This window comes from Cervus elaphus, unplaced genomic scaffold (assembly GCF_910594005.1).
Source record: "Cervus elaphus unplaced genomic scaffold, mCerEla1.1, whole genome shotgun sequence".
NCBI classification, from domain to species: Eukaryota; Metazoa; Chordata; class Mammalia; order Artiodactyla; family Cervidae; genus Cervus; species Cervus elaphus.
Window position 1 is genome coordinate 975797 of NW_025316686.1, and position 66892 is coordinate 1042688.

Below are 66892 nucleotides of genomic sequence, written 5' to 3' on the forward strand. Positions count from 1 at the left end.
CGGCCCTTGCCCCTGAGCCTGGGGGCCAGGCAGGGGGTCCACACTCCCAGGCCAAGGCAGAACCACATGCACACGTCTGTTCCTGCCCCCTGCACCGGCAGAGAGCTCGGGGGAGCCAGAGTCTGTCAGGCAGCTGCTGGGCTGGCCGCCTGTGTGGGAAGGGGCAGAGCCGACCTAGGGGCACACTGGGCCTCTTGCTCTCCCTGCTGCCCTGAGGCTGCTGGGCCAAAGAGGTCTTGGGCATCCAGCCCCTTGCTGGTCCCTTCCCTCTGACGAGGCCCTCTGAGCTCCAGCACCTTGCAGTGTGGAGACAGCCCCTGCCAGCAACCCCCTCTCCAAGGAGGCCTTAAGCGAGGCGTAGGCCCAGGGGAAAGGCACCAGCGGGGATGAGCCTGGGGAGGCGCCCGGGCATGTCTGGACCCAGTCCCCGCAGCCTGCCCCTTGCTGGGGCAGTACCCCCGGAGGCCAGGAAGGTCCGGGCAAGGCTGGCCAGGGGCAGGGGCCCTGCTGGGTCCTGCCCCTGGCCGGTGGGGCCTCTGAGCACAACCGGCCCTCTCCCGCTGGAAGACCTCCCCGGCTGCCTCCAAAGGCCGCTTTGCAAGCACTCTCGCCGGCTGTTCCCGCCAGCCGCGCACAATGCTCCCAAGCCCGGGAGAAAAGCGCTTCGGGGTGGTGCTCTCTCCCGGCCCTTGCCCCTGAGCCTGGGGGCCAGGCAGGGCGTCCACACTCCCAGGCCAAGGCAGAACCACATGCACACGTCTGTTCCTGCCCCCTGCACCGGCAGAGAGCTCGGGGGAGCCAGAGTCTGTCAGGCAGCTGCTGGGCTGGCCGCCTGTGTGGGAAGGGGCAGAGCCGACCTAGGGGCACACTGGGCCTCTTGCTCTCCCTGCTGCCCTGAGGCTGCTGGGCCAAAGAGGTCTTGGGCATCCAGCCCCTTGCTGGTCCCTTCCCTCTGATGAGGCCCTCTGAGCTCCAGCCCCTTGCAGTGTGGAGACAGCCCCTGCCAGCAACCTCCTCTCCAAGGAGGCCTCAAGCAAGGCCTAGGCCCAGGGGAAAGGCACCAGCGGGGATGAGCCTGGGGAGGCGCCCGGGCATGTCTGGACCCAGTCCCCGCAGCCTGCCCCTTGCTGGGGCAGTACCCCCGGAGGCCAGGAAGGTCTGGGCAAGGCTGGCCAGGGGCAGGGGCCCTGCTGGGTCCTGCCCCTGGCCTGTGGGGCCTCTGAGCACAACCGGCCCTCTCCCGCTGGAAGACCTCCCCGGCTGCCTCCAAAGGCCGCTTTGCAAGCACTCTCGCCGGCTGTTCCCGCCAGCTGCGCACAACGCTCCCAAGCCCGGGAGAAAAGCGCTTCGGGGTGGTGCTCTCTCCCGGCCCTTGCCCCTGAGCCTGGGGGCCAGGCAGGGTGTCCACACTCCCAGGCCAAGGCAGAACCACATGCACACGTCTGTTCCTGCCCCCTGCACCGGCAGAGAGCTCGGGGGAGCCAGAGTCTGTCAGGCAGCTGCTGGGCTGGCCGCCTGTGTGGGAAGGGGCAGAGCCGACCTAGGGGCACACTGGGCCTCTTGCTCTCCCTGCTGCCCTGAGGCTGCTGGGCCAAAGAGGTCTTGGGCATCCAGCCCCTTGCTGGTCCCTTCCCTCTGACGAGGCCCTCTGAGCTCCAGCCCCTTGCAGTGTGGAGACAGCCCCTGCCAGCAACCTCCTCTCCAAGGAGGCCTCAAGCGAGGCCTAGGCCCAGGGGAAAGGCACCAGCGGGGATGAGCCTGGGGAGGCGCCCAGGCATGTCTGGACCCAGTCCCCGCAGCCTGCCCCTTGCTGGGGCAGTACCCACGGATCCCAGGAAGGTCTGGGCAAGGCTGGCCAGGGGCAGGGGCCCTGCTGGGTCCTGCCCCTGGCCGGTGGGGCCTCTGAGCACAACCGGCCCTCTCCCGCTGGAAGACCTCCCCGGCTGCCTCCAAAGGCCGCTTTGCAAGCACTCTCGCCGGCTGTTCCCGCCAGCCGCGCACAACGCTCCCAAGCCCGGGAGAAAAGCGCTTCGGGGTGGTGCTCTCTCCCGGCCCTTGCCCCTGAGCCTGGGGGCCAGGCAGGGGGTCCACACTCCCAGGCCAAGGCAGAACCACATGCACACGTCTGTTCCTGCCCCCTGCACCGGCAGAGAGCTCGGGGGAGCCAGAGTCTGTCAGGCAGCTGCTGGGCTGGCCGCCTGTGTGGGAAGGGGCAGAGCCGACCTAGGGGCACACTGGGCCTCTTGCTCTCCCTGCTGCCCTGAGGCTGCTGGGCCAAAGAGGTCTTGGGCATCCAGTCCCTTGCTGGTCCCTTCCCTCTGACGAGGCCCTCTGAGCTCCAGCCCCTTGCAGTGTGGAGACAGCCCCTGCCAGCAACCTCCTCTCCAAGGAGGCCTCAAGCGAGGCCTAGGCCCAGGGGAAAGGCACCAGCGGGGATGAGCCTGGGGAGGCGCCCGGGCATGTCTGGACCCAGTCCCCGCAGCCTGCCCCTTGCTGGGGCAGTACCCCCGGAGGCCAGGAAGGTCTGGGCAAGGCTGGCCAGGGGCAGGGGCCCTGCTGGGTCCTGCCCCTGGCCTGTGGGGCCTCTGAGCACAACCGGCCCTCTCCCGCTGGAAGACCTCCCCGGCTGCCTCCAAAGGCCGCTTTGCAAGCATTCTCGCCGGCTGTTCCCGCCAGCCGCGCACAACGCTCCCAAGCCCGGGAGAAAAGCGCTTCGGGGTGGTGCTCTCTCCCGGCCCTTGCCCCTGAGCCTGGGGGCCAGGCAGGGGGTCCACACTCCCAGGCCAAGGCAGAACCACATGCCCACGTCTGTTCCTGCCCCCTGCACCGGCAGAGAGCTCGGGGGAGCCAGAGTCTGTCAGGCAGCTGCTGGGCTGGCTGCCTGTGTGGGAAGGGGCAGAGCCGACCTAGGGGCACACTGGGCCTCTTGCTCTCCCTGCTGCCCTGAGGCTGCTGGGCCAAAGAGGTCTTGGGCATCCAGCCCCTTGCTGGTCCCTTCCCTCTGACGAGGCCCTCTGAGCTCCAGCCCCTTGCAGTGTGGAGACAGCCCCTGCCAGCAACCTCCTCTCCAAGGAGGCCTCAAGCGAGGCCTAGGCCCAGGGGAAAGGCACCAGCGGGGATGAGCCTGGGGAGGCGCCCGGGCATGTCTGGACCCAGTCCCCACAGCCTGCCCCTTGCTGGGGCAGTAACCCCGGAGGCCAGGAAGGTCTGGGCAAGGCTGGCCAGGGGCAGGGGCCCTGCTGGGTCCTGCCCCTGGCCTGTGGGGCCTCTGAGCACAACCGGCCCTCTCCCGCTGGAAGACCTCCCCGGCTGCCTCCAAAGGCCGCTTTGCAAGCACTCTCGCCGGCTGTTCCCGCCAGCCGCGCACAACGCTCCCAAGCCCGGGAGAAAAGCGCTTCGGGGTGGTGCTCTCTCCCGGCCCTTGCCCCTGAGCCTGGGGGCCAGGCAGGGCGTCCACACTCCCAGGCCAAGGCAGAACCACATGCACACGTCTGTTCCTGCCCCCTGCACCGGCAGAGAGCTCGGGGGAGCCAGAGTCTGTCAGGCAGCTGCTGGGCTGGCCGCCTGTGTGGGAAGGGGCAGAGCCGACCTAGGGGCACACTGGGCCTCTTGCTCTCCCTGCTGCCCTGAGGCTGCTGGGCCAAAGAGGTCTTGGGCATCCAGCCCCTTGCTGGTCCCTTCCCTCTGACGAGGCCCTCTGAGCTCCAGCACCTTGCAGTGTGGAGACAGCCCCTGCCAGCAACCTCCTCTCCAAGGAGGCCTCAAGCGAGGCCTAGGCCCAGGGGAAAGGCACCAGCGGGGATGAGCCTGGGGAGGCGCCCGGGCATGTCTGGACCCAGTCCCCGCAGCCTGCCCCTTGCTGGGGCAGTACCCCCGGAGGCCAGGAAGGTCCGGGCAAGGCTGGCCAGGGGCAGGGGCCCTGCTGGGTCCTGCCCCTGGCCGGTGGGGCCTCTGAGCACAACCGGCCCTCTCCCGCTGGAAGACCTCCCCGGCTGCCTCCAAAGGCCGCTTTGCAAGCACTCTCGCCGGCTGTTCCCGCTAGCCGCGCACAACGCTCCCAAGCCCGGGAGAAAAGCGCTTCGGGGTGGTGCTCTCTCCCGGCCCTTGCCCCTGAGCCTGGGGGCCAGGCAGGGCGTCCACACTCCCAGGCCAAGGCAGAACCACATGCACACGTCTGTTCCTGCCCCCTGCACCGGCAGAGAGCTCGGGGGAGCCAGAGTCTGTCAGGCAGCTGCTGGGCTGGCCGCCTGTGTGGGAAGGGGCAGAGCCGACCTAGGGGCACACTGGGCCTCTTGCTCTCCCTGCTGCCCTGAGGCTGCTGGGCCAAAGAGGTCTTGGGCATCCAGCCCCTTGCTGGTCCCTTCCCTCTGACGAGGCCCTCTGAGCTCCAGCCCCTTGCAGTGTGGAGACAGCCCCTGCCAGCAACCTCCTCTCCAAGGAGGCCTCAAGCGAGGCCTAGGCCCAGGGGAAAGGCAGCAGCGGGGATGAGCCTGGGGAGGCGCCCGGGCATGTCTGGACCCAGTCCCCGCAGCCTGCCCCTTGCTGGGGCAGTACCCCCGGAGGCCAGGAAGGTCTGGGCAAGGCTGGCCAGGGGCAGGGGCCCTGCTGGGTCCTGCCCCTGGCCGGTGGGGCCTCTGAGCACAACCGGCCCTCTCCCGCTGGAAGACCTCCCCGGCTGCCTCCAAAGGCCGCTTTGCAAGCACTCTCGCCGGCTGTTCCCGCCAGCCGCGCACAACGCTCCCAAGCCCGGGAGAAAAGCGCTTCGGGGTGGTGCTCTCTCCCGGCCCTTGCCCCTGAGCCTGGGGGCCAGGCAGGGGGTCCACACTCCCAGGCCAAGGCAGAACCACATGCACACGTCTGTTCCTGCCACCTGCACTGGCAGAGAGCTCGGGGGAGCCAGAGTCTGTCAGGCAGCTGCTGGGCTGGCCGCCTGTGTGGGAAGGGGCAGAGCCGACCTAGGGGCACACTGGGCCTCTTGCTCTCCCTGCTGCCCTGAGGCTGCTGGGCCAAAGAGGTCTTGGGCATCCAGCCCCTTGCTGGTCCCTTCCCTCTGACGAGGCCCTCTGAGCTCCAGCCCCTTGCAGTGTGGAGACAGCCCCTGCCAGCAACCTCCTCTCCAAGGAGGCCTCAAGCGAGGCCTAGGCCCAGGGGAAAGGCACCAGCGGGGATGAGCCTGGGGAGGCGCCCGGGCATGTCTGGACCCAGTCCCCGCAGCCTGCCCCTTGCTGGGGCCGTACCCCCGGAGGCCAGGAAGGTCTGGGCAAGGCTGGCCAGGGGCAGGGGCCCTGCTGGGTCCTGCCCCTGGCCTGTGGGGCCTCTGAGCACAACCGGCCCTCTCCCGCTGGAAGACCTCCCCGGCTGCCTCCAAAGGCCGCTTTGCAAGCATTCTCGCCGGCTGTTCCCGCCAGCCGCGCACAACGCTCCCAAGCCCGGGAGAAAAGCGCTTCGGGGTGGTGCTCTCTCCCGGCCCTTGCCCCTGAGCCTGGGGGCCAGGCAGGGGGTCCACACTCCCAGGCCAAGGCAGAACCACATGCCCACGTCTGTTCCTGCCCCCTGCACCGGCAGAGAGCTCGGGGGAGCCAGAGTCTGTCAGGCAGCTGCTGGGCTGGCTGCCTGTGTGGGAAGGGGCAGAGCCGACCTAGGGGCACACTGGGCCTCTTGCTCTCCCTGCTGCCCTGAGGCTGCTGGGCCAAAGAGGTCTTGGGCATCCAGCCCCTTGCTGGTCCCTTCCCTCTGACGAGGCCCTCTGAGCTCCAGCCCCTTGCAGTGTGGAGACAGCCCCTGGCAGCAACCTCCTCTCCAAGGAGGCCTCAAGCGAGGCCTAGGCCCAGGGGAAAGGCACCAGCGGGGATGAGCCTGGGGAGGCGCCCGGGCATGTCTGGACCCAGTCCCCACAGCCTGCCCCTTGCTGGGGCAGTAACCCCGGAGGCCAGGAAGGTCTGGGCAAGGCTGGCCAGGGGCAGGGGCCCTGCTGGGTCCTGCCCCTGGCCTGTGGGGCCTCTGAGCACAACCGGCCCTCTCCCGCTGGAAGACCTCCCCGGCTGCCTCCAAAGGCCGCTTTGCAAGCACTCTCGCCGGCTGTTCCCGCCAGCCGCGCACAATGCTCCCAAGCCCGGGAGAAAAGCGCTTCGGGGTGGTGCTCTCTCCCGGCCCTTGCCCCTGAGCCTGGGGGCCAGGCAGGGGGTCCACACTCCCAGGCCAAGGCAGAACCACATGCACACGTCTGTTCCTGCCCCCTGCACCGGCAGAGAGCTCGGGGGAGCCAGAGTCTGTCAGGCAGCTGCTGGGCTGGCTGCCTGTGTGGGAAGGGGCAGAGCCGACCTAGGGGCACACTGGGCCTCTTGCTCTCCCTGCTGCCCTGAGGCTGCTGGGCCAAAGAGGTCTTGGGCATCCAGCCCCTTGCTGGTCCCTTCCCTCTGACGAGGCCCTCTGGGCTCCAGCCCCTTGCAGTGTGGAGACAGCCCCTGCCAGCCACCTCCTCTCCAAGGAGGCCTCAAGCGAGGCCTAGGCCCAGGGGAAAGGCACCAGCGGGGATGAGCCTGGGGAGGCGCCCGGGCATGTCTGGACCCAGTCCCCGCAGCCTGCCCCTTGCTGGGGCAGTACCCCCGGAGGCCAGGAAGGACTGGGCCAGGCTGGCCAGGGGCAGGGGCCCTGCTGGGTCCTGCCCCTGGCCTGTGGGGCCTCTGAGCACAACCGGCCCTCTCCCGCTGAAAGACCTCCCCGGCTGCCTCCAAAGGCCGCTTTGCAAGCACTCTCGCCGGCTGTTCCCGCCAGCCGCGCACAACGCTCCCAAGCCCGGGAGAAAAGCGCTTCGGGGTGGTGCTCTCTCCCGGCCCTTGCCCCTGAGCCTGGGGGCCAGGCAGGGGGTCCACACTCCCAGGCCAAGGCAGAACCACATGCACACGTCTGTTCCTGCCCCCTGCACCGGCAGAGAGCTCGGGGGAGCCAGAGTCTGTCAGGCAGCTGCTGGGCTGGCCGCCTGTGTGGGAAGGGGCAGAGCCGACCTAGGGGCACACTGGGCCTCTTGCTCTCCCTGCTGCCCTGAGGCTGCTGGGCCAAAGAGGTCTTGGGCATCCAGCCCCTTGCTGGTCCCTTCCCTCTGACGAGGCCCTCTGAGCTCCAGCCCCTTGCAGTGTGGAGACAGCCCCTGCCAGCAACCTCCTCTCCAAGGAGGCCTCAAGCGAGGCCTAGGCCCAGGGGAAAGGCACCAGCGGGGATGAGCCTGGGGAGGCGCCCGGGCATGTCTGGACCCAGTCCCCGCAGCCTGCCCCTTGCTGGGGCAGTACCCCCGGAGGCCAGGAAGGTCTGGGCAAGGCTGGCCAGGGGCAGGGGCCCTGCTGGGTCCTGCCCCTGGCCGGTGGGGCCTCTGAGCACAACCGGCCCTCTCCCGCTGGAAGACCTCCCCGGCTGCCTCCAAAGGCCGCTTTGCAAGCACTCTCGCCGGCTGTTCCCGCCAGCCGCGCACAACGCTCCCAAGCCCGGGAGAAAAGCGCTTCGGGGTGGTGCTCTCTCCCGGCCCTTGCCCCTGAGCCTGGGGGCCAGGCAGGGGACCACACTCCCAGGCCAAGGCAGAACCACATGCACACGTCTGTTCCTGCCCCCTGCACCGGCAGAGAGCTCGGGGGAGCCAGAGTCTGTCAGGCAGCTGCTGGGCTGGCCGCCTGTGTGGGAAGGGGCAGAGCCGACCTAGGGGCACACTGGGCCTCTTGCTCTCCCTGCTGCCCTGAGGCTGCTGGGCCAAAGAGGTCTTGGGCATCCAGCCCCTTGCTGGTCCCTTCCCTCTGACGAGGCCCTCTGAGCTCCAGCCCCTTGCAGTGTGGAGACAGCCCCTGCCAGCAACCTCCTCTCCAAGGAGGCCTCAAGCGAGGCCTAGGCCCAGGGGAAAGGCACCAGCGGGGATGAGCCTGGGGAGGCGCCCGGGCATGTCTGGACCCAGTCCCCGCAGCCTGCCCCTTGCTGGGGCAGTACCCCCGGAGGCCAGGAAGGTCTGGGCAAGGCTGGCCAGGGGCAGGGGCCCTGCTGGGTCCTGCCCCTGGCCGGTGGGGCCTCTGAGCACAACCGGCCCTCTCCCGCTGGAAGACCTCCCCGGCTGCCTCCAAAGGCCGCTTTGCAAGCACTCTCGCCGGCTGTTCCCGCCAGCCGCGCACAACGCTCCCAAGCCCGGGAGAAAAGCGCTTCGGGGTGGTGCTCTCTCCCGGCCCTTGCCCCTGAGCCTGGGGGCCAGGCAGGGGGTCCACACTCCCAGGCCAAGGCAGAACCACATGCACACGTCTGTTCCTGCCCCCTGCACCGGCAGAGAGCTCGGGGGAGCCAGAGTCTGGCAGGCAGCTGCTGGGCTGGCCGCCTGTGTGGGAAGGGGCAGAGCCGACCTAGGGGCACACTGGGCCTCTTGCTCTCCCTGCTGCCCTGAGGCTGCTGGGCCAAAGAGGTCTTGGGCATCCAGCCCCTTGCTGGTCCCTTCCCTCTGACGAGGCCCTCTGAGCTCCAGCCCCTTGCAGTGTGGAGACAGCCCCTGCCAGCAACCTCCTCTCCAAGGAGCCCTCAAGCGAGGCCTAGGCCCAGGGGAAAGGCACCAGCGGGGATGAGCCTGGGGAGGCGCCCGGGCATGTCTGGACCCAGTCCCCGCAGCCTGCCCCTTGCTGGGGCAGTACCCCCGGAGGCCAGGAAGGTCTGGGCAAGGCTGGCCAGGGGCAGGGGCCCTGCTGGGTCCTGCCCCTGGCCGGTGGGGCCTCTGAGCACAACCGGCCCTCTCCCGCTGGAAGACCTCCCCGGCTGCCTCCAAAGGCCGCTTTGCAAGCACTCTCGCCGGCTGTTCCCGCCAGCCGCGCACAACGCTCCCAAGCCCGGGAGAAAAGCGCTTCGGGGTGGTGCTCTCTCCCTGCCCTTGCCCCTGAGCCTGGGAGCCAGGCAGGGGGTCCACACTCCCAGGCCAAGGCAGAACCACATGCACACGTCTGTTCCTGCCCCCTGCACCGGCAGAGAGCTCGGGGGAGCCAGAGTCTGTCAGGCAGCTGCTGGGCTGGCCGCCTGTGTGGGAAGGGGCAGAGCCGACCTAGGGGCACACTGGGCCTCTTGCTCTCCCTGCTGCCCTGAGGCTGCTGGGCCAAAGAGGTCTTGGGCATCCAGCCCCTTGCTGGTCCCTTCCCTCTGACGAGGCCCTCTGAGCTCCAGCCCCTTGCAGTGTGGAGACAGCCCCTGCCAGCAACCTCCTCTCCAAGGAGGCCTCAAGCGAGGCCTAGGCCCAGGGGAAAGGCACCAGCGGGGATGAGCCTGGGGAGGCGCCCGGGCATGTGTGGACCCAGTCCCCGCAGCCTGCCCCTTGCTGGGGCAGTACCCCCGGAGGCCAGGAAGGTCTGGGCAAGGCTGGCCAGGGGCAGGGGCCCTGCTGGGTCCTGCCCCTGGCCTGTGGGGCCTCTGAGCACAACCGGCCCTCTCCCGCTGGAAGACCTCCCCGGCTGCCTCCAAAGGCCGCTTTGCAAGCACTCTCGCCGGCTGTTCCCGCCAGCCGCGCACAACGCTCCCAAGCCCGGGAGAAAAGCGCTTCGGGGTGGTGCTCTCTCCCGGCCCTTGCCCCTGAGCCTGGGGGCCAGGCAGGGGGTCCACACTCCCAGGCCAAGGCAGAACCACATGCACACGTCTGTTCCTGCCCCCTGCACCGGCAGAGAGCTCGGGGGAGCCAGAGTCTGTCAGGCAGCTGCTGGGCTGGCTGCCTGTGTGGGAAGGGGCAGAGCCGACCTAGGGGCACACTGGGCCTCTTGCTCTCCCTGCTGCCCTGAGGCTGCTGGGCCAAAGAGGTCTTGGGCATCCAGCCCCTTGCTGGTCCCTTCCCTCTGACGAGGCCCTCTGAGCTCCAGCCCCTTGCAGTGTGGAGACAGCCCCTGCCAGCCACCTCCTCTCCAAGGAGGCCTCAAGCGAGGCCTAGGCCCAGGGGAAAGGCACCAGCGGGGATGAGCCTGGGGAGGCGCCCGGGCATGTCTGGACCCAGTCCCCGCAGCCTGCCCCTTGCTGGGGCAGTACCCCCGGAGGCCAGGAAGGTCTGGGCAAGGCTGGCCAGGGGCAGGGGCCCTGCTGGGTCCTGCCCCTGGCCTGTGGGGCCTCTGAGCACAACCGGCCCTCTCCCGCTGGAAGACCTCCCCGGCTGCCTCCAAAGGCCGCTTTGCAAGCACTCTCGCCGGCTGTTCCCGCCAGCCGCGCACAACGCTCCCAAGCCCGGGAGAAAAGCGCTTCGGGGTGGTGCTCTCTCCCGGCCCTTGCCCCTGAGCCTGGGGGCCAGGCAGGGGCTCCACACTCCCAGGCCAAGGCAGAACCACATGCACACGTCTGTTCCTGCCCCCTGCACCGGCAGAGAGCTCGGGGAAGCCAGAGTCTGTCAGGCAGCTGCTGGGCTGGCCGCCTGTGTGGGAAGGGGCAGAGCCGACCTAGGGGCACACTGGGCCTCTTGCTCTCCCTGCTGCCCTGAGGCTGCTGGGCCAAAGAGGTCTTGGGCATCCAGCCCCTTGCTGGTCCCTTCCCTCTGACGAGGCCCTCTGAGCTCCAGCCCCTTGCAGTGTGGAGACAGCCCCTGCCAGCAACCTCCTCTCCAAGGAGGCCTCAAGCGAGGCCTAGGCCCAGGGGAAAGGCACCAGCGGGGATGAGCCTGGGGAGGCGCCCGGGCATGTCTGGACCCAGTCCCCGCAGCCTGCCCCTTGCTGGGGCAGTACCCCCGGAGGCCAGGAAGGTCTGGGCAAGGCTGGCCAGGGGCAGGGGCCCTGCTGGGTCCTGCCCCTGGCCTGTGGGGCCTCTGAGCACAACCGGCCCTCTCCCGCTGGAAGACCTCCCCGGCTGCCTCCAAAGGCCGCTTTGCAAGCACTCTCGCCGGCTGTTCCCGCCAGCCGCGCACAACGGTCCCAAGCCCGGGAGAAAAGCGCTTCGGGGTGGTGCTCTCTCCCGGCCCTTGCCCCTGAGCCTGGGGGCCAGGCAGGGGGTCCACACTCCCAGGCCAAGGCAGAACCACATGCACACGTCTGTTCCTGCCCCCTGCACCGGCAGAGAGCTCGGGGGAGCCAGAGTCTGTCAGGCAGCTGCTGGGCTGGCTGCCTGTGTGGGAAGGGGCAGAGCCGACCTAGGGGCACACTGGGCCTCTTGCTCTCCCTGCTGCCCTGAGGCTGCTGGGCCAAAGAGGTCTTGGGCATCCAGCCCCTTGCTGGTCCCTTCCCTCTGACGAGGCCCTCTGAGCTCCAGCCCCTTGCAGTGTGGAGACAGCCCCTGCCAGCAACCTCGTCTCCAAGGAGGCCTCAAGCGAGGCCTAGGCCCAGGGGAAAGGCACCAGCGGGGATGAGCCTGGGGAGGCGCCCGGGCATGTCTGGACCCAGTCCCCGCAGCCTGCCCCTTGCTGGGGCAGTACCCCCGGAGGCCAGGAAGGTCTGGGCAAGGCTGGCCAGGGGCAGGGGCCCTGCTGGGTCCTGCCCCTGGCCTGTGGGGCCTCTGAGCACAACCGGCCCTCTCCCGCTGGAAGACCTCCCCGGCTGCCTCCAAAGGCCGCTTTGCAAGTACTCTCGCCGGCTGTTCCCGCCAGCCGCGCACAACGCTCCCAAGCCCGGGAGAAAAGCGCTTCGGGGTGGTGCTCTCTCCCGGCCCTTGCCCCTGAGCCTGGGGGCCAGGCAGGGGGTCCACACTCCCAGGCCAAGGCAGAACCACATGCACACGTCTGTTCCTGCCCCCTGCACCGGCAGAGAGCTCGGGGGAGCCAGAGTCTGTCAGGCAGCTGCTGGGCTGGCCGCCTGTGTGGGAAGGGGCAGAGCCGACCTAGGGGCACACTGGGCCTCTTGCTCTCCCTGCTGCCCTGAGGCTGCTGGGCCAAAGAGGTCTTGGGCATCCAGCCCCTTGCTGGTCCCTTCCCTCTGACGAGGCCCTCTGAGCTCCAGCCCCTTGCAGTGTGGAGACAGCCCCTGCCAGCCACCTCCTCTCCAAGGAGGCCTCAAGCGAGGCCTAGGCCCAGGGGAAAGGCACCAGTGGGGATAAGCCTGGGGAGGCGCCCGGGCATGTCTGGACCCAGTCCCCGCAGCCTGCCCCTTGCTGGGGCAGTACCCCTGGAGGCCAGGAAGGTCTGGGCAAGGCTGGCCAGGGGCAGGGGCCCTGCTGGGTCCTGCCCCTGGCCTGTGGGGCCTCTGAGCACAACCGGCCCTCTCCCGCTGGAAGACCACCCCGGCTGCCTCCAAAGGCCGCTTTGCAAGCACTCTCGCCGGCTGTTCCCGCCAGCCGCGCACAACGCTCCCAAGCCCGGGAGAAAAGCGCTTCGGGGTGGTGCTCTCTCCCGGCCCTTGCCCCTGAGCCTGCGGGCCAGGCAGGGGGTCCATACTCCCAGGCCAAGGCAGAACCACATGCACACGTCTGTTCCTGCCCCCTGCACCGGCAGAGAGCTCGGGGGAGCCAGAGTCTGTCAGGCAGCTGCTGGGCTGGCCGCCTGTGTGGGAAGGGGCAGAGCCGACCTAGGGGCACACTGGGCCTCTTGCTCTCCCTGCTGCCCTGAGGCTGCTGGGCCAAAGAGGTCTTGGGCATCCAGCCCCTTGCTGGTCCCTTCCCTCTGACGAGGCCCTCTGAGCTCCAGCCCCTTGCAGTGTGGAGACAGCCCCTGCCAGCAACCTCCTCTCCAAGGAGGCCTCAAGCGAGGCCTAGGCCCAGGGGAAAGGCAGCAGCGGGGATGAGCCTGGGGAGGCGCCCGGGCATGTCTGGACCCAGTCCCCGCAGCCTGCCCCTTGCTGGGGCAGTACCCCCGGAGGCCAGGAAGGTCTGGGCAAGGCTGGCCAGGGGCAGGGGCCCTGCTGGGTCCTGCCCCTGGCCTGTGGGGCCTCTGAGCACAACCGGCCCTCTCCCGCTGGAAGACCTCCCCGGCTGCCTCCAAAGGCCGCTTTGCAAGCACTCTCGCCGGCTGTTCCCGCCAGCCGCGCACAACGCTCCCAAGCCCGGGAGAAAAGCGCTTCGGGGTGGTGCTCTCTCCCGGCCCTTGCCCCTGAGCCTGGGGGCCAGGCAGGGGGTCCACACTCCCAGGCCAAGGCAGAACCACATGCACACGTCTGTTCCTGCCCCCTGCACCGGCAGAGAGCTCGGGGGAGCCAGAGTCTGTCAGGCAGCTGCTGGGCTGGCCGCCTGTGTGGGAAGGGGCAGAGCTGACCTAGGGGCACACTGGGCCTCTTGCTCTCCCTGCTGCCCTGAGGCTGCTGGGCCAAAGAGGTCTTGGGCATCCAGCCCCTTGCTGGTCCCTTCCCTCTGACGAGGCCCTCTGAGCTCCAGCCCCTTGCAGTGTGGAGACAGCCCCTGCCAGCCACCTCCTCTCCAAGGAGGCCTCAAGCGAGGCCTAGGCCCAGGGGAAAGGCACCAGCGGGGATGAGCCTGGGGAGGCGCCCGGGCATGTCTGGACCCAGTCCCCGCAGCCTGCCCCTTGCTGGGGCAGTACCCCCGGAGGTCAGGAAGGTCTGGGCAATGCTGGCCAGGGGCAGGGGCCCTGCTGGGTCCTGCCCCTGGCCTGTGGGGCCTCTGAGCACAACCGGCCCTCTCCCGCTGGAAGACCTCCCCGGCTGCCTCCAAAGGCCGCTTTGCAAGCACTCTCGCCGGCTGTTCCCGCCAGCCGCGCACAACGGTCCCAAGCCCGGGAGAAAAGCGCTTCGGGGTGGTGCTCTCTACCGGCCCTTGCCCCTGAGCCTGGGGGCCAGGCAGGGGGTCCACACTCCCAGGCCAAGGCAGAACCACATGCACACGTCTGTTCCTGCCCCCTGCACCGGCAGAGAGCTCGGGGGAGCCAGAGTCTGTCAGGCAGCTGCTGGGCTGGCCGCCTGTGTGGGAAGGGGCAGAGCCGACCTAGGGGCACACTGGGCCTCTTGCTCTCCCTGCTGCCCTGAGGCTGCTGGGCCAAAGAGGTCTTGGGCATCCAGCCCCTTGCTGGTCCCTTCCCGCTGACGAGGCCCTCTGAGCTCCAGCCCCTTGCAGTGTGGAGACAGCCCCTGCCAGCAACCTCGTCTCCAAGGAGGCCTCAAGCGAGGCCTAGGCCCAGGGGAAAGGCACCAGCGGGGATGAGCCTGGGGAGGCGCCCGGGCATGTCTGGACCCAGTCCCCGCAGCCTGCCCCTTGCTGGGGCAGCACCCCCGGAGGCCAGGAAGGTCTGGGCAAGGCTGGCCAGGGGCAGGGGCCCTACTGGGTCCTGCTCCTGGCCGGTGGGGCCTCTGAGCACAACCGGCCCTCTCCCGCTGGAAGACCTCCCCGGCTGCCTCCAAAGGCCGCTTTGCAAGCACTCTCGCCGGCTGTTCCCGCCAGCCGCGCACAACGCTCCCAAGCCCGGGAGAAAAGCGCTTCGGGGTGGTGCTCTCTCCCGGCCCTTGCCCCTGAGCCTGGGGGCCAGGCAGGGGGTCCACATTCCCAGGCCAAGGCAGAACCACATGCACACGTCTGTTCCTGCCCCCTGCACCGGCAGAGAGCTCGGGGGAGCCAGAGTCTGTCAGGCAGCTGCTGGGCTGGCCGCCTGTGTGGGAAGGGGCAGAGCCGACCTAGGGGCACACTGGGCCTCTTGCTCTCCCTGCTGCCCTGAGGCTGCTGGGGCCAAAGAGGTCTTGGGCATCCAGCCCCTTGCTGGTCCCTTCCCTCTGACGAGGCCCTCTGAGCTCCAGCACCTTGCAGTGTGGAAACAGCCCCTGCCAGCAACCTCCTCTCCAAGGAGGCCTCAACCGAGGCCTAGGCCCAGGGGAAAGGCACCAGCGGGGATGAGCCTGGGGAGGCGCCCGGGCATGTCTGGACCCAGTCCCCGCAGCCTGCCCCTTGCTGGGGCAGTACCCCCGGAGGCCAGGAAGGTCTGGGCAAGGCTGGCTAGGGGCAGGGGCCCTGCTGGGTCCTGCCCCTGGCCTGTGGGGCCTCTGAGCACAACCGGCCCTCTCCCGCTGGAAGACCTCCCCGGCTGCCTCCAAAGGCCGCTTTGCAAGCACTCTCGCCGGCTGTTCCCGCCAGCCGCGCACAACGCTCCCAAGCCCGGGAGAAAAGCGCTTCGGGGTGGTGCTCTCTCCCGGCCCTTGCCCCTGAGCCTGGCGGCCAGGCAGGGGGTCCACACTCCCAGGCCAAGGCAGAACCACATGCACACGTCTGTTCCTGCCCCCTGCACCGGCAGAGAGCTCGGGGGAGCCAGAGTCTGTCAGGCAGCTGCTGGGCTGGCCGCCTGTGTGGGAAGGGGCAGAGCCGACCTAGGGGCACACTGGGCCTCTTGCTCTCCCTGCTGCCCTGAGGCTGCTGGGCCAAAGAGGTCTTGGGCATCCAGCCCCTTGCTGGTCCCTTCCCTCTGACGAGGCCCTCTGAGCTCCAGCCCCTTGCAGTGTGGAGACAGCCCCTGCCAGCAACCTCCTCTCCAAGGAGGCCTCAAGCGAGGCCTAGGCCCAGGGGAAAGGCACCAGCGGGGATGAGCCTGGGGAGGCGCCCGGGCATGTCTGGACCCAGTCCCCGCAGCCTGCCCCTTGCTGGGGCAGTACCCCCGGAGGCCAGGAAGGTCTGGGCAAGGCTGGCCAGGGGCAGGGGCCCTGCTGGGTCCTGCCCCTGGCCTGTGGGGCCTCTGAGCACAACCGGCCCTCTCCCGCTGGAAGACCTCCCCGGCTGCCTCCAAAGGCCGCTTTGCAAGCACTCTCGCCGGCTGTTCCCGCCAGCCGCGCACAACGCTCCCAAGCCCGGGAGAAAAGCGCTTCGGGGTGGTGCTCTCTCCCGGCCCTTGCCCCTGAGCCTGGGGGCCAGGCAGGGCGTCCACACTCCCAGGCCAAGGCAGAACCACATGCACACGTCTGTTCCTGCCCCCTGCACCGGCAGAGAGCTCGGGGGAGCCAGAGTCTGTCAGGCAGCTGCTGGGCTGGCCGCCTGTGTGGGAAGGGGCAGAGCCGACCTAGGGGCACACTGGGCCTCTTGCTCTCCCTGCTGCCCTGAGGCTGCTGGGCCAAAGAGGTCTTGGGCATCCAGCCCCTTGCTGGTCCCTTCCCTCTGACGAGGCCCTCTGAGCTCCAGCCCCTTGCAGTGTGGAGACAGCCCCTGCCAGCAACCTCCTCTCCAAGGAGGCCTCAAGCGAGGCCTAGGCCCAGGGGAAAGGCACCAGCGGGGATGAGCCTGGGGAGGCGCCCGGGCATGTCTGGACCCAGTCCCCGCAGCCTGCCCCTTGCTGGGGCAGTACCCCCGGAGGCCAGGAAGGTCCGGGCAAGGGTGGCCAGGGGCAGGGGCCCTGCTGGGTCCTGCCCCTGGCCTGTGGGGCCTCTGAGCACAACCGGCCCTCTCCCGCTGGAAGACCTCCCCGGCTGCCTCCAAAGGCCGCTTTGCAAGCACTCTCGCCGGCTGTTCCCGCCAGCCGCGCACAACGCTCCCAAGCCCGGGAGAAAAGCGCTTCGGGGTGGTGCTCTCTCCCGGCCCTTGCCCCTGAGCCTGGGGGCCAGGCAGGGGGTCCACACTCCCAGGCCAAGGCAGAACCACATGCACACGTCTGTTCCTGCCCCCTGCACCGGCAGAGAGCTCGGGGGAGCCAGAGTCTGTCAGGCAGCTGCTGGGCTGGCCGCCTGTGTGGGAAGGGGCAGAGCCGACCTAGGGGCACACTGGGCCTCTTGCTCTCCCTGCTGCCCTGAGGCTGCTGGGCCAAAGAGGTCTTGGGCATCCAGCCCCTTGCTGGTCCCTTCCCTCTGACGAGGCCCTCTGAGCTCCAGCACCTTGCAGTGTGGAGACAGCCCCTGCCAGCAACCTCCTCTCCAAGGAGGCCTCAAGCGAGGCCTAGGCCCAGGGGAAAGGCACCAGCGGGGATGAGCCTGGGGAGGCGCCCGGGCATGTCTGGACCCAGTCCCCGCAGCCTGCCCCTTGCTGGGGCAGTACCCCCGGAGGCCAGGAAGGTCTGGGCAAGGCTGGCCAGGGGCAGGGGCCCTGCTGGGTCCTGCCCCTGGCCTGTGGGGCCTCTGAGCACAACCGGCCCTCTCCCGCTGGAAGACCTCCCCGGCTGCCTCCAAAGGCCGCTTTGCAAGCACTCTCGCCGGCTGTTCCCGCCAGCCGCGCACAACGCTCCCAAGCCCGGGAGAAAAGCGCTTCGGGGTGGTGCTCTCTCCCGGCCCTTGCCCCTGAGCCTGGGGGCCAGGCAGGGGGTCCACACTCCCAGGCCAAGGCAGAACCACATGCACACGTCTGTTCCTGCCCCCTGCACCGGCAGAGAGCTCGGGGGAGCCAGAGTCTGTCAGGCAGCTGCTGGGCTGGCCGCCTGTGTGGGAAGGGGCAGAGCCGACCTAGGGGCACACTGGGCCTCTTGCTCTCCCTGCTGCCCTGAGGCTGCTGGGCCAAAGAGGTCTTGGGCATCCAGCCCCTTGCTGGTCCCTTCCCTCTGACGAGGCCCTCTGAGCTCCAGCCCCTTGCAGTGTGGAGACAGCCCCTGCCAGCCACCTCCTCTCCAAGGAGGCCTCAAGCGAGGCCTAGGCCCAGGGGAAAGGCACCAGCGGGGATGAGCCTGGGGAGGCGCCCGGGCATGTCTGGACCCAGTCCCCGCAGCCTGCCCCTTGCTGGGGCAGTATCCCCGGAGGCCAGGAAGGTCTGGGCAAGGCTGGCCAGGGGCAGGGGCCCTGCTGGGTCCTGCCCCTGGCCTGTGGGGCCTCTGAGCACAACCGGCCCTCTCCCGCTGGAAGACCTCCCCGGATGCCTCCAAAGGCCGCTTTGCAAGCACTCTCGCCGGCTGTTCCCGCCAGCCGCGCACAACGCTCCCAAGCCCGGGAGAAAAGCGCTTCGGGGTGGTGCTCTCTCCCGGCCCTTGCCCCTGAGCCTGGGGGCCAGGCAGGGCGTCCACACTCCCAGGCCAAGGCAGAACCACATGCACACGTCTGTTCCTGCCCCCTGCACCGGCAGAGAGCTCGGGGGAGCCAGAGTCTGTCAGGCAGCTGCTGGGCTGGCCGCCTGTGTGGGAAGGGGCAGAGCCGACCTAGGGGCACACTGGGCCTCTTGCTCTCCCTGCTGCCCTGAGGCTGCTGGGCCAAAGAGGTCTTGGGCATCCAGCCCCTTGCTGGTCCCTTCCCTCTGACGAGGCCCTCTGAGCTCCAGCCCCTTGCAGTGTGGAGACAGCCCCTGCCAGCAACCTCCTCTCCAAGGAGGCCTCAAACGAGGCCTAGGCCCAGGGGAAAGGCACCAGCGGGGATGAGCCTGGGGAGGCGCCCGGGCATGTCTGGACCCAGTCCCCGCAGCCTGCCCCTTGCTGGGGCAGTACCCCCGGAGGCCAGGAAGGTCTGGGCAAGGCTGGCCAGGGGCAGGGGCCCTGCTGGGTCCTGCCCCTGGCCTGTGGGGCCTCTGAGCACAACCGGCCCTCTCCCGCTGGAAGACCTCCCCGGATGCCTCCACAGGCCGCTTTGCAAGCACTCTCGCCGGCTGTTCCCGCCAGCCGCGCACAACGCTCCCAAGCCCGGGAGAAAAGCGCTTCGGGGTGGTGCTCTCTCCCGGCCCTTGCCCCTGAGCCTGGGGGCCAGGGAGGGGGTCCACACTCCCAGGCCAAGGCAGAACCACATGCACACGTCTGTTCCTGCCCCCTGCACCGGCAGAGAGCTCGGGGGAGCCAGAGTCTGTCAGGCAGCTGCTGGGCTGGCCGCCTGTGTGGGAAGGGGCAGAGCCGACCTAGGGGCACACTGGGCCTCTTGCTCTCCCTGCTGCCCTGAGGCTGCTGGGCCAAAGAGGTCTTGGGCATCCAGCCCCTTGCTGGTCTCTTCCCTCTGACGAGGCCCTCTGAGCTCCAGCCCCTTGCAGTGTGGAGACAGCCCCTGGCAGCAACCTCCTCTCCAAGGAGGCCTCAAGCGAGGCCTAGGCCCAGGGGAAAGGCACCAGCGGGGATGAGCCTGGGGAGGCGCCCGGGCATGTCTGGACCCAGTCCCCGCAGCCTGCCCCTTGCTGGGGCAGCACCCCCGGAGGCCAGGAAGGTCTGGGAAAGGCTGGCCAGGGGCAGGGGCCCTGCTGGGTCCTGCTCCTGGCCGGTGGGGCCTCTAAGCACAACCGGCCCTCTCCCGCTGGAAGACCTCCCCGGCTGCCTCCAAAGGCCGCTTTGCAAGCACTCTCGCCGGCTGTTCCCGCCAGCCGCGCACAACGCTCCCAAGCCCGGGAGAAAAGCGCTTCGGGGTGGTGCTCTCTCCCGGCCCTTGCCCCTGAGCCTGGGGGCCAGGCAGGGGGTCCACACTCCCAGGCCAAGGCAGAACCACATGCACACGTCTGTTCCTGCCCCCTGCACCGGCAGAGAGCTCGGGGGAGCCAGAGTCTGTCAGGCAGCTGCTGGGCTGGCCGCCTGTGTGGGAAGGGGCAGAGCCGACCTAGGGGCACACTGGGCCTCTTGCTCTCCCTGCTGCCCTGAGGCTGCTGGGCCAAAGAGGTCTTGGGCATCCAGCCCCTTGCTGGTCCCTTCCCTCTGACGAGGCCCTCTGAGCTCCAGCCCCTTGCAGTGTGGAGACAGCCCCTGCCAGCAACCTCCTCTCCAAGGAGGCCTCAAGCGAGGCCTAGGCCCAGGGGAAAGGCACCAGCGGGGATGAGCCTGGGGAGGCGCCCGGGCATGTCTGGACCCAGTCCCCGCAGCCTGCCCCTTGCTGGGGCAGTACCCCCGGAGGCCAGGAAGGTCTGGGCAAGGCTGGCCAGGGGCAGGGGCCCTGCTGGGTCCTGCCCCTGGCCTGTGGGGCCTCTGAGCACAACCGGCCCTCTCCCGCTGGAAGACCTCCCCGGCTGCCTCCAAAGGCCGCTTTGCAAGCACTCTCGCCGGCTGTTCCCGCCAGCCGCGCACAACGCTCCCAAGCCCGGGAGAAAAGCGCTTCGGGGTGGTGCTCTCTCCCGGCCCTTGCCCCTGAGCCTGGGGGCCAGGCAGGGGGTCCACACTCCCAGGCCAAGGCAGAACCACATGCACACGTCTGTTCCTGCCCCCTGCACCGGCAGAGAGCTCGGGGGAGCCAGAGTCTGTCAGGCAGCTGCTGGGCTGGCCGCCTGTGTGGGAAGGGGCAGAGCCGACCTAGGGGCACACTGGGCCTCTTGCTCTCCCTGCTGCCCTGAGGCTGCTGGGCCATGGAGGTCTTGGGCATCCAGACCCTTGCTGGTCCCTTCCCTCTGACGAGGCCCTCTGAGCTCCAGCACCTTGCAGTGTGGAGACAGCCCCTGCCAGCAACCTCCTCTCCAAGGAGGCCTCAAGCGAGGCCTAGGCCCAGGGGAAAGGCACCAGCGGGGATGAGCCTGGGGAGGCGCCCGGGCATGTCTGGACCCAGTCCCCGCAGCCTGCCCCTTGCTGGGGCAGTACCCCCGGAGGCCAGGAAGGTCTGGGCAAGGCTGGCCAGGGGCAGGGGCCCTGCTGGGTCCTGCCCCTGGCCTGTGGGGCCTCTAAGCACAACCGGCCCTCTCCCGCTGGAAGACCTCCCCGGCTGCCTCCAAAGGCCGCTTTGCAAGCACTCTCGCCGGCTGTTCCCGCCAGCCACGCACAACGCTCCCAAGCCCGGGAGAAAAGCGCTTCGGGGTGGTGCTCTCTCCCGGCCCTTGCCCCTGAGCCTGGGGGCCAGGCAGGGCGTCCACACTCCCAGGCCAAGGCAGAACCACATGCACACGTCTGTTCCTGCCCCCTGCACCGGCAGAGAGCTCGGGGGAGCCAGAGTCTGTCAGGCAGCTGCTGGGCTGGCCGCCTGTGTGGGAAGGGGCAGAGCCGACCTAGGGGCACACTGGGCCTCTTGCTCTCCCTGCTGCCCTGAGGCTGCTGGGCCAAAGAGGTCTTGGGCATCCAGCCCCTTGCTGGTCTCTTCCCTCTGACGAGGCCCTCTGAGCTCCAGCACCTTGCAGTGTGGAGACAGCCCCTGGCAGCAACCTCCTCTCCAAGGAGGCCTCAAGCGAGGCCTAGGCCCAGGGGAAAGGCACCAGCGGGGATGAGCCTGGGGAGGCGCCCGGGCATGTCTGGACCCAGTCCCCGCAGCCTGCCCCTTGCTGGGGCAGCACCCCCGGAGGCCAGGAAGGTCTGGGAAAGGCTGGCCAGGGGCAGGGGCCCTGCTGGGTCCTGCTCCTGGCCGGTGGGGCCTCTGAGCACAACCGGCCCTCTCCCGCTGGAAGACCTCCCCGGCTGCCTCCAAAGGCCGCTTTGCAAGCACTCTCGCCGGCTGTTCCCGCCAGCCGCGCACAACGCTCCCAAGCCCGGGAGAAAAGCGCTTCGGGGTGGTGCTCTCTCCCGGCCCTTGCCCCTGAGCCTGGGGGCCAGGCAGGGGGTCCACACTCCCAGGCCAAGGCAGAACCACATGCACACGTCTGTTCCTGCCCCCTGCACCGGCAGAGAGCTCGGGGGAGCCAGAGTCTGTCAGGCAGCTGCTGGGCTGGCCGCCTGTGTGGGAAGGGGCAGAGCCGACCTAGGGGCACACTGGGCCTCTTGCTCTCCCTGCTGCCCTGAGGCTGCTGGGCCATGGAGGTCTTGGGCATCCAGCCCCTTGCTGTCCCTTCCCTCTGACGAGGCCCTCTGAGCTCCAGCCCCTTGCAGTGTGGAGACAGCCCCTGCCAGCAACCTCGTCTCCAAGGAGGCCTCAAGCGAGGCCTAGGCCCAGGGGAAAGGCACCAGCGGGGATGAGCCTGGGGAGGCGCCCGGGCATGTCTGGACCCAGTCCCCGCAGCCTGCCCCTTGCTGGGGCAGTACCCCCGGAGGCCAGGAAGGTCTGGGCAAGGCTGGCCAGGGGCAGGGGCCCTGCTGGGTCCTGCCCCTGGCCTGTGGGGCCTCTGAGCACAACCGGCCCTCTCCCGCTGGAAGACCTCCCCGGCTGCCTCCAAAGGCCGCTTTGCAAGCACTCTCGCCGGCTGTTCCCGCCAGCCGCGCACAACGCTCCCAAGCCCGGGAGAAAAGCGCTTCGGGGTGGTGCTCTCTCCCGGCCCTTGCCCCTGAGCCTGGGGGCCAGGCAGGGGGTCCACACTCCCAGGCCAAGGCAGAACCACATGCACACGTCTGTTCCTGCCCCCTGCACCGGCAGAGAGCTCGGGGGAGCCAGAGTCTGTCAGGCAGCTGCTGGGCTGGCCGCCTGTGTGGGAAGGGGCAGAGCCGACCTAGGGGCACACTGGGCCTCTTGCTCTCCCTGCTGCCCTGAGGCTGCTGGGCCAAAGAGGTCTTGGGCATCCAGCCCCTTGCTGGTCCCTTCCCTCTGACGAGGCCCTCTGAGCTCCAGCCCCTTGCAGTGTGGAGACAGCCCCTGCCAGCCACCTCCTCTCCAAGGAGGCCTCAAGCGAGGCCTAGGCCCAGGGGAAAGGCACCAGCGGGGATGAGCCTGGGGAGGCGCCCGGGCATGTCTGGACCCAGTCCCCGCAGCCTGCCCCTTGCTGGGGCAGTATCCCCGGAGGCCAGGAAGGTCTGGGCAAGGCTGGCCAGGGGCAGGGGCCCTGCTGGGTCCTGCCCCTGGCCTGTGGGGCCTCTGAGCACAACCGGCCCTCTCCCGCTGGAAGACCTCCCCGGCTGCCTCCAAAGGCCGCTTTGCAAGCACTCTCGCCGGCTGTTCCCGCCAGCCGCGCACAAAGCTCCCAAGCACGGGAGAAAAGCGCTTCGGGGTGGTGCTCTCTCCCGGCCCTTGCCCCTGAGCCTGGGGGCCAGGCAGGGGGTCCACACTCCCAGGCCAAGGCAGAACCACATGCACACGTCTGTTCCTGCCCCCTGCACCGGCAGAGAGCTCGGGGGAGCCAGAGTCTGTCAGGCAGCTGCTGGGCTGGCCGCCTGTGTGGGAAGGGGCAGAGCCGACCTAGGGGCACACTGGGCCTCTTGCTCTCCCTGCTGCCCTGAGGCTGCTGGGCCAAAGAGGTCTTGGGCATCCAGCCCCTTGCTGGTCCCTTCCCTCTGACGAGGCCCTCTGAGCTCCAGCCCCTTGCAGTGTGGAGACAGCCCCTGCCAGCAACCTCCTCTCCAAGGAGGCCTCAAGCGAGGCCTAGGCCCAGGGGAAAGGCACCAGCGGGGATGAGCCTGGGGAGGCGCCCGGGCATGTCTGGACCCAGTCCCCGCAGCCTGCCCCTTGCTGGGGCAGTACCCCCGGAGGCCAGGAAGGTCTGGGCAAGGCTGGCCAGGGGCAGGGGCCCTGCTGGGTCCTGCCCCTGGCCTGTGGGGCCTCTGAGCACAACCGGCCCTCTCCCGCTGGAAGACCTCCCCGGCTGCCTCCAAAGGCCGCTTTGCAAGCACTCTCGCCGGCTGTTCCCGCCAGCCGCGCACAACGCTCCCAAGCCCGGGAGAAAAGCGCTTCGGGGTGGTGCTCTCTCCCGGCCCTTGCCCCTGAGCCTGGGGGCCAGGCAGGGGGTCCACACTCCCAGGCCAAGGCAGAACCACATGCACACGTCTGTTCCTGCCCCCTGCACCGGCAGAGAGCTCGGGGGAGCCAGAGTCTGTCAGGCAGCTGCTGGGCTGGCCGCCTGTGTGGGAAGGGGCAGAGCCGACCTAGGGGCACACTGGGCCTCTTGCTCTCCCTGCTGCCCTGAGGCTGCTGGGCCAAAGAGGTCTTGGGCATCCAGCCCCTTGCTGGTCCCTTCCCTCTGACGAGGCCCTCTGAGCTCCAGCCCCTTGCAGTGTGGAGACAGCCCCTGCCAGCAACCTCCTCTCCAAGGAGGCCTCAAGCGAGGCCTAGGCCCAGGGGAAAGGCACCAGCGGGGATGAGCCTGGGGAGGCGCCCGGGCATGTCTGGACCCAGTCCCCGCAGCCTGCCCCTTGCTGGGGCAGTACCCCCGGAGGCCAGGAAGGTCTGGGCAAGGCTGGCCAGGGGCAGGGGCCCTGCTGGGTCCTGCCCCTGGCCTGTGGGGCCTCTGAGCACAACCGGCCCTCTCCCGCTGGAAGACCTCCCCGGCTGCCTCCAAAGGCCGCTTTGCAAGCACTCTCGCCGGCTGTTCCCGCCAGCCGCGCACAACACTCCCAAGCCCGGGAGAAAAGCGCTTCGGGGTGGTGCTCTCTCCCGGCCCTTGCCCCTGAGCCTGGGGGCCAGGCAGGGCGTCCACACTCCCAGGCCAAGGCAGAACCACATGCACACGTCTGTTCCTGCCCCCTGCACCGGCAGAGAGCTCGGGGGAGCCAGAGTCTGTCAGGCAGCTGCTGGGCTGGCCGCCTGTGTGGGAAGGGGCAGAGCCGACCTAGGGGCACACTGGGCCTCTTGCTCTCCCTGCTGCCCTGAGGCTGCTGGGCCAAAGAGGTCTAGGGCATCCAGCCCCTTGGTGGTCCCTTCCCTCTGACGAGGCCCTCTGAGCTCCAGCACCTTGCAGTGTGGAGACAGCCCCTGCCAGCAACCTCCTCTCCAAGGAGGCCTCAAGCGAGGCCTAGGCCCAGGGGAAAGGCACCAGCGGGGATGAGCCTGGGGAGGCGCCCGGGCATGTCTGGACCCAGTCCCCGCAGCCTGCCCCTTGCTGGGGCAGTACCCCCGGAGGCCAGGAAGGTCTGGGCAAGGCTGGCCAGGGGCAGGGGCCCTGCTGGGTCCTGCCCCTGGCCGGTGGGGCCTCTGAGCACAACCGGCCCTATCCCGCTGGAAGACCTCCCCGGCTGCCTCCAAAGGCCGCTTTGCAAGCACTCTCGCCGGCTGTTCCCGCCAGCCGCGCACAACGCTCCCAAGCCCGGGAGAAAAGCGCTTCGGGGTGGTGCTCTCTCCCGGCCCATGCCCCTAAGCCTGGGGGCCAGGCAGGGCGTCCACACTCCCAGGCCAAGGCAGAACCACATGCACACGTCTGTTCCTGCCCCCTGCACCGGCAGAGAGCTCGGGGGAGCCAGAGTCTGTCAGGCAGCTGCTGGGCTGGCCGCCTGTGTGGGAAGGGGCAGAGCCGACCTAGGGGCACACTGGGCCTCTTGCTCTCCCTGCTGCCCTGAGGCTGCTGGGCCAAAGAGGTCTTGGGCATCCAGCCCCTTGCTGGTCCCTTCCCTCTGACGAGGCCCTCTGAGCTCCAGCACCTTGCAGTGTGGAGACAGCCCCTGCCAGCAACCTCCTCTCCAAGGAGGCCTCAAGCGAGGCCTAGGCCCAGGGGAAAGGCACCAGCGGGGATGAGCCTGGGGAGGCGCCCGGGCATGTCTGGACCCAGTCCCCGCAGCCTGCCCCTTGCTGGGGCAGTACCCCCGGAGGCCAGGAAGGTCTGGGCAAGGCTGGCCAGGGGCAGGGGCCCTGCTGGGTCCTGCCCCTGGCCGGTGGGGCCTCTGAGCACAACCGGCCCTATCCCGCTGGAAGACCTCCCCGGCTGCCTCCAAAGGCCGCTTTGCAAGCACTCTCGCCGGCTGTTCCCGCCAGCCGCGCACAACGCTCCCAAGCCCGGGAGAAAAGCGCTTCGGGGTGGTGCTCTCTCCCGGCCCATGCCCCTAAGCCTGGGGGCCAGGCAGGGCGTCCACACTCCCAGGCCAAGGCAGAACCACATGCACACGTCTGTTCCTGCCCCCTGCACCGGCAGAGAGCTCGGGGGAGCCAGAGTCTGTCAGGCAGCTGCTGGGCTGGCCGCCTGTGTGGGAAGGGGCAGAGCCGACCTAGGGGCACACTGGGCCTCTTGCTCTCCCTGCTGCCCTGAGGCTGCTGGGCCAAAGAGGTCTTGGGCATCCAGCCCCTTGCTGGTCCCTTCCCTCTGACGAGGCCCTCTGAGCTCCAGCACCTTGCAGTGTGGAGACAGCCCCTGCCAGCAACCTCGTCTCCAAGGAGGCCTCAAGCGAGGCCTAGGCCCAGGGGAAAGGCACCAGCGGGGATGAGCCTGGGGAGGCGCCCGGGCATGTCTGGACCCAGTCCCCGCAGCCTGCCCCTTGCTGGGGCAGTACCCCCGGAGGCCAGGAAGGTCTGGGCAAGGCTGGCCAGGGGCAGGGGCCCTGCTGGGTCCTGCCCCTGGCCTGTGGGGCCTCTGAGCACAACCGGCCCTCTCCCGCTGGAAGACCTCCCCGGCTGCCTCCAAAGGCCGCTTTGCAAGCACTCTCGCCGGCTGTTCCCGCCAGCCGCGCACAACGGTCCCAAGCCCGGGAGAAAAGCGCTTCGGGGTGGTGCTCTCTCCCGGCCCTTGCCCCTGAGCCTGGGGGCCAGGCAGGGGGTCCACACTCCCAGGCCAAGGCAGAACCACATGCACACGTCTGTTCCTGCCCCCTGCACCGGCAGAGAGCTCGGGGGAGCCAGAGTCTGTCAGGCAGCTGCTGGGCTGGCCGCCTGTGTGGGAAGGGGCAGAGCCGACCTAGGGGCACACTGGGCCTCTTGCTCTCCCTGCTGCCCTGAGGCTGCTGGGCCAAAGAGGTCTTGGGCATCCAGCCCCTTGCTGGTCCCTTCCCTCTGACGAGGCCCTCTGAGCTCCAGCCCCTTGCAGTGTGGAGACAGCCCCTGCCAGCAACCTCCTCTCCAAGGAGGCCTCAAGCGAGGCCTAGGCCCAGGGGAAAGGCACCAGCGGGGATGAGCCTGGGGAGGCGCCCGGGCATGTCTGGACCCAGTCCCCGCAGCCTGCCCCTTGCTGGGGCAGTACCCCCGGAGGCCAGGAAGGTCTGGGCAAGGCTGGCCAGGGGCAGAGGCCCTGCTGGGTCCTGCCCCTGGCCTGTGGGGCCTCTGAGCACAACCGGCCCTCTCCCGCTGGAAGACCTCCCCGGCTGCCTCCAAAGGCCGCTTTGCAAGCACTCTCGCCGGCTGTTCCCGCCAGCCGCGCACAACGCTCCCAAGCCCGGGAGAAAAGCGCTTCGGGGTGGTGCTCTCTCCCGGCCCTTGCCCCTGAGCCTGGGGGCCAGGCAGGGGGTCCACACTCCCAGGCCAAGGCAGAACCACATGCACACGTCTGTTCCTGCCCCCTGCACCGGCAGAGAGCTCGGGGGAGCCAGAGTCTGTCAGGCAGCTGCTGGGCTGGCCGCCTGTGTGGGAAGGGGCAGAGCCGACCTAGGGGCACACTGGGCCTCTTGCTCTCCCTGCTGCCCTGAGGCTGCTGGGCCAAAGAGGTCTTGGGCATCCAGCCCCTTGCTGGTCCCTTCCCTCTGACGAGGCCCTCTGAGCTCCAGCCCCTTGCAGTGTGGAGACAGCCCCTGCCAGCAACCTCCTCTCCAAGGAGGCCTCAAGCGAGGCCTAGGCCCAGGGGAAAGGCACCAGCGGGGATGAGCCTGGGGAGGCGCCCGGGCATGTCTGGACCCAGTCCCCGCAGCCTGCCCCTTGCTGGGGCAGTACCCCCGGAGGCCAGGAAGGTCTGGGCAAGGCTGGCCAGGGGCAGAGGCCCTGCTGGGTCCTGCCCCTGGCCTGTGGGGCCTCTGAGCACAACCGGCCCTCTCCCGCTGGAAGACCTCCCCGGCTGCCTCCAAAGGCCGCTTTGCAAGCACTCTCGCCGGCTGTTCCCGCCAGCCGCGCACAACGCTCCCAAGCCCGGGAGAAAAGCGCTTCGGGGTGGTGCTCTCTCCCGGCCCTTGCCCCTGAGCCTGGGGGCCAGGCAGGGGGTCCACACTCCCAGGCCAAGGCAGAACCACATGCACACGTCTGTTCCTGCCCCCTGCACCGGCAGAGAGCTCGGGGGAGCCAGAGTCTGTCAGGCAGCTGCTGGGCTGGCCGCCTGTGTGGGAAGGGGCAGAGCCGACCTAGGGGCACACTGGGCCTCTTGCTCTCCCTGCTGCCCTGAGGCTGCTGGGCCAAAGAGGTCTTGGGCATCCAGCCCCTTGCTGGTCCCTTCCCTCTGACGAGGCCCTCTGAGCTCCAGCCCCTTGCAGTGTGGAGACAGCCCCTGCCAGCAACCTCCTCTCCAAGGAGGCCTCAAGCGAGGCCTAGGCCCAGGGGAAAGGCACCAGCGGGGATGAGCCTGGGGAGGCGCCCGGGCATGTCTGGACCCAGTCCCCGCAGCCTGCCCCTTGCTGGGGCAGTACCCCCGGAGGCCAGGAAGGTCTGGGCAAGGCTGGCCAGGGGCAGGGGCCCTGCTGGGTCCTGCCCCTGGCCTGTGGGGCCTCTGAGCACAACCGGCCCTCTCCCGCTGGAAGACCTCCCCGGCTGCCTCCAAAGGCCGCTTTGCAAGCACTCTCGCCGGCTGTTCCCGCCAGCCGCGCACAACGCTCCCAAGCCCGGGAGAAAAGCACTTCGGGGTGGTGCTCTCTCCCGGCCCTTGCCCCTGAGCCTGGGGGCCAGGCAGGGGGTCCACACTCCCAGGCCAAGGCAGAACCACATGCACACGTCTGTTCCTGCCCCCTGCACCGGCAGAGAGCTCGGGGGAGCCAGAGTCTGTCAGGCAGCTGCTGGGCTGGCCGCCTGTGTGGGAAGGGGCAGAGCCGACCTAGGGGCACACTGGGCCTCTTGCTCTCCCTGCTGCCCTGAGGCTGCTGGGCCAAAGAGGTCTTGGGCATCCAGCCCCTTGCTGGTCCCTTCCCTCTGACGAGGCCCTCTGAGCTCCAGCCCCTTGCAGTGTGGAGACAGCCCCTGCCAGCAACCTCCTCTCCAAGGAGGCCTCAAGCGAGGCCTAGGCCCAGGGGAAAGGCACCAGCGGGGATGAGCCTGGGGAGGCGCCCGGGCATGTCTGGACCCAGTCCCCGCAGCCTGCCCCTTGCTGGGGCAGTACCCCCGGAGGCCAGGAAAGTCTGGGCAAGGCTGGCCAGGGGCAGGGGCCCTGCTGGGTCCTGGCCCTGGCCTGTGGGGCCTCTGAGCACAACCGGCCCTCTCCCGCTGGAAGACCTCCCCGGCTGCCTCCAAAGGCCGCTTTGCAAGCACTCTCGCCGGCTGTTCCCGCCAGCCGCGCACAACGCTCCCAAGCCCGGGAGAAAAGCGCTTCGGGGTGGTGCTCTCTCCCGGCCCTTGCCCCTGAGCCTGGGGGCCAGGCAGGGGGTCCACACTCCCAGGTCAAGGCAGAACCACATGCACACGTCTGTTCCTGCCCCCTGCACCGGCAGAGAGCTCGGGGGAGCCAGAGTCTGTCAGGCAGCTGCTGGGCTGGCCGCCTGTGTGGGAAGGGGCAGAGCCGACCTAGGGGCACACTGGGCCTCTTGCTCTCCCTGCTGCCCTGAGGCTGCTGGGCCAAAGAGGTCTTGGGCATCCAGCCCCTTGCTGGTCCCTTCCCTCTGACGAGGCCCTCTGAGCTCCAGCACCTTGCAGTGTGGAGACAGCCCCTGCCAGCAACCTCCTCTCCAAGGAGGCCTCAAGCGAGGCCTAGGCCCAGGGGAAAGGCACCAGCGGGGATGAGCCTGGGGAGGCGCCCGGGCATGTCTGGACCCAGTCCCCGCAGCCTGCCCCTTGCTGGGGCAGTACCCCCGGAGGCCAGGAAAGTCTGGGCAAGGCTGGCCAGGGGCAGGGGCCCTGCTGGGTCCTGCCCCTGGCCTGTGGGGCCTCTGAGCACAACCGGCCCTATCCCGCTGGAAGACCTCCCCGGCTGCCTCCAAAGGCCGCTTTGCAAGCACTCTCGCCGGCTGTTCCCGCCAGCCGCGCCCAACGCTCCCAAGCCCGGGAGAAAAGCGCTTCGGGGTGGTGCTCTCTCCCGGCCCTTGCCCCTGAGCCTGGGGGCCAGGCAGGGGGTCCACACTCCCAGGCCAAGGCAGAACCACATGCACACGTCTGTTCCTGCCCCCTGCACCGGCAGAGAGCTCGGGGGAGCCAGAGTCTGTCAGGCAGCTGCTGGGCTGGCCGCCTGTGTGGGAAGGGGCAGAGCCGACCTAGGGGCACACTGGGCCTCTTGCTCTCCCTGCTGCCCTGAGGCTGCTGGGCCAAAGAGGTCTTGGGCATCCAGCCCCTTGCTGGTCCCTTCCCTCTGACGAGGCCCTCTGAGCTCCAGCCCCTTGCAGTGTGGAGACAGCCCCTGCCAGCAACCTCCTCTCCAAGGAGGCCTCAAGCGAGGCCTAGGCCCAGGGGAAAGGCACCAGCGGGGATGAGCCTGGGGAGGCGCCCGGGCATGTCTGGACCCAGTCCCCGCAGCCTGCCCCTTGCTGGGGCAGTACCCCCGGAGGCCAGGAAGGTCTGGGCAAGGCTGGCCAGGGGCAGGGGCCCTGCTGGGTCCTGCCCCTGGCCTGTGGGGCCTCTGAGCACAACCGGCCCTCTCCCGCTGGAAGACCTCCCCGGCTGCCTCCAAAGGCCGCTTTGCAAGCACTCTCGCCGGCTGTTCCCGCCAGCCGCGCACAACGCTCCCAAGCCCGGGAGAAAAGCGCTTCGGGGTGGTGCTCTCTCCCGGCCCTTGCCCCTGAGCCTGGGGGCCAGGCAGGGGGTCCACACTCCCAGGCCAAGGCTGAACCACATGCACACGTCTGTTCCTGCCCCCTGCACCGGCAGAGAGCTCGGGGGAGCCAGAGTCTGTCAGGCAGCTGCTGGGCTGGCCGCCTGTGTGGGAAGGGGCAGAGCCGACCTAGGGGCACACTGGGCCTCTTGCTCTCCCTGCTGCCCTGAGGCTGCTGGGCCAAAGAGGTCTTGGGCATCCAGCCCCTTGCTGGTCCCTTCCCTCTGACGAGGCCCTCTGAGCTCCAGCCCCTTGCAGTGTGGAGACAGCCCCTGCCAGCAACCTCCTCTCCAAGGAGGCCTCAAGCGAGGCCTAGGCCCAGGGGAAAGGCACCAGCGGGGATGAGCCTGGGGAGGCGCCCGGGCATGTCTGGACCCAGTCCCCGCAGCCTGCCCCTTGCTGGGGCAGTACCCCCGGAGGCCAGGAAGGTCTGGGCAAGGCTGGCCAGGGGCAGGGGCCCTGCTGGGTCCTGCCCCTGGCCTGTGGGGCCTCTGAGCACAACCGGCCCTCTCCCGCTGGAAGACCTCCCCGGCTGCCTCCAAAGGCCGCTTTGCAAGCACTCTCGCCGGCTGTTCCCGCCAGCCGCGCACAACGCTCCCAAGCCCGGGAGAAAAGCGCTTCGGGGTGGTGCTCTCTCCCGGCCCTTGCCCCTGAGCCTGGGGGCCAGGCAGGGGGTCCACACTCCCAGGCCAAGGCAGAACCACATGCACACGTCTGTTCCTGCCCCCTGCACCGGCAGAGAGCTCGGGGGAGCCAGAGTCTGTCAGGCAGCTGCTGGGCTGGCCGCCTGTGTGGGAAGGGGCAGAGCCGACCTAGGGGCACACTGGGCCTCTTGCTCTCCCTGCTGCCCTGAGGCTGCTGGGCCAAAGAGGTCTTGGGCATCCAGCCCCTTGCTGGTCCCTTCCCTCTGACGAGGCCCTCTGAGCTCCAGCCCCTTGCAGTGTGGAGACAGCCCCTGCCAGCAACCTCCTCTCCAAGGAGGCCTCAAGCGAGGCCTAGGCCCAGGGGAAAGGCACCAGCGGGGATGAGCCTGGGGAGGCGCCCGGGCATGTCTGGACCCAGTCCCCGCAGCCTGCCCCTTGCTGGGGCAGTACCCCCGGAGGCCAGGAAGGTCTGGGCAAGGCTGGCCAGGGGCAGGGGCCCTGCTGGGTCCTGCCCCTGGCCTGTGGGGCCTCTGAGCACAACCGGCCCTCTCCCGCTGGAAGACCTCCCCGGCTGCCTCCAAAGGCCGCTTTGCAAGCACTCTCGCCGGCTGTTCCCGCCAGCCGCGCACAACGCTCCCAAGCCCGGGAGAAAAGCGCTTCGGGGTGGTGCTCTCTCCCGGCCCATGCCCCTGAGCCTGGGGGCCAGGCAGGGCGTCCACACTCCCAGGCCAAGGCAGAACCACATGCACACGTCTGTTCCTGCCCCCTGCACCGGCAGAGAGCTCGGGGGAGCCAGAGTCTGGCAGGCAGCTGCTGGGCTGACCGCCTGTGTGGGAAGGGGCAGAGCCGACCTAGGGGCACACTGGGCCTCTTGCTCTCCCTGCTGCCCTGAGGCTGCTGGGCCAAAGAGGTCTTGGGCATCCAGCCCCTTGCTGGTCCCTTCCCTCTGACGAGGCCCTCTGAGCTCCAGCACCTTGCAGTGTGGAGACAGCCCCTGCCAGCAACCTCCTCTCCAAGGAGGCCTCAAGTGAGGCCTAGGCCCAGGGGAAAGGCACCAGCGGGGATGAGCCTGGGGAGGCGCCCGGGCATGTCTGGACCCAGTCCCCGCAGCCTGCCCCTTGCTGGGGCAGTACCCCCGGAGGCCAGGAAGGTCTGGGCAAGGCTGGCCAGGGGCAGGGGCCCTGCTGGGTCCTGCCCCTGGCCTGTGGGGCCTCTGAGCACAACCGGCCCTCTCCCGCTGGAAGACCTCCCCGGCTGCCTCCAAAGGCCGCTTTGCAAGCACTCTCGCCGGCTGTTCCCGCCAGCCGCGCACAACGCTCCCAAGCCCGGGAGAAAAGCGCTTCGGGGTGGTGCTCTCTCCCGGCCCTTGCCCCTGAGCCTGGGGGCCAGGCAGGGGGTCCACACTCCCAGGCCAAGGCAGAACCACATGCACACGTCTGTTCCTGCCCCCTGCACCGGCAGAGAGCTCGGGGGAGCCAGAGTCTGTCAGGCAGCTGCTGGGCTGGCCGCCTGTGTGGGAAGGGGCAGAGCCGACCTAGGGGCACACTGGGCCTCTTGCTCTCCCTGCTGCCCTGAGGCTGCTGGGCCAAAGAGGTCTTGGGCATCCAGCCCCTTGCTGGTCCCTTCCCTCTGACGAGGCCCTCTGAGCTCCAGCCCCTTGCAGTGTGGAGACAGCCCCTGCCAGCAACCTCCTCTCCAAGGAGGCCTCAAGCGAGGCCTAGGCCCAGGGGAAAGGCACCAGCGGGGATGAGCCTGGGGAGGCGCCCGGGCATGTCTGGACCCAGTCCCCGCAGCCTGCCCCTTGCTGGGGCAGTACCCCCGGAGGCCAGGAAGGTCTGGGCAAGGCTGGCCAGGGGCAGGGGCCCTGCTGGGTCCTGCCCCTGGCCTGTGGGGCCTCTGAGCACAACCGGCCCTCTCCCGCTGGAAGACCTCCCCGGCTGCCTCCAAAGGCCGCTTTGCAAGCACTCTCGCCAGCTGTTCCCGCCAGCCGCCCACAACGCTCCCAAGCCCGGGAGAAAAGCGCTTCGGGGTGGTGCTCTCTCCCGGCCCTTGCCCCTGAGCCTGGGGGCCAGGCAGGGGGTCCACACTCCCAGGCCAAGGCAGAACCACATGCACACGTCTGTTCCTGCCCCCTGCACCGGCAGAGAGCTCGGGGGAGCCAGAGTCTGTCAGGCAGCTGCTGGGCTGGCCGCCTGTGTGGGAAGGGGCAGAGCCGACCTAGGGGCACCCTGGGCCTCTTGCTCTCCCTGCTGCCCTGAGGCTGCTGGGCCAAAGAGGTCTAGGGCATCCAGCCCCTTGCTGGTCCCTTCCCTCTGACGAGGCCCTCTGAGCTCCAGCACCTTGCAGTGTGGAGACAGCCCCTGCCAGCAACCTCCTCTCCAAGGAGGCCTCAAGCGAGGCCTAGGCCCAGGGGAAAGGCACCAGCGGGGATGAGCCTGGGGAGGCGCCCGGGCATGTCTGGACCCAGTCCCCGCAGACTGCCCCTTGCTGGGGCAGTACCACCGGAGGCCAGGAAGGTCTGGGCAAGGCTGGCCAGGGGCAGGGGCCCTGCTGGATCCTGCCCCTGGCCGGTGGGGCCTCTGAGCACAACCGGCCCTATCCCGCTGGAAGACCTCCCCGGCTGCCTCCAAAGGCCGCTTTGCAAGCACTCTCGCCGGCTGTTCCCGCCAGCCGCGCACAACGCTCCCAAGCCCGGGAGAAAAGCGCTTCGGGGTGGTGCTCTCTCCCGGCCCATGCCCCTGAGCCTGGGGGCCAGGCAGGGCGTCCACACTCCCAGGCCAAGGCAGAACCACATGCACACGTCTGTTCCTGCCCCCTGCACCGGCAGAAGGCTCGGGGGAGCCAGAGTCTGGCAGGCAGCTGCTGGGCTGACCGCCTGTGTGGGAAGGGGCAGAGCCGACCTAGGGGCACACTGGGCCTCTTGCTCTCCCTGCTGCCCTGAGGCTGCTGGGCCAAAGAGGTCTTGGGCATCCAGCCCCTTGCTGGTCCCTTCCCTCTGACGAGGCCCTCTGAGCTCCAGCACCTTGCAGTGTGGAGACAGCCCCTGCCAGCAACCTCCTCTCCAAGGAGGCCTCAAGTGAGGCCTAGGCCCAGGGGAAAGGCACCAGCGGGGATGAGCCTGGGGAGGCGCCCGGGCATGTCTGGACCCAGTCCCCGCAGCCTGCCCCTTGCTGGGGCAGTACCCCCGGAGGCCAGGAAGGTCTGGGCAAGGCTGGCCAGGGGCAGGGGCCCTGCTGGGTCCTGCCCCTGGCCTGTGGGGCCTCTGAGCACAACCGGCCCTCTCCCGCTGGAAGACCTCCCCGGCTGCCTCCAAAGGCCGCTTTGCAAGCACTCTCGCCGGCTGTTCCCGCCAGCCGCGCACAACGCTCCCAAGCCCGGGAGAAAAGCGCTTCGGGGTGGTGCTCTCTCCCGGCCCTTGCCCCTGAGCCTGGGGGCCAGGCAGGGGGTCCACACTCCCAGGCCAAGGCAGAACCACATGCACACGTCTGTTCCTGCCCCCTGCACCGGCAGAGAGCTCGGGGGAGCCAGAGTCTGTCAGGCAGCTGCTGGGCTGGCCGCCTGTGTGGGAAGGGGCAGAGCCGACCTAGGGGCACACTGGGCCTCTTGCTCTCCCTGCTGCCCTGAGGCTACTGGGCCAAAGAGGTCTTGGGCATCCAGCCCCTTGCTGGTCCCTTCCCTCTGACGAGGCCCTCTGAGCTCCAGCCCCTTGCAGTGTGGAGACAGCCCCTGCCAGCAACCTCCTCTCCAAGGAGGCCTCAAGCGAGGCCTAGGCCCAGGGGAAAGGCACCAGCGGGGATGAGCCTGGGGAGGTGCCCGGGCATGTCTGGACCCAGTCCCCGCAGCCTGCCCCTTGCTGGGGCAGTACCCCCGGAGGCCAGGAAGGTCTGGGCAAGGCTGGCCAGGGGCAGGGGCCCTGCTGGGTCCTGCCCCTGGCCTGTGGGGCCTCTGAGCACAACCGGCCCTCTCCCGCTGGAAGACCTCCCCGGCTGCCTCCAAAGGCCGCTTTGCAAGCACTCTCGCCGGCTGTTCCCGCCAGCCGCGCACAACGCTCCCAAGCCCGGGAGAAAAGCGCTTCGGGGTGGTGCTCTCTCCCGGCCCTTGCCCCTGAGCCTGGGGGCCAGGCAGGGGGTCCACACTCCCAGGCCAAGGCAGAACCACATGCACACATCTGTTCCTGCCCCCTGCACCGGCAGAGAGCTCGGGGGAGCCAGAGTCTGTCAGGCAGCTGCTGGGCTGGCCGCCTGTGTGGGAAGGGGCAGAGCCGACCTAGGGGCACACTGGGCCTCTTGCTCTCCCTGCTGCCCTGAGGCTGCTGGGCCAAAGAGGTCTTGGGCATCCAGCCCCTTGCTGGTCCCTTCCCTCTGACGAGGCCCTCTGAGCTCCAGCCCCTTGCAGTGTGGAGACAGCCCCTGCCAGCAACCTCCTCTCCAAGGAGGCCTCAAGCGAGGCCTAGGCCCAGGGGAAAGGCACCAGCGGGGATGAGCCTGGGGAGGCGCCCGGGCATGTCTGGACCCAGTCCCCACAGCCTGCCCCTTGCTGGGGCAGTACCCCCGGAGGCCAGGAAGGTCTGGGCAAGGCTGGCCAGGGGCAGGGGCCCTGCTGGGTCCTGCCCCTGGCCTGTGGGGCCTCTGAGCACAACCGGCCCTCTCCCGCTGGAAGACCTCCCCGGCTGCCTCCAAAGGCCGCTTTGCAAGCACTCTCGCCGGCTGTTCCCGCCAGCCGCGCACAACGCTCCCAAGCCCGGGAGAAAAGCACTTCGGGGTGGTGCTTTCTCCCGGCCCTTGCCCCTGAGCCTGGGGGCCAGGCAGGGGGTCCACACTCCCAGGCCAAGGCAGAACCACATGCACACGTCTGTTCCTGCCCCCTGCACCGGCAGAGAGCTCGGGGGAGCCAGAGTCTGTCAGGCAGCTGCTGGGCTGGCCGCCTGTGTGGGAAGGGGCAGAGCCGACCTAGGGGCACACTGGGCCTCTTGCTCTCCCTGCTGCCCTGAGGCTGCTGGGCCAAAGAGGTCTTGGGCATCCAGCCCCTTGCTGGTCCCTTCCCTCTGACGAGGCCCTCTGAGCTCCAGCACCTTGCAGTGTGGAGACAGCCCCTGCCAGCAACCTCCTCTCCAAGGAGGCCTCAAGCGAGGCCTAGGCCCAGGGGAAAGGCACCAGCGGGGATGAGCCTGGGGAGGCGCCCGGGCATGTCTGGACCCAGTCCCCGCAGCCTGCCCCTTGCTGGGGCAGTACCCCCGGAGGCCAGGAAGGTCTGGGCAAGGCTGGCCAGGGGCAGGGGCCCTGCTGGGTCCTGCCCCTGGCCTGTGGGGCCTCTGAGCACAACCGGCCCTCTCCCGCTGGAAGACCTCCCCGGCTGCCTCCAAAGGCCGCTTTGCAAGCACTCTCGCCGGCTGTTCCCGCCAGCCGCGCACAACGCTCCCAAGCCCGGGAGAAAAGCGCTTCGGGGTGGTGCTCTCTCCCGGCCCTTGCCCCTGAGCCTGGGGGCCAGGCAGGGGGTCCACACTCCCAGGCCAAGGCAGAACCACATGCACACATCTGTTCCTGCCCCCTGCACCGGCAGAGAGCTCGGGGGAGCCAGAGTCTGTCAGGCAGCTGCTGGGCTGGCCGCCTGTGTGGGAAGGGGCAGAGCCGACCTAGGGGCACACTGGGCCTCTTGCTCTCCCTGCTGCCCTGAGGCTGCTGGGCCAAAGAGGTCTTGGGCATCCAGCCCCTTGCTGGTCCCTTCCCTCTGACGAGGCCCTCTGAGCTCCAGCCCCTTGCAGTGTGGAGACAGCCCCTGCCAGCAACCTCCTCTCCAAGGAGGCCTCAAGCGAGGCCTAGGCCCAGGGGAAAGGCACCAGCGGGGATGAGCCTGGGGAGGCGCCCGGGCATGTCTGGACCCAGTCCCCGCAGCCTGCCCCTTGCTGGGGCAGTACCCCCGGAGGCCAGGAAGGTCTGGGCAAGGCAGGCCAGGGGCAGGGGCCCTGCTGGGTCCTGCCCCTGGCCTGTGGGGCCTCTGAGCACAACCGGCCCTCTCCCGCTGGAAGACCTCCCCGGCTGCCTCCAAAGGCCGCTTTGCAAGCACTCTCGCCGGCTGTTCCCGCCAGCCGCGCACAACGCTCCCAAGCCCGGGAGAAAAGCGCTTCGGGGTGGTGCTCTCTCCCGGCCCTTGCCCCTGAGCCTGGGGGCCAGGCAGGGGGTCCACACTCCCAGGCCAAGGCAGAACCACATGCACACGTCTGTTCCTGCCCCCTGCACCGGCAGAGAGCTCGGGGGAGCCAGAGTCTGTCAGGCAGCTGCTGGGCTGGCCGCCTGTGTGGGAAGGGGCAGAGCCGACCTAGGGGCACACTGGGCCTCTTGCTCTCCCTGCTGCCCTGAGGCTGCTGGGCCAAAGAGGTCTTGGGCATCCAGCCCCTTGCTGGTCCCTTCCCTCTGAGGAGGCCCTCTGGGCTCCAGCCCCTTGCAGTGTGGAGACAGCCCCTGCCAGCAACCTCGTCTCCAAGGAGGCCTCAAGCGAGGCCTAGGCCCAGGGGAAAGGCACCAGCGGGGATGAGCCTGGGGAGGCGCCCGGGCATGTCTGGACCCAGTCCCCGCAGCCTGCCCCTTGCTGGGGCAGTACCCCCGGAGGCCAGGAAGGTCTGGGCAAGGCTGGCCAGGGACAGTGGCCCTGCTGGGTCTTGCCCCTGGCCTGTGGGGCCTCTGAGCACAACCGGCCCTCTCCCGCTGGAAGACCTCCCCGGCTGCCTCCAAAGGACGCTTTGCAAGCACTCTCGCCGGCTGTTCCCGCCAGCCGCGCACAACGCTCCCTAGCACGGGAGAAAAGCGCTTCGGGGTGGTGCTCTCTCCCGGCCCTTGCCCCTGAGCCTGGGGGCCAGGCAGGGGGTCCACACTCCCAGGCCAAGGCAGAACCACATGCACACGTCTGTTCCTGCCCCCTGCACCGGCAGAGAGCTCGGGGGAGCCAGAGTCTGTCAGGCAGCTGCTGGGCTGGCCGCCTGTGTGGGAAGGGGCAGAGCCGACCTAGGGGCACACTGGGCCTCTTGCTCTCCCTGCTGCCCTGAGGCTGCTGGGCCAAAGAGGTCTTGGGCATCCAGCCCCTTGCTGGTCCCTTCCCTCTGACGAGGCCCTCTGAGCTCCAGCCCCTTGCAGTGTGGAGACAGCCCCTGGCAGCAACCTCCTCTCCAAGGAGGCCTCAAGCGAGGCCTAGGCCCAGGGGAAAGGCACCAGCGGGGATGAGCCTGGGGAGGCGCCCGGGCATGTCTGGACCCAGTCCCCGCAGCCTGCCCCTTGCTGGGGCAGTACCCCCGGAGGCCAGGAAGGTCTGGGCAAGGCTGGCCAGGGGCAGGGGCCCTGCTGGGTCCTGCCCCTGGCCTGTGGGGCCTCTGAGCACAACCGGCCCTATCCCGCTGGAAGACCTCCCCGGCTGCCTCCAAAGGCCGCTTTGCAAGCACTCTCGCCGGCTGTTCCCGCCAGCCGCGCCCAACGCTCCCAAGCCCGGGAGAAAAGCGCTTCGGGGTGGTGCTCTGTCCCGGCCCTTGCCCCTGAGCCTGGGGGCCAGGCAGGGGGTCCACACTCCCAGGCCAAGGCAGAACCACATGCACACGTCTGTTCCTGCCCCCTGCACCGGCAGAGAGCTCGGGGGAGCCAGAGTCTGTCAGGCAGCTGCTGGGCTGGCCGCCTGTGTGGGAAGGGGCAGAGCCGACCTAGGGGCACACTGGGCCTCTTGCTCTCCCTGCTGCCCTGAGGCTGCTGGGCCAAAGAGGTCTTGGGCATCCAGCCCCTTGCTGGTCCCTTCCCTCTGACGAGGCCCTCTGAGCTCCAGCCCCTTGCAGTGTGGAGACAGCCCCTGCCAGCAACCTCCTCTCCAAGGAGGCCTCAAGCGAGGCCTAGGCCCAGGGGAAAGGCACCAGCGGGGATGAGCCTGGGGAGGCGCCCGGGCATGTCTGGACCCAGTCCCCGCAGCCTGCCCCTTGCTGGGGCAGTACCCACGGATCCCAGGAAGGTCTGGGCAAGACTGGCCAGGGGCAGGGGCCCTGCTGGGTCCTGCCCCTGGCTGGTGGGGCCTCTGAGCACAACCGGCCCTCTCCCGCTGGAAGACCTCCCCGGCTGCCTCCAAAGGCCGCTTTGCAAGCACTCTCGCCGGCTGTTCCCGCCAGCCGCGCACAACGCTCCCAAGCCCGGGAGAAAAGCGCTTCGGGGTGGTGCTCTCTCCCGGCCCTTGCCCCTGAGCCTGGGGGCCAGGCAGGGGGTCCACACTCCCAGGCCAAGGCAGAACCACATGCACACGTCTGTTCCTGCCCCCTGCACCGGCAGAGAGCTCGGGGGAGCCAGAGTCTGTCAGGCAGCTGCTGGGCTGGCCGCCTGTGTGGGAAGGGGCAGAGCCGACCTAGGGGCACACTGGGCCTCTTGCTCTCCCTGCTGCCCTGAGGCTGCTGGGCCAAAGAGGTCTTGGGCATCCAGCCCCTTGCTGGTCCCTTCCCTCTGACGAGGCTCTCTGAGCTCCAGCCCCTTGCAGTGTGGAGACAGCCCCTGCCAGCAACCTCCTCTCCAAGGAGGCCTCAAGCGAGGCCTAGGCCCAGGGGAAAGGCACCAGCGGGGATGAGCCTGGGGAGGCGCCCGGGCATGTCTGGACCCAGTCCACGCAGCCTGCCCCTTGCTGGGGCAGTACCCCCGGAGGCCAGGAAGGTCTGGGCAAGGCTGGCCAGGGGCAGGGGCCCTGCTGGGTCCTGCCCCTGGCCTGTGGGGCCTCTGAGCACAACCGGCCCTCTCCCGCTGGAAGACCTCCCCGGCTGCCTCCAAAGGCCGCTTTGCAAGCACTCTCGCCGGCTGTTCCCGCCAGCCGCGCACAACGCTCCCAAGCCCGGGAGAAAAGCGCTTCGGGGTGGTGCTCTCTCCCGGCCCTTGCCCCTGAGCCTGGGGGCCAGGCAGGGGGTCCACACTCCCAGGCCAAGGCAGAACCACATGCACACGTCTGTTCCTGCCCCCTGCACCGGCAGAGAGCTCGGGGGAGCCAGAGTCTGTCAGGCAGCTGCTGGGCTGGCCGCCTGTGTGGGAAGGGGCAGAGCCAACCTAGGGGCCCCCTGGGCCTCTTGCTCTCCCTGCTGCCCTGAGGCTGCTGGGCCAAAGAGGTCTTGGGCATCCAGCCCCTTGCTGGTCCCTTCCCTCTGACGAGGCCCTCTGAGCTCCAGCACCTTGCAGTGTGGAGACAGCCCCTGCCAGCAACCTCCTCTCCAAGGAGGCCTCAAGCGAGGCCTAGGCCCAGGGGAAAGGCACCAGCGGGGATGAGCCTGGGGAGGCGCCCGGGCATGTCTGGACCCAGTCCCCGCAGCCTGCCCCTTGCTGGGGCAGTACCCCCGGAGGCCAGGAAGGTCTGGGCAAGGCTGGCCAGGGGCAGGGGCCCTGCTGGGTCCTGCCCCTGGCCTGTGGGGCCTCTGAGCACAACCGGCCCTATCCCGCTGGAAGACCTCACCGGCTGCCTCCAAAGGCCGCTTTGCAAGCACTCTCGCCGGCTGTTCCCGCCAGCCGCGCACAACGCTCCCAAGCCCGGGAGAAAAGCGCTTCGGGGTGGTGCTCTCTCCCGGCCCATGCCCCTGAGCCTGGGGGCCAGGCAGGGCGTCCACACTCCCAGGCCAAGGCAGAACCACATGCACACGTCTGTTCCTGCCCCCTGCACCGGCAGAGAGCTCGGGGGAGCCAGAGTCTGGCAGGCAGCTGCTGGGCTGACCGCCTGTGTGGGAAGGGGCAGAGCCGACCTAGGGGCACACTGGGCCTCTTGCTCTCCCTGCTGCCCTGAGGCTGCTGGGCCAAAGAGGTCTTGGGCATCCAGCCCCTTGCTGGTCCCTTCCCTCTGAGGAGGCCCTCTGGGCTCCAGCCCCTTGCAGTGTGGAGACAGCCCCTGCCAGCAACCTCGTCTCCAAGGAGGCCTCAAGCGAGGCCTAGGCCCAGGGGAAAGGCACCAGCGGGGATGAGCCTGGGGAGGCGCCCGGGCATGTCTGGACCCAGTCCCCGCAGCCTGCCCCTTGCTGGGGCAGTACCCCCGGAGGCCAGGAAGGTCTGGGCAAGGCTGGCCAGGGACAGTGGCCCTGCTGGGTCTTGCCCCTGGCCTGTGGGGCCTCTGAGCACAACCGGCCCTCTCCCGCTGGAAGACCTCCCCGGCTGCCTCCAAAGGACGCTTTGCAAGCACTCTCGCCGGCTGTTCCCGCCAGCCGCGCACAACGCTCCCTAGCACGGGAGAAAAGCGCTTCGGGGTGGTGCTCTCTCCCGGCCCTTGCCCCTGAGCCTGGGGGCCAGGCAGGGGGTCCACACTCCCAGGCCAAGGCAGAACCACATGCACACGTCTGTTCCTGCCCCCTGCACCGGCAGAGAGCTCGGGGGAGCCAGAGTCTGTCAGGCAGCTGCTGGGCTGGCCGCCTGTGTGGGAAGGGGCAGAGCCGACCTAGGGGCACACTGGGCCTCTTGCTCTCCCTGCTGCCCTGAGGCTGCTGGGCCAAAGAGGTCTTGGGCATCCAGCCCCTTGCTGGTCCCTTCCCTCTGACGAGGCCCTCTGAGCTCCAGCCCCTTGCAGTGTGGAGACAGCCCCTGGCAGCAACCTCCTCTCCAAGGAGGCCTCAAGCGAGGCCTAGGCCCAGGGGAAAGGCACCAGCGGGGATGAGCCTGGGGAGGCGCCCGGGCATGTCTGGACCCAGTCCCCGCAGCCTGCCCCTTGCTGGGGCAGTACCCCCGGAGGCCAGGAAGGTCTGGGCAAGGCTGGCCAGGGGCAGGGGCCCTGCTGGGTCCTGCCCCTGGCCTGTGGGGCCTCTGAGCACAACCGGCCCTATCCCGCTGGAAGACCTCCCCGGCTGCCTCCAAAGGCCGCTTTGCAAGCACTCTCGCCGGCTGTTCCCGCCAGCCGCGCCCAACGCTCCCAAGCCCGGGAGAAAAGCGCTTCGGGGTGGTGCTCTGTCCCGGCCCTTGCCCCTGAGCCTGGGGGCCAGGCAGGGGGTCCACACTCCCAGGCCAAGGCAGAACCACATGCACACGTCTGTTCCTGCCCCCTGCACCGGCAGAGAGCTCGGGGGAGCCAGAGTCTGTCAGGCAGCTGCTGGGCTGGCCGCCTGTGTGGGAAGGGGCAGAGCCGACCTAGGGGCACACTGGGCCTCTTGCTCTCCCTGCTGCCCTGAGGCTGCTGGGCCAAAGAGGTCTTGGGCATCCAGCCCCTTGCTGGTCCCTTCCCTCTGACGAGGCCCTCTGAGCTCCAGCCCCTTGCAGTGTGGAGACAGCCCCTGCCAGCAACCTCCTCTCCAAGGAGGCCTCAAGCGAGGCCTAGGCCCAGGGGAAAGGCACCAGCGGGGATGAGCCTGGGGAGGCCCCCGGGCATGTCTGGACCCAGTCCCCGCAGCCTGCCCCTTGCTGGGGCAGTACCCACGGATCCCAGGAAGGTCTGGGCAAGACTGGCCAGGGGCAGGGGCCCTGCTGGGTCCTGCCCCTGGCTGGTGGGGCCTCTGAGCACAACCGGCCCTCTCCCGCTGGAAGACCTCCCCGGCTGCCTCCAAAGGCCGCTTTGCAAGCACTCTCGCCGGCTGTTCCCGCCAGCCGCGCACAACGCTCCCAAGCCCGGGAGAAAAGCGCTTCGGGGTGGTGCTCTCTCCCGGCCCTTGCCCCTGAGCCTGGGGGCCAGGCAGGGGGTCCACACTCCCAGGCCAAGGCAGAACCACATGCACACGTCTGTTCCTGCCCCCTGCACCGGCAGAGAGCTCGGGGGAGCCAGAGTCTGTCAGGCAGCTGCTGGGCTGGCCGCCTGTGTGGGAAGGGGCAGAGCCGACCTAGGGGCACACTGGGCCTCTTGCTCTCCCTGCTGCCCTGAGGCTGCTGGGCCAAAGAGGTCTTGGGCATCCAGCCCCTTGCTGGTCCCTTCCCTCTGACGAGGCTCTCTGAGCTCCAGCCCCTTGCAGTGTGGAGACAGCCCCTGCCAGCAACCTCCTCTCCAAGGAGGCCTCAAGCGAGGCCTAGGCCCAGGGGAAAGGCACCAGCGGGGATGAGCCTGGGGAGGCGCCCGGGCATGTCTGGACCCAGTCCCCGCAGCCTGCCCCTTGCTGGGGCAGTACCCCCGGAGGCCAGGAAGGTCTGGGCAAGGCTGGCCAGGGGCAGGGGCCCTGCTGGGTCCTGCCCCTGGCCTGTGGGGCCTCTGAGCACAACCGGCCCTCTCCCGCTGGAAGACCTCCCCGGCTGCCTCCAAAGGCCGCTTTGCAAGCACTCTCGCCGGCTGTTCCCGCCAGCCGCGCACAACGCTCCCAAGCCCGGGAGAAAAGCGCTTCGGGGTGGTGCTCTCTCCCGGCCCTTGCCCCTGAGCCTGGGGGCCAGGCAGGGGGTCCACACTCCCAGGCCAAGGCAGAACCACATGCACACGTCTGTTCCTGCCCCCTGCACCGGCAGAGAGCTCGGGGGAGCCAGAGTCTGTCAGGCAGCTGCTGGGCTGGCCGCCTGTGTGGGAAGGGGCAGAGCCAACCTAGGGGCCCCCTGGGCCTCTTGCTCTCCCTGCTGCCCTGAGGCTGCTGGGCCAAAGAGGTCTTGGGCATCCAGCCCCTTGCTGGTCCCTTCCCTCTGACGAGGCCCTCTGAGCTCCAGCCCCTTGCAGTGTGGAGACAGCCCCTGCCAGCAACCTCCTCTCCAAGGAGGCCTCAAGCGAGGCCTAGGCCCAGGGGAAAGGCACCAGCGGGGATGAGCCTGGGGAGGCGCCCGGGCATGTCTGGACCCAGTCCCCGCAGCCTGCCCCTTGCTGGGGCAGTACCCCCGGAGGCCAGGAAGGTCTGGGCAAGGCTGGCCAGGGGCAGGGGCCCTGCTGGGTCCTGCCCCTGGCCTGTGGGGCCTCTGAGCACAACCGGCCCTATCCCGCTGGAAGACCTCACCGGCTGCCTCCAAAGGCCGCTTTGCAAGCACTCTCGCCGGCTGTTCCCGCCAGCCGCGCCCAACGCTCCCAAGCCCGGGAGAAAAGCGCTTCGGGGTGGTGCTCTCTCCCGGCCCATGCCCCTGAGCCTGGGGGCCAGGCAGGGCGTCCACACTCCCAGGCCAAGGCAGAACCACATGCACACGTCTGTTCCTGCCCCCTGCACCGGCAGAGAGCTCGGGGGAGCCAGAGTCTGGCAGGCAGCTGCTGGGCTGACCGCCTGTGTGGGAAGGGGCAGAGCCGACCTAGGGGCACACTGGGCCTCTTGCTCTCCCTGCTGCCCTGAGGCTGCTGGGCCAAAGAGGTCTTGGGCATCCAGCCCCTTGCTGGTCCCTTCCCTCTGACGAGGCCCTCTGAGCTCCAGCCCCTTGCAGTGTGGAGACAGCCCCTGCCAGCAACCTCCTCTCCAAGGAGGCCTCAAGTGAGGCCTAGGCCCAGGGGAAAGGCACCAGCGGGGATGAGCCTGGGGAGGCGCCCGGGCATGTCTGGACCCAGTCCCCGCAGCCTGCCCCTTGCTGGGGCAGTACCCCCGGAGGCCAGGAAGGTCTGGGCAAGGCTGGCCAGGGGCAGGGGCCCTGCTGGGTCCTGCCCCTGGCCTGTGGGGCCTCTGAGCACAACCGGCCCTCTCCCGCTGGAAGACCTCCCCGGCTGCCTCCAAAGGCCGCTTTGCAAGCACTCTCGCCGGCTGTTCCCGCCAGCCGCGCACAACGCTCCCAAGCCCGGGAGAAAAGCGCTTCGGGGTGGTGCTCTCTCCCGGCCCTTGCCCCTGAGCCTGGGGGCCAGGCAGGGGGTCCACACTCCCAGGCCAAGGCAGAACCACATGCACACGTCTGTTCCTGCCCCCTGCACCGGCAGAGAGCTCGGGGGAGCCAGAGTCTGTCAGGCAGCTGCTGGGCTGGCCGCCTGTGTGGGAAGGGGCAGAGCCGACCTAGGGGCCCCCTGGGCCTCTTGCTCTCCCTGCTGCCCTGAGGCTGCTGGGCCAAAGAGGTCTTGGGCATCCAGCCCCTTGCTGGTCCCTTCCCTCTGACGAGGCCCTCTGAGGTCCAGCACCTTGCAGTGTGGAGACAGCCCCTGCCAGCAACCTCCTCTCCAAGGAGGCCTCAAGCGAGGCCTAGGCCCAGGGGAAAGGCACCAGCGGGGATGAGCCTGGGGAGGCGCCCGGGCATGTCTGGACCCAGTCCCCGCAGCCTGCCCCTTGCTGGGGCAGTACCCCCGGAGGCCAGGAAGGTCTGGGCAAGGCTGGCCAGGGGCAGGGGCCCTGCTGGGTCCTGCCCCTGGCCTGTGGGGCCTCTGAGCACAACCGGCCCTATCCCGCTGGAAGACCTCACCGGCTGCCTCCAAAGGCCGCTTTGCAAGCACTCTCGCCGGCTGTTCCCGCCAGCCGCGCACAACGCTCCCAAGCCCGGGAGAAAAGCGCTTCGGGGTGGTGCTCTCTCCCGGCCCATGCCCCTGAGCCTGGGGGCCAGGCAGGGCGTCCACACTCCCAGGCCAAGGCAGAACCACATGCACACGTCTGTTCCTGCCCCCTGCACCGGCAGAGAGCTCGGGGGAGCCAGAGTCTGGCAGGCAGCTGCTGGGCTGACCGCCTGTGTGGGAAGGGGCAGAGCCGACCTAGGGGCACACTGGGCCTCTTGCTCTCCCTGCTGCCCTGAGGCTGCTGGGCCAAAGAGGTCTTGGGCATCCAGCCCCTTGCTGGTCCCTTCCCTCTGACGAGGCCCTCTGAGCTCCAGCCCCTTGCAGTGTGGAGACAGCCCCTGCCAGCAACCTCCTCTCCAAGGAGGCCTCAAGTGAGGCCTAGGCCCAGGGGAAAGGCACCAGCGGGGATGAGCCTGGGGAGGCGCCCGGGCATGTCTGGACCCAGTCCCCGCAGCCTGCCCCTTGCTGGGGCAGTACCCCCGGAGGCCAGGAAGGTCTGGGCAAGGCTGGCCAGGGGCAGGGGCCCTGCTGGGTCCTGCCCCTGGCCTGTGGGGCCTCTGAGCACAACCGGCCCTCTCCCGCTGGAAGACCTCCCCGGCTGCCTCCAAAGGCCGCTTTGCAAGCACTCTCGCCGGCTGTTCCCGCCAGCCGCGCACAACGCTCCCAAGCCCGGGAGAAAAGCGCTTCGGGGTGGTGCTCTCTCCCGGCCCTTGCCCCTGAGCCTGGGGGCCAGGCAGGGGGTCCACACTCCCAGGCCAAGGCAGAACCACATGCACACGTCTGTTCCTGCCCCCTGCACCGGCAGAGAGCTCGGGGGAGCCAGAGTCTGTCAGGCAGCTGCTGGGCTGGCCGCCTGTGTGGGAAGGGGCAGAGCCGACCTAGGGGCACCCTGGGCCTCTTGCTCTCCCTGCTGCCCTGAGGCTGCTGGGCCAAAGAGGTCTTGGGCATCCAGCCCCTTGCTGGTCCCTTCCCTCTGACGAGGCCCTCTGAGCTCCAGCACCTTGCAGTGTGGAGACAGCCCCTGCCAGCAACCTCCTCTCCAAGGAGGCCTCAAGCGAGGCCTAGGCCCAGGGGAAAGGCACCAGCGGGGATGAGCCTGGGGAGGCGCCCGGGCATGTCTGGACCCAGTCCCCGCAGCCTGCCCCTTGCTGGGGCAGTACCCCCGGAGGCCAGGAAGGTCTGGGCAAGGCTGGCCAGGGGCAGGGGCCCTGCTGGGTCCTGCCCCTGGCCTGTGGGGCCTCTGAGCACAACCGGCCCTCTCCCGCTGGAAGACCTCCCCGGCTGCCTCCAAAGGCCGCTTTGCAAGCACTCTCGCCGGCTGTTCCCGCCAGCCGCGCACAACGCTCCCAAGCCCGGGAGAAAAGCGCTTCGGGGTGGTGCTCTCTCCCGGCCCTTGCCCCTGAGCCTGGGGGCCAGGCAGGGGGTCCACACTCCCAGGCCAAGGCAGAACCACATGCACACGTCTGTTCCTGCCCCCTGCACCGGCAGAGAGCTCGGGGGAGCCAGAGTCTGTCAGGCAGCTGCTGGGCTGGCCGCCTGTGTGGGAAGGGGCAGAGCCGACCTAGGGGCACCCTGGGCCTCTTGCTCTCCCTGCTGCCCTGAGGCTGCTGGGCCAAAGAGGTCTTGGGCATCCAGCCCCTTGCTGGTCCCTTCCCTCTGACGAGGCCCTCTGAGCTCCAGCCCCTTGCAGTGTGGAGACAGCCCCTGCCAGCAACCTCCTCTCCAAGGAGGCCTCAAGCGAGGCCTAGGCCCAGGGGAAAGGCACCAGCGGGGATGAGCCTGGGGAGGCGCCCGGGCATGTCTGGACCCAGTCCCCGCAGCCTGCCCCTTGCTGGGGCAGTACCCCCGGAGGCCAGGAAGGTCTGGGTAAGGCGGGCCAGGGGCAGGGGCCCTGCTGGGTCCTGCCCCTGGCCGGTGGGGCCTCTGAGCACAACCGGCCCTCTCCCGCTGGAAGACCTCCCCGGCTGCCTCCAAAGGCCGCTTTGCAAGCACTCTCGCCGGCTGTTCCCGCCAGCCGCGCCCAACGCTCCCAAGCCCGGGAGAAAAGCGCTTCGGGGTGGTGCTCTCTCCCGGCCCTTGCCCCTGAGCCTGGGGGCCAGGCAGGGGGTCCACACTCCCAGGCCAAGGCAGAACCACATGCACACGTCTGTTCCTGCCCCCTGCACCGGCAGAGAGCTCGGGGGAGCCAGAGTCTGTCAGGCAGCTGCTGGGCTGGCCGCCTGTGTGGGAAGGGGCAGAGCCGACCTAGGGGCACACTGGGCCTCTTGCTCTCCCTGCTGCCCTGAGGCTGCTGGGCCAAAGAGGTCTTGGGCATCCAGCCCCTTGCTGGTCCCTTCCCTCTGACGAGGCCCTCTGAGCTCCAGCACCTTGCAGTGTGGAGACAGCCCCTGCCAGCAACCTCCTCTCCAAGGAGGCCTCAAGTGAGGCCTAGGCCCAGGGGAAAGGCACCAGCGGGGATGAGCCTGGGGAGGCGCCCGGGCATGTCTGGACCCAGTCCCCGCAGCCTGCCCCTTGCTGGGGCAGTACCCCCGGAGGCCAGGAAGGTCTGGGCAAGGCTGGCCAGGGGCAGGGGCCCTGCTGGGTCCTGCCCCTGGCCTGTGGGGCCTCTGAGCACAACCGGCCCTCTCCCGCTGGAAGACCTCCCCGGCTACCTCCAAAGGCCGCTTTGCAAGCACTCTCGCTGGCTGTTCCCGCCAGCCGCGCACAACGCTCCCAAGCCCGGGAGAAAAGCGCTTCGGGGTGGTGCTCTCTCCCGGCCCTTGCCCCTGAGCCTGGGGGCCAGGCAGGGGGTCCACACTCCCAGGCCAAGGCAGAACCACATGCACACGTCTGTTCCTGCCCCCTGCACCGGCAGAGAGCTCGGGGGAGCCAGAGTCTGTCAGGCAGCTGCTGGGCTGGCCGCCTGTGTGGGAAGGGGCAGAGCCGACCTAGGGGCACACTGGGCCTCTTGCTCTCCCTGCTGCCCTGAGGCTACTGGGCCAAAGAGGTCTTGGGCATCCAGCCCCTTGCTGGTCCCTTCCCTCTGACGAGGCCCTCTGAGCTCCAGCCCCTTGCAGTGTGGAGACAGCCCCTGCCAGCAACCTCCTCTCCAAGGAGGCCTCAAGCGAGGCCTAGGCCCAGGGGAAAGGCACCAGCGGGGATGAGCCTGGGGAGGCGCCCGGGCATGTCTGGACCCAGTCCCCGCAGCCTGCCCCTTGCTGGGGCAGTACCCCCGGAGGCCAGGAAGGTCTGGGCAAGGCTGGCCAGGGGCAGGGGCCCTGCTGGGTCCTGCCCCTGGCCTGTGGGGCCTCTGAGCACAACCGGCCCTCTCCCGCTGGAAGACCTCCCCGGCTGCCTCCAAAGGCCGCTTTGCAAGCACTCTCGCCGGCTGTTCCCGCCAGCCGCGCACAACGCTCCCAAGCCCGGGAGAAAAGCGCTTCGGGGTGGTGCTCTCTCCCGGCCCTTGCCCCTGAGCCTGGGGGCCAGGCAGGGGGTCCACACTCCCAGGCCAAGGCAGAACCACATGCACACATCTGTTCCTGCCCCCTGCACCGGCAGAGAGCTCGGGGGAGCCAGAGTCTGTCAGGCAGCTGCTGGGCTGGCCGCCTGTGTGGGAAGGGGCAGAGCCGACCTAGGGGCACCCTGGGCCTCTTGCTCTCCCTGCTGCCCTGAGGCTGCTGGGCCAAAGAGGTCTTGGGCATCCAGCCCCTTGCTGGTCCCTTCCCTCTGACGAGGCCCTCTGAGCTCCAGCACCTTGCAGTGTGGAGACAGCCCCTGCCAGCAACCTCCTCTCCAAGGAGGCCTCAAGCGAGGCCTAGGCCCAGGGGAAAGGCACCAGCGGGGATGAGCCTGGGGAGGCGCCCGGGCATGTCTGGACCCAGTCCCCGCAGCCTGCCCCTTGCTGGGGCAGTACCCCCGGAGGCCAGGAAGGTCTGGGCAAGGCTGGCCAGGGGCAGGGGCCCTGCTGGGTCCTGCCCCTGGCCTGTGGGGCCTCTGAGCACAACCGGCCCTCTCCCGCTGGAAGACCTCCCCGGCTGCCTCCAAAGGCCGCTTTGCAAGCACTCTCGCCGGCTGTTCCCGCCAGCCGCGCACAACGCTCCCAAGCCCGGGAGAAAAGCGCTTCGGGGTGGTGCTCTCTCCCGGCCCTTGCCCCTGAGCCTGGGGGCCAGGCAGGGGGTCCACACTCCCAGGCCAAGGCAGAACCACATGCACACGTCTGTTCCTGCCCCCTGCACCGGCAGAGAGCTCGGGGGAGCCAGAGTCTGTCAGGCAGCTGCTGGGCTGGCCGCCTGTGTGGGAAGGGGCAGAGCCGACCTAGGGGCACACTGGGCCTCTTGCTCTCCCTGCTGCCCTGAGGCTGCTGGGCCAAAGAGGTCTTGGGCATCCAGCCCCTTGCTGGTCCCTTCCCTCTGAGGAGGCCCTCTGGGCTCCAGCCCCTTGCAGTGTGGAGACAGCCCCTGCCAGCAACCTCGTCTCCAAGGAGGCCTCAAGCGAGGCCTAGGCCCAGGGGAAAGGCACCAGCGGGGATGAGCCTGGGGAGGCGCCCGGGCATGTCTGGACCCAGTCCCCGCAGCCTGCCCCTTGCTGGGGCAGTACCCCCGGAGGCCAGGAAGGTCTGGGCAAGGCTGGCCAGGGACAGGGGCCCTGCTGGGGCTTGCCCCTGGCCTGTGGGGCCTCTGAGCACAACCGGCCCTCTCCCGCTGGAAGACCTCCCCGGCTGCCTCCAAAGGACGCTTTGCAAGCACTCTCGCCGGCTGTTCCCGCCAGCCGCGCACAACGCTCCCTAGCACGGGAGAAAAGCGCTTCGGGGTGGTGCTCTCTCCCGGCCCTTGCCCCTGAGCCTGGGGGCCAGGCAGGGGGTCCACACTCCCAGGCCAAGGCAGAACCACATGCACACGTCTGTTCCTGCCCCCTGCACCGGCAGAGAGCTCGGGGGAGCCAGAGTCTGTCAGGCAGCTGCTGGGCTGGCCGCCTGTGTGGGAAGGGGCAGAGCCGACCTAGGGGCACACTGGGCCTCTTGCTCTCCCTGCTGCCCTGAGGCTGCTGGGCCAAAGAGGTCTTGGGCATCCAGCCCCTTGCTGGTCCCTTCCCTCTGACGAGGCTCTCTGAGCTCCAGCCCCTTGCAGTGTGGAGACAGCCCCTGCCAGCAACCTCCTCTCCAAGGAGGCCTCAAGCGAGGCCTAGGCCCAGGGGAAAGGCACCAGCGGGGATGAGCCTGGGGAGGCGCCCGGGCATGTCTGGACCCAGTCCCCGCAGCCTGCCCCTTGCTGGGGCAGTACCCCCGGAGGCCAGGAAGGTCTGGGCAAGGCTGGCCAGGGGCAGGGGCCCTGCTGGGTCCTGCCCCTGGCCTGTGGGGCCTCTGAGCACAACCGGCCCTCTCCCGCTGGAAGACCTCCCCGGCTGCCTCCAAAGGCCGCTTTGCAAGCACTCTCGCCGGCTGTTCCCGCCAGCCGCGCACAACGCTCCCAAGCCCGGGAGAAAAGCGCTGCGGGGTGGTGCTCTCTCCCGGCCCTTGCCCCTGAGCCTGGGGGCCAGGCAGGGGGTCCACACTCCCAGGCCAAGGCAGAACCACATGCACACGTCTGTTCCTGCCCCCTGCACCGGCAGAGAGCTCGGGGGAGCCAGAGTCTGTCAGGCAGCTGCTGGGCTGGCCGCCTGTGTGGGAAGGGGCAGAGCCGACCTAGGGGCACACTGGGCCTCTTGCTCTCCCTGCTGCCCTGAGGCTGCTGGGCCAAAGAGGTCTTGGGCATCCAGCCCCTTGCTGGTCCCTTCCCTCTGACGAGGCCCTCTGAGCTCCAGCCCCTTGCAGTGTGGAGACAGCCCCTGGCAGCAACCTCCTCTCCAAGGAGGCCTCAAGCGAGGCCTAGGCCCAGGGGAAAGGCACCAGCGGGGATGAGCCTGGGGAGGCGCCCGGGCATGTCTGGACCCAGTCCCCGCAGCCTGCCCCTTGCTGGGGCAGTACCCACGGATCCCAGGAAGGTCTGGGCAAGGCTGGCCAGGGGCAGGGGCCCTGCTGGGTCCTGCCCCTGGCCTGTGGGGCCTCTGAGCACAACCGGCCCTCTCCCGCTGGAAGACCTCCCCGGCTGCCTCCAAAGGCCGCTTTGCAAGCACTCTCGCCGGCTGTTCCCGCCAGCCGCGCACAACGCTCCCAAGCCCGGGAGAAAAGCGCTTCGGGGTGGTGCTCTCTCCCGGCCCTTGCCCCTGAGCCTGGGGGCCAGGCAGGGGGTCCACACTCCCAGGCCAAGGCAGAACCACATGCCCACGTCTGTTCCTGCCCCCTGCACCGGCAGAGAGCTCGGGGGAGCCAGAGTCTGTCACGCAGCTGCTGGGCTGGCCGCCTGTGTGGGAAGGGGCAGAGCCGACCTAGGGGCACACTGGGCCTCTTGCTCTCCCTGCTGCCCTGAGGCTGCTGGGCCAAAGAGGTCTTGGGCATCCAGCCCCTTGCTGGTCCCTTCCCTCTGACGAGGCCCTCTGAGCTCCAGCCCCTTGCAGTGTGGAGACAGCCCCTGCCAGCAACCTCGTCTCCAAGGAGGCCTCAAGCGAGGCCTAGGCCCAGGGGAAAGGCACCAGCGGGGATGAGCCTGGGGAGGCGCCCGGGCATGTCTGGACCCAGTCCCCGCAGCCTGCCCCTTGCTGGGGCAGTACCCCCGGAGGCCAGGAAGGTCTGGGCAAGGCTGGCCAGGGGCAGGGGCCCTGCTGGGTCCTGCCCCTGGCCTGTGGGGCCTCTGAGCACAACCGGCCCTCTCCCGCTGGAAGACCTCCCCGGCTGCCTCCAAAGGCCGCTTTGCAAGCACTCTCGCCGGCTGTTCCCGCCAGCCGCGCACAACGCTCCCAAGCCCGGGAGAAAAGCGCTTCGGGGTGGTGCTCTCTCCCGGCCCTTGCCCCTGAGCCTGGGGGCCAGGCAGGGGGTCCACACTCACAGGCCAAGGCAGAACCACATGCACACGTCTGTTCCTGCCCCCTGCACCGGCAGAGAGCTCGGGGGAGCCAGAGTCTGTCAGGCAGCTGCTGGGCTGGCCGCCTGTGTGGGAAGGGGCAGAGCCGACCTAGGGGCACACTGGGCCTCTTGCTCTCCCTGCTGCCCTGAGGCTGCTGGGCCAAAGAGGTCTTGGGCATCCAGCCCCTTGCTGGTCCCTTCCCTCTGACGAGGCCCTCTGAGCTCCAGCCCCTTGCAGTGTGGAGACAGCCCCTGCCAGCAACCTCCTCTCCAAGGAGGCCTCAAGCGAGGCCTAGGCCCAGGGGAAAGGCACCAGCGGGGATGAGCCTGGGGAGGCGCCCGGGCATGTCTGGACCCAGTCCCCGCAGCCTGCCCCTTGCTGGGGCAGTACCCCCGTAGGCCAGGAAGGTCTGGGCAAGGCTGGCCAGGGGCAGGGGCCCTGCTGGGTCCTGCCCCTGGCCTGTGGGGCCTCTGAGCACAACCGGCCCTCTCCCGCTGGAAGACCTCCCCGGCTGCCTCCAAAGGCCGCTTTGCAAGCACTCTCGCCGGCTGTTCCCGCCAGCCGCGCACAACGCTCCCAAGCCCGGGAGAAAAGCGCTTCGGGGTGGTGCTCTCTCCCGGCCCTTGCCCCTGAGCCTGGGGGCCAGGCAGGGGGTCCACACTCCCAGGCCAAGGCAGAACCACATGCACACGTCTGTTCCTGCCCCCTGCACCGGCAGAGAGCTCGGGGGAGCCAGAGTCTGTCAGGCAGCTGCTGGGCTGGCCGCCTGTGTGGGAAGGGGCAGAGCCGACCTAGGGGCACACTGGGCCTCTTGCTCTCCCTGCTGCCCTGAGGCTGCTGGGCCAAAGAGGTCTTGGGCATCCAGCCCCTTGCTGGTCCCTTCCCTCTGACGAGGCCCTCTGAGCTCCAGCCCCTTGCAGTGTGGAGACAGCCCCTGCCAGCAACCTCGTCTCCAAGGAGGCCTCAAGCGAGGCCTAGGCCCAGGGGAAAGGCACCAGCGGGGATGAGCCTGGGGAGGCGCCCGGGCATGTCTGGACCCAGTCCCCGCAGCCTGCCCCTTGCTGGGGCAGTACCCACGGATCCCAGGAAGGTCTGGGCAAGACTAGCCAGGGGCAGGGGCCCTGCTGGGTCCTGCCCCTGGCTGGTGGGGCCTCTGAGCACAACCGGCCCTCTCCCGCTGGAAGACCTCCCCGGCTGCCTCCAAAGGCCGCTTTGCAAGCACTCTCGCCGGCTGTTCCCGCCAGCCGCGCACAACGCTCCCAAGCCCGGGAGAAAAGCGCTTCGGGGTGGTGCTCTCTCCCGGCCCTTGCCCCTGAGCCTGGGGGCCAGGCAGGGGGTCCACACTCCCAGGCCAAGGCAGAACCACATGCACACGTCTGTTCCTGCCCCCTGCACCGGCAGAGAGCTCGGGGGAGCCAGAGTCTGTCAGGCAGCTGCTGGGCTGGCCGCCTGTGTGGGAAGGGGCAGAGCCGACCTAGGGGCACACTGGGCCTCTTGCTCTCCCTGCTGCCCTGAGGCTGCTGGGCCAAAGAGGTCTTGGGCATCCAGCCCCTTGCTGGTCCCTTCCCTCTGACGAGGCTCTCTGAGCTCCAGCCCCTTGCAGTGTGGAGACAGCCCCTGCCAGCAACCTCCTCTCCAAGGAGGCCTCAAGCGAGGCCTAGGCCCAGGGGAAAGGCACCAGCGGGGATGAGCCTGGGGAGGCGCCCGGGCATGTCTGGACCCAGTCCCCGCAGCCTGCCCCTTGCTGGGGCAGTACCCCCGGAGGCCAGGAAGGTCTGGGCAAGGCTGGCCAGGGGCAGGGGCCCTGCTGGGTCCTGCCCCTGGCCTGTGGGGCCTCTGAGCACAACCGGCCCTCTCCCGCTGGAAGACCTCCCCGGCTGCCTCCAAAGGCCGCTTTGCAAGCACTCTCGCCGGCTGTTCCCGCCAGCCGCGCACAACGCTCCCAAGCCCGGGAGAAAAGCGCTTCGGGGTGGTGCTCTCTCCCGGCCCTTGCCCCTGAGCCTGGGGGCCAGGCAGGGGGTCCACACTCCCAGGCCAAGGCAGAACCACATGCACACGTCTGTTCCTGCTCCCTGCACCGGCAGAGAGCTCGGGGGAGCCAGAGTCTGTCAGGCAGCTGCTGGGCTGGCCGCCTGTGTGGGAAGGGGCAGAGCCGACCTAGGGGCCCCCTGGGCCTCTTGCTCTCCCTGCTGCCCTGAGGCTGCTGGGCCAAAGAGGTCTTGGGCATCCAGCCCCTTGCTGGTCCCTTCCCTCTGACGAGGCCCTCTGAGCTTCAGCACCTTGCAGTGTGGAGACAGCCCCTGCCAGCAACCTCCTCTCCAAGGAGGCCTCAAGCGAGGCCTAGGCCCAGGGGAAAGGCACCAGCGGGGATGAGCCTGGGGAGGCGCCCGGGCATGTCTGGACCCAGTCCCCCGCAGCCTGCCCCTTGCTCGGGCAGTACCCCCGGAGGCCAGGAAGGCCTGGGCAAGGCTGGCCAGGGGCAGGGGCCCTGCTGGGTCCTGCCCCTGGCCTGTGGGGCCTCTGAGCACAACCGGCCCTCTCCCGCTGGAAGACCTCCCCGGCTGCCTCCAAAGGCCGCTTTGCAAGCACTCTGGCCGGCTGTTCCCGCCAGCCGCGCACAATGCTCCCAAGCCCGGGAGAAAAGCGCTTCGGGGTGGTGCTCTCTCCCGGCCCTTGCCCCTGAGCCTGGGGGCCAGGCAGGGGGTCCACACTCCCAGGCCAAGGCAGAACCACATGCACACGTCTGTTCCTGCCCCCTGCACCGGCAGAGAGCTCGGGGGAGCCAGAGTCTGTCAGGCAGCTGCTGGGCTGGCCGCCTGTGTGGGAAGGGGCAGAGCCGACCTAGGGGCCCCCTGGGCCTCTTGCTCTCCCTGCTGCCCTGAGGCTGCTGGGCCAAAGAGGTCTTGGGCATCCAGCCCCTTGCTGGTCCCTTCCCTCTGACGAGGCCCTCTGAGCTCCAGCACCTTGCAGTGTGGAGACAGCCCCTGCCAGCAACCTCCTCTCCAAGGAGGCCTCAAGCGAGGCCTAGGCCCAGGGGAAAGGCACCAGCGGGGATGAGCCTGGGGAGGCGCCCGGGCATGTCTGGACCCAGTCCCCGCAGACTGCCCCTTGCTGGGGCAGTAGCACCGGAGGCCAGGAAGGCCTGGGCAAGGCTGGCCAGGGGCAGGGGCCCTGCTGGGTCCTGCCCCTGGCCTGTGGGGCCTCTGAGCACAACCGGCCCTATCCCGCTGGAAGACCTCCCCGGCTGCCTCCAAAGGCCGCTTTGCAAGCACTCTGGCCGGCTGTTCCCGCCAGCCGCGCACAACGCTCCCAAGCCCGGGAGAAAAGCGCTTCGGGGTGGTGCTCTCTCCCGGCCCATGCCCCTGAGCCTGGGGGCCAGGCAGGGCGTCCACACTCCCAGGCCAAGGCAGAACCACATGCACACGTCTGTTCCTGCCCCCTGCACCGGCAGAGAGCTCGGGGGAGCCAGAGTCTGGCAGGCAGCTGCTGGGCTGACCGCCTGTGTGGGAAGGGGCAGAGCCGACCTAGGGGCACACTGGGCCTCTTGCTCTCCCTGCTGCCCTGAGGCTGCTGGGCCAAAGAGGTCTTGGGCATCCAGCCCCTTGCTGGTCCCTTCCCTCTGACGAGGCCCTCTGAGCTCCAGCACCTTGCAGTGTGGAGACAGCCCCTGCCAGCAACCTCCTCTCCAAGGAGGCCTCAAGTGAGGCCTAGGCCCAGGGGAAAGGCACCAGCGGGGATGAGCCTGGGGAGGCGCCCGGGCATGTCTGGACCCAGTCCCCGCAGCCTGCCCCTTGCTGGGGCAGTACCCCCGGAGGCCAGGAAGGTCTGGGCAAGGCTGGCCAGGGGCAGGGGCACTGCTGGGTCCTGCCCCTGGCCTGTGGGGCCTCTGAGCACAACCGGCCCTCTCCCGCTGGAAGACCTCCCCGGCTGCCTCCAAAGGCCGCTTTGCAAGCACTCTCGCCGGCTGTTCCCGCCAGCCGCGCACAACGCTCCCAAGCCCGGGAGAAAAGCGCTTCGGGGTGGTGCTCTCTCCCGGCCCTTGCCCCTGAGCCTGGGGGCCAGGCAGGGGGTCCACACTCCCAGGCCAAGGCAGAACCACATGCACACGTCTGTTCCTGCCCCCTGCACCGGCAGAGAGCTCGGGGGAGCCAGAGTCTGTCAGGCAGCTGCTGGGCTGGCCGCCTGTGTGGGAAGGGGCAGAGCCGACCTAGGGGCACCCTGGGCCTCTTGCTCTCCCTGCTGCCCTGAGGCTGCTGGGCCAAAGAGGTCTTGGGCATCCAGCCCCTTGCTGGTCCCTTCCCTCTGACGAGGCCCTCTGAGCTCCAGCCCCTTGCAGTGTGCAGACAGCCCCTGCCAGCAACCTCCTCTCCAAGGAGGCCTCAAGCGAGGCCTAGGCCCAGGGGAAAGGCACCAGCGGGGATGAGCCTGGGGAGGCGCCCGGGCATGTCTGGACCCAGTCCCCGCAGCCTGCCCCTTGCTGGGGCAGTACCCCCGGAGGCCAGGAAGGTCTGGGCAAGGCTGGCCAGGGGCAGGGGCCCTGCTGGGTCCTGCCCCTGGCCTGTGGGGCCTCTGAGCACAACCGGCCCTCTCCCGCTGGAAGACCTCCCCGGCTGCCTCCAAAGGCCGCTTTGCAAGCACTCTCGCCGGCTGTTCCCGCCAGCCGCGCACAACGCTCCCAAGCCCGGGAGAAAAGCGCTTCGGGGTGGTGCTCTCTCCCGGCCCTTGCCCCTGAGCCTGGGGGCCAGGCAGGGGGTCCACACTCCCAGGCCAAGGCAGAACCACATGCACACGTCTGTTCCTGCCCCCTGCACCGGCAGAGAGCTCGGGGGAGCCAGAGTCTGTCAGGCAGCTGCTGGGCTGGCCGCCTGTGTGGGAAGGGGCAGAGCCGACCTAGGGGCACACTGGGCCTCTTGCTCTCCCTGCTGCCCTGAGGCTGCTGGGCCAAAGAGGTCTTGGGCATCCAGCCCCTTGCTGGTCCCTTCCCTCTGACGAGGCCCTCTGAGCTCCAGCACCTTGCAGTGTGGAGACAGCCCCTGCCAGCAACCTCCTCTCCAAGGAGGCCTCAAGCGAGGCCTAGGCCCAGGGGAAAGGCACCAGCGGGGATGAGCCTGGGGAGGCGCCCGGGCATGTCTGGACCCAGTCCCCGCAGCCTGCCCCTTGCTGGGGCAGTACCCCCGGAGGCCAGGAAGGTCTGGGCAAGGCTGGCCAGGGGCAGGGGCCCTGCTGGGTCCTGCCCCTGGCCTGTGGGGCCTCTGAGCACAACCGGCCCTCTCCCGCTGGAAGACCTCCCCGGCTGCCTCCAAAGGCCGCTTTGCAAGCACTCTCGCCGGCTGTTCCCGCCAGCCGCGCACAACGCTCCCAAGCCCGGGAGAAAAGCGCTTCGGGGTGGTGCTCTCTCCCGGCCCTTGCCCCTGAGCCTGGGGGCCAGGCAGGGGGTCCACACTCCCAGGCCAAGGCAGAACCACATGCACACGTCTGTTCCTGCCCCCTGCACCGGCAGAGAGCTCGGGGGAGCCAGAGTCTGTCAGGCAGCTGCTGGGCTGGCCGCCTGTGTGGGAAGGGGCAGAGCCGACCTAGGGGCACACTGGGCCTCTTGCTCTCCCTGCTGCCCTGAGGCTGCTGGGCCAAAGAGGTCTTGGGCATCCAGCCCCTTGCTGGTCCCTTCCCTCTGACGAGGCCCTCTGAGCTCCAGCACCTTGCAGTGTGGAGACAGCCCCTGCCAGCAACCTCCTCTCCAAGGAGGCCTCAAGCGAGGCCTAGGCCCAGGGGAAAGGCACCAGCGGGGATGAGCCTGGGGAGGCGCCCGGGCATGTCTGGACCCAGTCCCCGCAGCCTGCCCCTTGCTGGGGCAGTACCCCCGGAGGCCAGGAAGGTCTGGGCAAGGCTGGCCAGGGGCAGGGGCCCTGCTGGGTCCTGCCCCTGGCCTGTGGGGCCTCTGAGCACAACCGGCCCTCTCCCGCTGGAAGACCTCCCCGGCTGCCTCCAAAGGCCGCTTTGCAAGCACTCTCGCCGGCTGTTCCCGCCAGCCGCGCACAACGCTCCCAAGCCCGGGAGAAAAGCGCTTCGGGGTGGTGCTCTCTCCCGGCCCTTGCCCCTGAGCCTGGGGGCCAGGCAGGGGGTCCACACTCCCAGGCCAAGGCAGAACCACATGCACACGTCTGTTCCTGCCCCCTGCACCGGCAGAGAGCTCGGGGGAGCCAGAGTCTGTCAGGCAGCTGCTGGGCTGGCCGCCTGTGTGGGAAGGGGCAGAGCCGACCTAGGGGCACACTGGGCCTCTTGCTCTCCCTGCTGCCCTGAGGCTGCTGGGCCAAAGAGGTCTTGGGCATCCAGCCCCTTGCTGGTCCCTTCCCTCTGACGAGGCCCTCTGAGCTCCAGCACCTTGCAGTGTGGAGACAGCCCCTGCCAGCAACCTCCTCTCCAAGGAGGCCTCAAGCGAGGCCTAGGCCCAGGGGAAAGGCACCAGCGGGGATGAGCCTGGGGAGGCGCCCGGGCATGTCTGGACCCAGTCCCCGCAGCCTGCCCCTTGCTGGGGCAGTACCCCCGGAGGCCAGGAAGGTCTGGGCAAGGCTGGCCAGGGGCAGGGGCCCTGCTGGGTCCTGCCCCTGGCCTGTGGGGCCTCTGAGCACAACCGGCCCTCTCCCGCTGGAAGACCTCCCCAGCTGCCTCCAAAGGCCGCTTTGCAAGCACTCTCGCCGGCTGTTCCCGCCAGCCGCGCACAACGCTCCCAAGCCCGGGAGAAAAGCGCTTCGGGGTGGTGCTCTCTCCCGGCCCTTGCCCCTGAGCCTGGGGGCCAGGCAGGGGGTCCACACTTCCAGGCCAAGGCAGAACCACATGCACACGTCTGTTCCTGCCCCCTGCACCGGCAGAGAGCTCGGGGGAGCCAGAGTCTGTCACGCAGCTGCTGGGCTGGCCGCCTGTGTGGGAAGGGGCAGAGCCGACCTAGGGGCACACTGGGCCTCTTGCTCTCCCTGCTGCCCTGAGGCTGCTGGGCCAAAGAGGTCTTGGGCATCCAGCCCCTTGCTGGTCCCTTCCCTCTGACGAGGCCCTCTGAGCTCCAGCCCCTTGCAGTGTGGAGACAGCCCCTGCCAGCAACCTCCTCTCCAAGGAGGCCTCAAGCGAGGCCTAGGCCCAGGGGAAAGGCACCAGCGGGGATGAGCCTGGGGAGGCGCCCGGGCATGTCTGGACCCAGTCCCCGCAGCCTGCCCCTTGCTGGGGCAGTACCCCCGGAGGCCAGGAAGGTCTGGGCAAGGCTGGCCAGGGGCAGGGGCCCTGCTGGGTCCTGCCCCTGGCCTGTGGGGCCTCTGAGCACAACCGGCCCTCTCCCGCTGGAAGACCTCCCCGGCTGCCTCCAAAGGCCGCTTTGCAAGCACTCTCGCCGGCTGTTCCCGCCAGCCGCGCACAACGCTCCCAAGCCCGGGAGAAAAGCGCTTCGGGGTGGTGCTCTCTCCCGGCCCTTGCCCCTGAGCCTGGGGGCCAGGCAGGGGGTCCACACTCCCAGGCCAAGGCAGAACCACATGCACACGTCTGTTCCTGCCCCCTGCACCGGCAGAGAGCTCGGGGGAGCCAGAGTCTGTCAGGCAGCTGCTGGGCTGGCCGCCTGTGTGGGAAGGGGCAGAGCCGACCTAGGGGCACACTGGGCCTCTTGCTCTCCCTGCTGCCCTGAGGCTGCTGGGCCAAAGAGGTCTTGGGCATCCAGCCCCTTGCTGGTCCCTTCCCTCTGACGAGGCCCTCTGAGCTCCAGCCCCTTGCAGTGTGGAGACAGCCCCTGCCAGCAACCTCCTCTCCAAGGAGGCCTCAAGCGAGGCCTAGGCCCAGGGGAAAGGCACCAGCGGGGATGAGCCTGGGGAGGCGCCCGGGCATGTCTGGACCCAGTCCCCGCAGCCTGCCCCTTGCTGGGGCAGTACCCCCGGAGGCCAGGAAGGTCTGGGCAAGGCTGGCCAGGGGCAGGGGCCCTGCTGGGTCCTGCCCCTGGCCTGTGGGGCCTCTGAGCACAACCGGCCCTCTCCCGCTGGAAGACCTCCCCGGCTGCCTCCAAAGGCCGCTTTGCAAGCACTCTCGCCGGCTGTTCCCGCCAGCCGCGCACAACGCTCCCAAGCCCGGGAGAAAAGCGCTTCGGGGTGGTGCTCTCTCCCGGCCCTTGCCCCTGAGCCTGGGGGCCAGGCAGGGGGTCCACACTCCCAGGCCAAGGCAGAACCACATGCACACGTCTGTTCCTGCCCCCTGCACCGGCAGAGAGCTCGGGGGAGCCAGAGTCTGTTAGGCAGCTGCTGGGCTGGCCGCCTGTGTGGGAAGGGGCAGAGCCGACCTAGGGGCACACTGGGCCTCTTGCTCTCCCTGCTGCCCTGAGGCTGCTGGGCCAAAGAGGTCTTGGGCATCCAGCCCCTTGCTGGTCCCTTCCCTCTGACGAGGCCCTCTGAGCTCCAGACCCTTGCAGTGTGGAGACAGCCCCTGCCAGCAACCTCCTCTCCAAGGAGGCCTCAAGCGAGGCCTAGGCCCAGGGGAAAGGCACCAGCGGGGATGAGCCTGGGGAGGCGCCCGGGCATGTCTGGACCCAGTCCCCGCAGCCTGCCCCTTGCTGGGGCAGTACCCCCGGAGGCCAGGAAGGTCTGGGCAAGGCTGGCCAGGGGCAGGGGCCCTGCTGGGTCCTGCCCCTGGCCTGTGGGGCCTCTGAGCACAACCGGCCCTCTCCCGCTGGAAGACCTCCCCGGCTGCCTCCAAAGGCCGCTTTGCAAGCACTCTCGCCGGCTGTTCCCGCCAGCCGCGCACAACGCTCCCAAGCCCGGGAGAAAAGCGCTTCGGGGTGGTGCTCTCTCCCGGCCCTTGCCCCTGAGCCTGGGGGCCAGGCAGGGGGTCCACACTCCCAGGCCAAGGCAGAACCACATGCACACGTCTGTTCCTGCCCCCTGCACCGGCAGAGAGCTCGGGGGAGCCAGAGTCTGTCAGGCAGCTGCTGGGCTGGCCGCCTGTGTGGGAAGGGGCAGAGCCGACCTAGGGGCACACTGGGCCTCTTGCTCTCCCTGCTGCCCTGAGGCTGCTGGGCCAAAGAGGTCTTGGGCATCCAGCCCCTTGCTGGTCCCTTCCCTCTGACGAGGCCCTCTGAGCTCCAGCCCCTTGCAGTGTGGAGACAGCCCCTGCCAGCAACCTCCTCTCCAAGGAGGCCTCAAGCGAGGCCTAGGCCCAGGGGAAGGCACCAGCGGGGATGAGCCTGGGGAGGCGCCCGGGCATGTCTGGACCCAGTCCCCGCAGCCTGCCCCTTGCTGGGGCAGTACCCCCGGAGGCCAGGAAGGTCTGGGCAAGGCGGGCCAGGGGCAGGGGCCCTGCTGGGTCCTGCCCCTGGCCGGTGGGGCCTCTGAGCACAACCGGCCCTCTCCCGCTGGAAGACCTCCCCGGCTGCCTCCAAAGGCCGCTTTGCAAGCACTCTCGCCGGCTGTTCCCGCCAGCCGCGCACAACGCTCCCGAGCCCGGGAGAAAAGCGCTTCGGGGTGGTGCTCTCTCCCGGCCCTTGCCCCTGAGCCTGGGGGCCAGGCAGGGGGTCCACACTCCCAGGCCAAGGCAGAACCACATGCACACGTCTGTTCCTGCCCCCTGCACCGGCAGAGAGCTCGGGGGAGCCAGAGTCTGTCAGGCAGCTGCTGGGCTGGCCGCCTGTGTGGGAAGGGGCAGAGCCGACCTAGGGGCACACTGGGCCTCTTGCTCTCCCTGCTGCCCTGAGGCTGCTGGGCCAAAGAGGTCTTGGGCATCCAGCCCCTTGCTGGTCCCTTCCCTCTGACGAGGCCCTCTGAGCTCCAGCACCTTGCAGTGTGGAGACAGCCCCTGCCAGCAACCTCCTCTCCAAGGAGGCCTCAAGCGAGGCCTAGGCCCAGGGGAAAGGCACCAGCGGGGATGAGCCTGGGGAGGCGCCCGGGCATGTCTGGACCCAGTCCCCGCAGCCTGCCCCTTGCTGGGGCAGTACCCCCGGAGGCCAGGAAGGTCTGGGCAAGGCTGGCCAGGGGCAGGGGCCCTGCTGGGTCCTGCCCCTGGCCGGTGGGGCCTCTGAGCACAACCGGCCCTCTCCCGCTGGAAGACCTCCCCGGCTGCCTCCAAAGGCCGCTTTGCAAGCACTCTCGCCGGCTGTTCCCGCCAGCCGCGCACAACGCTCCCAAGCCCGGGAGAAAAGCGCTTCGGGGTGGTGCTCTCTCCCGGCCCTTACCCCTGATCCTGGGGGCCAGGCAGGGGGTCCACACACCCAGGCCAAGGCAGAACCACATGCACACGTCTGTTCCTGCTCCCTGCACTGGCAGAGAGCTCGGGGGAGCCAGAGTCTGTCAGGCAGCTGCTGGGCTGGCCGCCTGTGTGGGAAGGGGCAGAGCCGACCTAGGGGCACACTGGGCCTCTTGCTCTCCCTGCTGCCCTGAGGCTGCTGGGCCAAAGAGGTGTAGGGCATCCAGCCCCTTGCTGGTCCCTTCCCTCTGACGAGGCCCTCTGAGCTCCAGCACCTTGCAGTGTGGAGACAGCCCCTGTCAGCAACCTCCTCTCCAAGGAGGCCTCAAGCGAGGCCTAGGCCCAGGGGAAAGGCACCAGCGGGGATGAGCCTGGGGAGGCGCCCGGGCATGTCTGGACCCAGTCCCCGCAGCCTGCCCCTTGCTGGGGCAGTACCCCCGGAGGCCAGGAAGGTCTGGGCAAGGCTGGCCAGGGGCAGGGGCCCTGCTGGGTCCTGCCCCTGGCCTGTGGGGCCTCTGAGCACAACCGGCCCTCTCCCGCTGGAAGACCTCCCCGGCTGCCTCCAAAGGCCGCTTTGCAAGCACTCTCGCCGGCTGTTCCCGCCAGCCGCGCACAACGCTCCCAAGCCCGGGAGAAAAGCGCTTCGGTGTGGTGCTCTCTCCCGGCCCTTGCCCCTGAGCCTGGGGGCCAGGCAGGGCGTCCACACTCCCAGGCCAAGGCAGAACCACATGCACACGTCTGTTCCTGCCCCCTGCACCGGCAGAGAGCTCGGGGGAGCCAGAGTCTGTCAGGCAGCTGCTGGGCTGGCCGCCTGTGTGGGAAGGGGCAGAGCCGACCTAGGGGCACACTGGGCCTCTTGCTCTCCCTGCTGCCCTGAGGCTGCTGGGCCAAAGAGGTCTTGGGCATCCAGCCCCTTGCTGGTCCCTTCCCTCTGACGAGGCCCTCTGAGCTCCAGCACCTTGCAGTGTGGAGACAGCCCCTGCCAGCAACCTCCTCTCCAAGGAGGCCTCAAGTGAGGCCTAGGCCCAGGGGAAAGGCACCAGCGGGGATGAGCCTGGGGAGGCGCCCGGGCATGTCTGGACCCAGTCCCCGAAGCCTGCCCCTTGCTGGGGCAGTACCCCCGGCGGCCAGGAAGGTCTGGGCAAGGCTGGCCAGGGGCAGGGGCCCTGCTGGGTCCTGCCCCTGGCCGGTGGGGCCTCTGAGCACAACCGGCCCTCTCCCGCTGGAAGACCTCCCCGGCTGCCTCCAAAGGCCGCTTTGTAAGCACTCTCGCCGGCTGTTCCCGCCAGCCGCGCACAACGCTCCCAAGCCCGGGAGAAAAGCGCTTCGGGGTGGTGCTCTCTCCCGGCCCTTGCCCCTGAGCCTGGGGGCCAGGCAGGGGGTCCACACTCCCAGGCCAAGGCAGAACCACATGCACACGTCTGTTCCTGCCCCCTGCACCGGCAGAGAGCTCGGGGGAGCCAGAGTCTGTCAGGCAGCTGCTGGGCTGGCCGCCTGTGTGGGAAGGGGCAGAGCCGACCTAGGGGCACACTGGGCCTCTTGCTCTCCCTGCTGCCCTGAGGCTGCTGGGCCAAAGAGGTCTTGGGCATCCAGCCCCTTGCTGGTCCCTTCCCTCTGACGAGGCCCTCTGAGCTCCAGCACCTTGCAGTGTGGAGACAGCCCCTGCCAGCAACCTCCTCTCCAAGGAGGCCTCGAGCGAGGCCTAGGCCCAGGGGAAAGGCACCAGCGGGGATGAGCCTGGGGAGGCGCCCGGGCATGTCTGGACCCAGTCCCCGCAGCCTGCCCCTTGCTGGGGCAGTACCCCCGGAGGCCAGAAAGGACTGGGCAAGGCTGGCCAGGGGCAGGGGCACTGCTGGGTCCTGCCCCTGGCCGGTGGGGCCTCTGAGCACAACCGGCCCTCTCCCGCTGGAAGACCTCCCCGGCTGCCTCCAAAGGCCGCTTTGCAAGCACTCTCGCCGGCTGTTCCCATCAGCCGCGCACAACGCTCCCAAGCCCGGGAGAAAAGCGCTTCGGGGTGGTGCTCTCTCCCGGCCCTTGCCCCTGAGCCTGGGGGCCAGGCAGGGGGTCCACACTCCCAGGCCAAGGCAGAACCACATGCACACGTCTGTTCCTGCCCCCTGCACCGGCAGAGAGCTCCGGGGAGCCAGAGTCTGTCAGGCAGCTGCTGGGCTGGCCGCCTGTGTGGGAAGGGGCAGAGCCGACCTAGGGGCACACTGGGCCTCTTGCTCTCCCTGCTGCCCTGAGGCTGCTGGGCCAAAGAGGTCTTGGGCATCCAGCCCCTTGCTGGTCCCTTCCCTCTGACGAGGCCCTCTGAGCTCCAGCACCTTGCAGTGTGGAGACAGCCCCTGCCAGCAACCTCCTCTCCAAGGAGGCCTCAAGCGAGGCCTAGGCCCAGGGGAAGGCACCAGCGGGGATGAGCCTGGGGAGGCGCCCTGGCATGTCTGGACCCAGTCCCCGCAGCCTGCCCCTTGCTGGGGCAGTACCCCCGGAGGCCAGGAAGGTCTGGGCAAGGCTGGCCAGGGGCAGGGGCCCTGCTGGGTCCTGCCCCTGGCCGGTGGGGCCTCTGAGCACAACCGGCCCTCTCCCGCTGGAAGACCTCCCCGGCTGCCTCCAAAGGCCGCTTTGCAAGCACTCTCGCCGGCTGTTCCCGCCAGCCGCGCACAACGCTCCCAAGCCCGGGAGAAAAGCGCTTCGGGGTGGTGCTCTCTCCCGGCCCTTGCCCCTGAGCCTGGGGGCCAGGCAGGGGGTCCACACTCCCAGGCCAAGGCAGAACCACATGCACACGTCTGTTCCTGCCCCCTGCACCGGCAGAGAGCTCGGGGGAGCCAGAGTCTGTCAGGCAGCTGCTGGGCTGGCCGCCTGTGTGGGAAGGGGCAGAGCCGACCTAGGGGCACACTGGGCCTCTTGCTCTCCCTGCTGCCCTGAGGCTGCTGGGCCAAAGAGGTCTTGGGCATCCAGCCCCTTGCTGGTCCCTTCCCTCTGACGAGGCCCTCTGAGCTCCAGCACCTTGCAGTGTGGAGACAGCCCCTGCCAGCAACCTACTCTCCAAGGAGGCCTCAAGCGAGGCCTAGGCCCAGGGGAAAGGCACCAGCGGGGATGAGCCTGGGGAGGCGCCCGGGCATGTCTGGACCCAGTCCCCGCAGCCTGCCCCTTGCTGGGGCAGTACCCCCGGAGGCCAGGAAGGTCTGGGCAAGGCTGGCCAGGGGCAGGGGCCCTGCTGGGTCCTGCCCCTGGCCTGTGGGGCCTCTGAGCACAACCGGCCCTCTCCCGCTGGAAGACCTCCCCGGCTGCCTCCAAAGGCCGCTTTGCAAGCACTCTCGCCGGCTGTACCCGCCAGCCGCGCACAACGCTCCCAAGCCCGGGAGAAAAGCGCTTCGGGGTGGTGCTCTCTCCCGGCCCTTGCCCCTGAGCCTGGGGGCCAGGCAGGGCGTCCACACTCCCAGGCCAAGGCAGAACCACATGCACACGTCTGTTCCTGCCCCCTGCACCGGCAGAGAGCTCGGGGGAGCCAGAGTCTGTCAGGCAGCTGCTGGGCTGGCCGCCTGTGTGGGAAGGGGCAGAGCCGACCTAGGGGCACATTGGGCCTCTTGCTCTCCCTGCTGCTCTGAGGCTGCTGGGCCAAAGAGGTCTTGGGCATCCAGCCCCTTGCTGGTCCCTTCCCTCTGACGAGGCCCTCTGAGCTCCAGCACCTTGCAGTGTGGAGACAGCCCCTGCCAGCAACCTCCTCTCCAAGGAGGCCTCAAGCGAGGCCTAGGCCCAGGGGAAAGGCACCAGCGGGGATGAGCCTGGGGAGGCGCCCGGGCATGTCTGGACCCAGTCCCCGCAGCCTGCCCCTTGCTGGGGCAGTACCCCCGGAGGCCAGGAAGGTCTGGGCAAGGCTGGCCAGGGGCAGGGGCCCTGCTGGGTCCTGCCCCTGGCCTGTGGGGCCTCTGAGCACAACCGGCCCTCTCCCGCTGGAAGACCTCCCCGGCTGCCTCCAAAGGCCGCTTTGCAAGCACTCTCGCCGGCTGTTCCCGCCAGCCGCGCACAACGCTCCCAAGCCCGGGAGAAAAGCGCTTCGGGGTGGTGCTCTCTCCCGGCCCTTGCCCCTGAGCCTGGGGGCCAGGCAGGGGGTCCACACTCCCAGGCCAAGGCAGAACCACATGCACACGTCTGTTCCTGCCCCCTGCACCGGCAGAGAGCTCGGGGGAGCCAGAGTCTGTCAGGCAGCTGCTGGGCTGGCCGCCTGTGTGGGAAGGGGCAGAGCCGACCTAGGGGCACACTGGGCCTCTTGCTCTCCCTGCTGCCCTGAGGCTGCTGGGCCAAAGAGGTCTTGGGCATCCAGCCCCTTGCTGGTCCCTTCCCTCTGACGAGGCCCTCTGAGCTCCAGCACCTTGCAGTGTGGAGACAGCCCCTGCCAGCAACCTCCTCTCCAAGGAGGCCTCAAGCGAGGCCTAGGCCCAGGGGAAAGGCACCAGCGGGGATGAGCCTGGGGAGGCGCCCGGGCATGTCTGGACCCAGTCCCCGCAGCCTGCCCCTTGCTGGGGCAGTACCCCCGGAGGCCAGGAAGGTCTGGGCAAGGCTGGCCAGGGGCAGGGGCCCTGCTGGGTCCTGCCCCTGGCCTGTGGGGCCTCTGAGCACAACCGGCCCTCTCCCGCTGGAAGACCTCCCCGGCTGCCTCCAAAGGCCGCTTTGCAAGCACTCTCGCCGGCTGTTCCCGCCAGCCGCGCACAACGCTCC